This window comes from Pistacia vera, unplaced genomic scaffold (genome assembly GCF_008641045.1).
Source record: "Pistacia vera cultivar Batoury unplaced genomic scaffold, PisVer_v2 Contig17, whole genome shotgun sequence".
Taxonomy (NCBI): Eukaryota; Viridiplantae; Streptophyta; class Magnoliopsida; order Sapindales; family Anacardiaceae; genus Pistacia; species Pistacia vera.
Window position 1 is genome coordinate 109,152 of NW_022195789.1, and position 60,948 is coordinate 170,099.

A 60,948-nucleotide genomic window follows, 5' to 3' on the forward strand; every position below is an offset into this window, starting at 1 on the left:
AGAATTTAAAGAACTTTATGGTACTAGAAATGTAGAAATCAAATAAAAAGAAAAATGAAATATCGAAAAAGTGAAGTACTGTCAAAATCATTTGTATTGTCATGGGAACATGCTAATGCAGTTCACATGTACTGAGACTTATGCAATTTCCATTAAATTAAAAATTATAGAGAAAAGAGTTAGTGTTTGAAAAATAAATCTAAAAGTTTTTTTTTTTTTTTTTCAGGTATATTTCCATTCTGTTCCTCATTACTTGAAACAATAATTAGCTTTCACGCAATTGAGAAATACCTATTGCATGCCAAATTATTGATGTAATTACTACTCTATGCACCTTAAGCGATTCCGATATTTTCTCCGTGTTTGTCTCACATATCGCCAACAAACTCTCTTCCAGCACCTTGGCCTGGAGTCGGAGGCAGCTTTATATGGCAATGTCTCATGTTCTTTTATGATATTTTGTTTTTAGATTATGTAACTAATTTGTATAATTTGCATTTTCGTAATTTTCATCAACTGTTGCTTAGATTGTGTGACTGATTTATTATCGTATGAATTTGTGTTTGGTTGCTGAGAAAATTCAGAGACTATAGTTTACTGTATATTAATTCTTATTTTGCTGAATTTTTCCAGCTAACTAGCAAAGCATAATTAGTTTTGTTGTAGAATAGGTTGATTCAGTCAAACTTGATTTTCTTCTTTGAGAGCGGAAGCTTTAGTTGCTTATTTGGTCATATAATCCTTACGATATGAATTAAATCATATACACAGCTCAACCTTCTTCCCAATCAACGTAGAGAGCACCAAAACTACTTTCTAAAATACAGTGATTTCTATATCTTCTGTTTGGCAGAATACGTATAGTTGATATAAACATAATTTATTAAGTGTTTGAACATAAAAGGAGTGTTTTTGACGAATACAATACCATGGTTTAGGAAGTAGAAAGTTCAAGATATGGCAGTAATAAAAATAAATTTCTTTTTGGATGATAAAGAAGGAAGTAAATATAAGAATACGTATAAAATATACACATTGGTGATTCTTATACATAGGAAATCATTCATGTTCTTCTAGGAGTTTGAATCTTCTCCTTGTATCCTAGTTCCCAAATGACCCAAAAGGAGACAAAGAACTGACCAGACAAAAGAGTTAAGGTGACTTGAAGAGTTTTTCTATTTTTCTTTTAGTTTATATATCATAGTGAAGGATTTATACGGAAGTCTAAGCTTTTTTGGATAATCAATAAATAAATTGTAATAAAGATTGACAAAGCATTAAATGTTTTACTGAAATTGTTTTTTACTAGAAGTATGTTGGTTTTACTTCTTCAAGAGGGATATATAATAGTGAAGTATTTATATGGAAGTCTAAACTTTTTCGAATAATCAATAAATAAATTGTAATAAAGATTGACAAAGCTTTAAATGTTTTACTGAAATTGTTTTTTTACCAGAAGTATGCCGGTTTTACTTCTTTAAGGGGATTCAAATTGATGTATATTTGCTTATTGGACTGAAGCATTTTAAAGATTATTGCTGATGGTGTGAGGCTTTACCTTCTCACCTCAAATCTAGAAGTTTAGCTAATTGATGAGGTTCATGTAGAGAATTGTCATCCATGAAATTCATTTTGTTTTGTTTTTATCTACTGCTTTTGGATCACAGTTAGTAGTTATTTTGGGGAAAATAAATTGGATTATTCACTTGTGAAATTCCTGTCTCCCCTCAATATCTGATTTTAATTATAAGAATGTTTCTATTTTTTCTGTTTTTTCCTATTGTTATTTCTCATATTTTACCTATCCAGCTCTTTTCTTTTTTTCTTTTTTGTCTAAAAAAGCTATTTTTTTTTTTTTAATTCGTTATCATGACAATTTGGTTGACCATACAAAATTAATTTGATTGTAGACATTATCAATATGTGTTCAAACTTTTTCAATTTCTCCTTCATTTTCCTCAACAGTACACCCTAACAAATATATACACACTATACAGTTACATATATACCCTTAACTACATATATGCATAGTTTCCAACACTCCCCCTTAAGCTGGAGCATATATATCTATCATGCCCAGTTTGTTACAAATATAAGTTACCCTTTTACCAACTAGAGACTTTGTGAAGATGTCTGCTAGTTGTTCCCCTGTTCTAACATGATTAGTAGCAATTAGCTTTTGTTGAAGTTTCTCTCGTACAAAGTGACAATCCACTTCTATATGCTTAGTCCTCTCGTGAAAGAATGGATTGTTTGCTATATGTATGGTTGCTTGGTTGTCACACCACAAGTCCATAGTCCCTGGGTCACCAAACCCAATTTCTCTAAGAAGATGTATTGTCCATATAAGCTCACACTTAACTTGTGCCACAGCCCGATACTCAGACTTTGCATTTGACCTAGCTACAACTGGTTGCTTCTTACTTTTCCAAGAAATAAGATTTCCTCCAACAAAAACACAACCCAATCACAGACCGTCTATCCATAGAGGATCCTACCCAATCTGCATCTGAAAAACCTTCTACCTTATTATGACCATGATCACTGTAAAGAATCCCACATCCAGGGGCTCCTTTTAGATACTTCAAAATATGGAGGACCGCATCCCAATGAGATGTCCTAAGAGATGACCTAAATTGACTCACCACACTCACTGAAAAAGCAATATCTGGACGGGTTACTGTAAGGTAGTTTAACTTTCCAACTATCTGTCTGTATCTCTCTGGATCACCAAACATCTCTCTAGCCTCAGCATTCAATCTCACATTAGGAACCATAGGAGTGTCATAAGGCTTAGCCTCACTTAGACCCATTTTGGTCAACACATCTAACACATACCTGCATTGAGAGAGAAAAATCCCTTTCTTACTCCGAGAAACCTTGACTCCCAGAAAATACCTTAAAGTGCCAAAGTCTTTTATGTGAAATTTGGAAGCCAAAAAGTTTTTCAAACTCTGGATGCCAACATCATCACTGCCAGTGATTACAATATCATCAACGTAAACAACCAAAAGAATAATGCCAGAAATATATTGCTTATAAAAGACAGAATGATCATAAGCACTCCTATGTAAACCAAACTGAGTCATTACTTCACTAAACCTCCCAAACCACGCCCGTGGAGATTGCTTTAAGCCATATAAAGATTTCCTCAGTTTGCATATCTTTCTTGACTCCCCCTGAGCAACAAATCCCGGAGGTTACCCCGGAGGTTGCTCCATATAAACCTCTTCCGGAAGATCACCATGTAAAAAGGCATTTTTTACATCAAGTTGGTGAAGAGGCCAACAATATGAAGCTGCAAGAGAGATGAATAGTCGGCAGAGGTCATTTTAGCCATTGGGGAGAATGTCTCAGAATAATCAATACCATATGTCTGGGCATAACCCTTAGCAACCAACCGAGCTTTCAACCGAGCCACAATCCCATCGGGATTTGCCTTCACTATGAAAACCCATTTGCACCCAATAGCCTTTTTATTTTCAGGCAACTCCATTAAAACCCATGTATCATTATGTTCTAGAGCCAACATCTCTTCTTCCATACCCTTCGCCACCCATCATGAGTAATTGCTTCAGACACAGAGTTGGGAACAGGCACAGAGTCTAAAGAGGCAATAAAAGACTTGGAAGATGAAGACAAAGAGTGATAGGAAACAAAAGAGGAGATAGGATAGGTACAAGAGCGCTTACCTTTACGAAAAACAATAGGAAGATCATGATCATGGTCAGAGGAAGGAGGAAGGAGGAACCGGATTCGAGGGCGAGGCAATCGATAGAGGCAGTGGATTAGATGTTGCTGCAGGTGTCTCATGGTGCTGGTGAACCCTGCGAGAGTATACCTGGGTGATAGGAGGACGAGATGGTAGAGGACTATGATGGGTAATGTTGTAAACAAGAAGATCATCAAGGGATGCTTCAAGAGAAGTAACTGAAGTAGAGGACTCAACATATGGAGTGGTTTCAAAAAAGGAAACATCAGCTGAGATAAGGTACTTACCTAGGACAGGAGAAAAACAACGATAACCCTTCTGATATCGGGAATAACTCAAGAATATGCACTTGAGGGACCTAGGTTCAAATTTGGATACATAAGGTCTAACATCTTGAACAAAGCACGTGCACCCAAACACTTTAGGAGGAAGAGAGAATAAAGGTTGTGATGGAAAAATGATGGAGAACGGGATTTGACCACCCAAAACAGAAGAAGGCATGCGATTGATCAAGTGAAATGCTGTAGAGATAGCATCTGCCCAAAATTCTGTAGAGACTTTCATGTGAAAAAGGAGTGTACGAGCGACTTCTAATAAATGACGATTTTTGCGTTCAACAACTCCATTTTACTAAGGTGTATTAACACATGATGATTTATGAATAATACCTCTAGTAGACAGAAAGGAGGAGAAAAGAGCAGAAAAGTATTCTTTGGCATTATCACTTCTGAGAATTTTAATAGATGAAGTAAATTAATTTTGTATTTCAGCATAAAAGGTACAAAACATGGAGAATAATTCAGAACGATTTTTCATGAAATACAACCAAGTTACACGTTAAAAATTATCCACAAAAATAATAAAGTATCGATATCCAGACTTAGACAACATAGGGCAAGGACCTTAAACATCAGAGTGTATAACATCAAAAGGGGTTGTGGCTCTTTTGTTTATCCTAGGGCTATAGGACACTCTATGTGTTTTCCAAACTGACACGTCTCACACTCAAAGTGTGACATTGACCCTACATTAGGACACAACCTTTTCAAAATGGGAAGGGGAAGATGACCAATGTGACCATGTAATATGGGTAGAGATGGATCACTGGTACATGCAACAGGTTGAGAGATAGGAGTGGAGACATCATCGAGCATATACAGGCCACCTGATACACGACCCGTACCAATAATTTGCCTCGTCCCAAGATCCTGAAATATACAATGAGTAGGAAAAAAGTAAACACCACAATTGAATGCATTAGTAATTTGACTAACAGATAAAAGATTAAAGGGAAAATGAGGAAGGCACAAGACGAAGGAGAGAGGCATAGATTTGTTGAGATGGGCAGTACCACATCCAATATAGGTGCAGTAGACCCATTAGCTAAGGTAACCGATGACAAATTGGGAGAAGGTGTAAATGAGGAGAGAATACATGTATCATCCGTCATATGGTAGGTAGCACCAGAATTAATGGCCCAGTTACTACTAGAAATGGACAAACAGGCTGTAAGATTACCTAACTGGGTTAATGTAGTGGTAATCGATGGGATGGATGAGTGGGAGCCAGAATTCTGAGTGAGACGAGAATATTTTGCTGCAGAGATAGTAACCTGTGATGGGGTGGGTAAGAGACCATCTTGAGTTGCAACATGAGCAAACTTCTGAGTGCCTTGCATATTGGGGGGCTTGCCATTGAGCTTCTAACAATTCTTTTTATATGACCCTCAACACCACAGTGAAAGTAAATACGAGGGCCATTACCACGATTGTTCCTTTTGTTACCTTTGCCATCACTAGACTTCATGCTAGTTAGGCCGCATGATCTACATTAGGATCCTTAAGGGTTTCTTTGTCCTTAGAAACTCCTTGATCTTCCCCCTTACTAACTTTGAGAAGTCGAGGAAAGACATCCGTAAGAAAAGGAAGTGTCTTACCAGTAAGAAGCTGTGTACGGGTTATCTCACATTCCGGTCTCAACCCAGCCAGAAAACATTGCATTACCACTTGTTCTTCTTGTGCTTGCATCATCTTCACATCAGTAGGGACAGGAAACATAGCCCTTTTTTTCTTCAAAGGCTTGTTTTATCTTTATATAATATTCGAGCAACGTCTTCTCTTGCATATTTGCTCGATAGATCTTAACAATTCATGGGCATGAGATATGTCTTGTTTACCAGCATACAAGAACTCTAGATACTCCCATAACTCGTTGACGGTATCACAGTGACTAATCACATCATCCACGGACGAATCGAGAGTGTTCTGAATCTGGTTGAAGAGCTTATAATCTTCTATGAGCCATTTTTTCCGAGTTTTATTATTACTTTTTATTTCCTTAGGTGGATCCTCGATTAAGTGGTCTCCCATGTCAATGCTTGACACATATCGTCGGATAATCTGCTTCCATTGAATATAATTCCTTTTTCCCAATAACTTCCGATCAGTGATTTTGGAGGAGGAAGTGACAATTTCAGTCACCATCTTCTTACCGTCCTCTGCCATATTGCCTACCAGTTAACAAAAAAAAAAAAAAAAAAAAAAAAGAACTCCTAGCTCCTCAGATTCACAACAAGCTCAACACCAAACAACCAAAAAACGTCCCAACTCCATAGATTCACAACACCAAACAACTCAAGCAAACACAAAAGGTCAAATACTGGGAACAATAGGGAACAAGCCTTTATATTTCACTATGAAAACCAAAGCAAAACAAGCACAAAGAAACGTCAAACACAAGGGGCCATATCCGCACACATGTTGCTACAAACATGAGGAAGCACAAGGATAGCTAGGAAATCGACCAACAGCACAACCCAAGCCAAACACCTACCAGCAACCAAATCACACCAGCCCTCACCTAAGCAAACAACCTCACCTTCCAAGCCAGGGAACCAACATTCACCGAATAGGGAGAAACGAAGGGTAGATGTTGCCGGAGATAACAGAGGACATCGGAATTAGTCAAACAGCTTCAAACATAGCCGAAAAGAAAGAAACAAGGGCAAACGTCGACGGAGATAAAAGAGGAAGTAGGGGTTTAGAGTCAAACAGCTTCAGACATAGACGGAAAGAGAAATAACAGAGGACATCGGGATTTGTCGAACAAGATTCGTCGCAGGAGAGAGAGAAAACATGGAGAAATGGAGAACACAAGTCGCAGCAGGTCGTTGGCCGCCGGAAAACAGAGACGAGGAAAAGGGTTTTAGGGTTTTAGGTACAGTCCCGCTCTGATACCATGTTCAAAACTTTTCAATTTCTATTTCATATTTCTCAACAGTACACCCTAACAAATATATACACACTATACAGTTACATATATACCGTTAACTACATATATGCATAGTTTCCAACAATATGCAAATCTTTTTTATATATTAATAATGATTATGTCTCATATATTATCTTTTTGATGTGCAAAGCAATAAACTATCTAAGACGGAGAAGACCACCATACCAATTGAGCTCTAGGTTTAACTTGTTACTGTTATTTTACCTATTGAATTTCTTCCCAATACTTCAAGTGATTGGTATACATACACCAAGGTACTTGGGATTCTTTAAAGCATATTTTACAAGTCATGAGAAGGAATCACAGAAGTCTTAGAGATTGGAATGCAGCTTTGTCTCTATTTATGTTATTAATAGAATTCGTTTTTATGGTTCTTAACATAAAAAAAGAAAATAACAAAAAGGATTTTCGTCTTTGCAGGTTAATGGTGTTGACTTAGCTGAAATTGCAGGTGGGGAGGTTGCAATAACGAACATGCATTCATGTAATGGTCCTGAGTTTGTTTTACAGCTTAACTTTTCCCTTAAACTTGGTTGTTCTACAGCCAAAAGTCCTGGTAGCAATTGCATTTCTTTAGTCATGATTTTCAATGGCATATTTAATTGTCAACAAAATGCAATCTTTGGCAGATTTCAATATCTTAAGAATTGGTATTTGTCAGGTTCATGGACATCTCAAGAAGCAAATGCACGCTTAAAATGTGTTTTTTCTCTAGTTACGGAGGTATGTGCCATACAGAGCACAACCTTTTTCTGCATGCCAGATAAATTTTAAAATTGTTTAATGCAGGGAGGAGAGAGCATTGAAATGATTATAAGAAGTTAAATTCTAAAGGATGCGGAGTGCATGAAGAGTATGAAACTTTCAGTTTTGTTACTATCTATCGTCTTGGTCATCTTCTTCCAGATGCTCGTTGGGTAACTTCTAAATCCTATGAATTCTGTGATAAAATATTCTACTGTAGTTTATTCAATCATTATAATAAAATAATATTACACCCTATATATATATTTTCACTATCTTACATTTACACATATACCCCTAACTCTATACACAAAACTTCTATCACTCCCCCTTAAGCTGGAGCATATATATTTATCATGTCCAGCTTGTTACAAATATAGATTACCCTTTTTCCAGCTAGAGATTTAGTAAAGAAATCAGTTGATTGTTCCCCTCTTCTAACATGGTTAGTGGAAATTAATTTATGTTCAAGTTCCTCTCGCACAAAATAACAATTGACTTCTATATGCTTTGTTCGCTCATGAAAAATTGGATTGTTGGCTATATGTATGGCTGTTTGGCTATCACACCACAAGTCCATAATCCTTGGATCACCAATTCCAACTTCTATAAGGAGATATCTTGTCCATATAAGCTCACAAGTTACTTGTGCCATAGCTTGGTACTCAGATTCTGCACTTGATCTAGCTACAATAGGTTGTTTATTACTTTTCCAAGAAATAAGATTCCCTCCAACAAAAACACAAAATCCAGTCACAGAATGCCTGTCTACAGATGATCCTACCCAATATGCATCTGAAAATCCTTCTACTTTACTGTGGCCATGATTACAATAAAGGATCTCACGTCTAGGAGCCCCCTTGAGATATTTCAAAATATGAAGAACTGTATCCCAATAAGGGGTCCTAAGAGATGACATAAACTGACTTACCACACTTACTGAGAAAGCAATATCTGGACGAGTTATTGTAAGATAATTCAACTTTCCAACTATTCGTCTGTATTGCTCTGGATCATCAAACACCTTTCCATCCTTAGCATTCAAGTTTACGTTAGGAACCATAGGAGTATCACAACGCTTAGCTCCAATTAGACCTCTTTCAGTCAACAAATCTAACACATACTTGCGTTGAGACAAGACAATCTCTCTCCTACTTTGAGAAACTTCAACTCCCATAAAATATTTTAAAGAGCCTAAGTCTTTCGTGTGAAATTTGGAAGCTAAAAAGATTTTCAAGCTATGAATACCAATACTATCACTATCAGTGATTACAATGTTATCAACATAAACAAGAAGGAGGAGAATGTTAGAACTAGATTGCCTATAGAAGACAGAATGATCATAAACACTTCTATGCAAACCAAATTCAGTCACTACGTCACTAAATCTCCCAAACCAAGCACATGGAGATTGTTTCAAACCATATAAAAATTTCCTCAGTTTGCATACTTGGTGGTTGCTCCATGTAAACCTCCTCAAGAAGATCACCATGAAGAAAGACTTCTTGACAACAAGTTAGTGAAGGGGCCAACCATAGGATGCTATAAGAGAAATAAATAACCGAATAGAGGTCATCTTAGCAATAGGAGAAAATGTCTCCGAATAATCAATACCATATGTTTGAGCATAACCCTTAACAACCAACTAAGTTTTCAAGCGGGCCTCAGATCCATCAAGATTAACCTTCACTGTGAAACCAGCCTTACACCTCACTTACACCCAATGGCCTTTTTGTTGCTAGGTAAATCAACGAGATCCCATATACTGTTATGTTCAAGAGCCAACATCTCTTCTTCCATAGCCCTTTGTCATCCATCATGAGCAACTGCGTCAAACACTGAATGAGGAATAGACACAGAATCTAAAGAGACAACAAACGACTTGGAAGATAGAGACAATGAGTTATAAAAAACAAAAGCGGAAATAGGATAAGTATAAGAGCGTTATCTTTACGTAGAGGAATGGGAAGATCTAGGTCAGAAGGAGGAGGATTCAGATTTGGGGTTGAGGCAGGTAGTAGAGGCAATGTCTCAAGTGTCTCAGATGCCGATATTGGTGCTAGTGCTGGTGGCACTTCTTATGGTGGAGGGCGGCGAGAGTATATTTGAGTGACAAGAGGGCAAGACAGGAGTGGATAACTATAGTGAGTAATGGTATAAATAAGAAAATCATCAGTGACCAAAGAAGAAGATGGAATGGAATCGTCAACATAAGGAGTAGTTTTGAAGAATGAAACATCAATCGAGACAATATACTTACCTAAAGTAGGAGAAAAACAACCATAGCCTTTTTGATATCGAGGGTAAACCAAAAATATACACTTGAGGGATCTAGGGTCTAATTTGGAAAAAGGCGGATGAACGTCTTGAACAAAACAAGTACACCAAAAGATTTTGGGAGCAAGAGGGAACAAAGGTTGAGAAGGAAAAAGAATGGAATAAGGTATTTGGATAGACAGAATAGATGAAGGCATACGATTAATTAAGAAATAGGTAGTAGAAATAGCATCTAACCAAAACTGTTTAGAGACTTTCATATGAAAGAGAAGTGTACGAGCTAACAAATGATGATTTTTTCGTTCAGCAACTCCATTTTACTGAGGCATATACACACCAGACGACTGGTGAATAATGTCCTTGGTGGACAAAATAGAAACGAGAGAACCAGAAAAATATCATGTTATCACTTTGCAAAATTTTGATAGATGAAGCAAATTGGTTTTGTATCTCAGTATAAAAGGCACAAAATATAGAGAATAATTCAGAACGATTTTTTCATAAAATATAGCCACTTAACACGTGCAAAATCATTCATAAAAGTAACAAAATATTTATAACCGAATTTAGATAAAACAGGACAAGGACCCCAAATGTCAGAATGTATAACATCAAAAGGAGCAATACCTCGTTTATTTTTTTAGCACTAAAAGACACTCGATGGTGTTTCTCAAATTGACATATTTCATAGTTAAGCTGTGTTATTGATTGTAAACTAGGACATAACTTCTTCAGGATTAGAAGAGGAGGATGACCAAAACGACCATGGAAGAGAGAGGACAAATTACTAGTACAAGCAACATGTGGCAGCACTAAAGTAGAGATGTCATCAAGCACGTACAAGCCACCTGAGATACGACCCCTACCTATAATCTGCTTTATCCTGAGATCCTGAAAGGTACAATGAGTAGGGAAAAAATAAACACCACAATTAAACGCAATAGTGATTTGACTAACAGATAAAAGATTACAGGGAAAGTGAGGAAGACACAGAACAGAGGAGAGACACATAGATTTGGTGGGGTTAGCAGTATCACAGCCCATAATCGGTATAGTAGACCCATTAACTAAAGTAACAGAAGACAAATCAAAAGATGTAAATGAGGAGAGAATATCTGTATCACCTGTCATATGGTGCGTAGCACTAGAATCAATGACCCAATTACGACTAGAAATAGATACAAGTTGTCGGATTACCTAGCTGAGTTAATGTAGCAGCAATTGACAGAATGGATGACTGGGGGCTAGCAATTTGAGTGAGGCAAGCATACTAATCTGCAGATTTAGTAACCTGTGAAGGAGTAGGTAAAATACCATATTGAGTGGTAACATAAGCATATTTCTGATTGCTCGACATAGTTGGAGGCTTTTCATCTAACTTCCTACAATTCCTTTTGACATGACCTTAAACACCACAATGGAAGCAAGTATGAGGACCATTACCATTACCATTACCATTACCATTACCACAAGTACCCCCGATATCCCGACTAGCACCTTTATTGCCTCTACCACTATTAGACTTCATGCTAGCAAATGCCGCATGATCTGGAGCAACATTCTGAAGAGTCTCCCTGTCTTTAGATGCTCCTTTATCCTCTCCTTTACTAACTTGAAGAAGACGAGCATAAACCTCCGCTAGAGAAGGAAGTTTGTCACTGGCAAGGAGTTATGTCCGAATTATCTCCTATTCTGGTCTCAGTCCAGCCAAAAAACACTGCACCACCACTTGCTCTTCTTATTCTTTCATTTGCACAACATCTACAATCACAGGGAATATAGCTTGTTTTTCCTGAAAGGCTTGCTTCACCTCTGTGTGGTACCCAAGTAATGTCTTCTCTTGCATATTTGCTTGATAAATCCATAATAATAACTCATGAACATGAGACAAGTCATGTTTACTAGCATACAAAAACTCTAGATACTCCCATAACTCTTTAACTGTATCACAATGATTAGTAACATCATCCACTGTGGAATCAAGAGTATTCTAGATCTGATTAAATAATTTATCGTCCTCCATGAGCCATTTCTTCCGAATTCTCCTAACACTCTAATTTCTTATCACTACCCTCTGGTTGCTTATCACTCTCTGTTTGTGGAAGTGAAATCCGTAGGTGGATCCTCGGTCAAATGATCCTCCATGTCAATGTTAAAAACATATCTTCTAAAAGTTCGTCTCTATTGTTCATAATTTTGCTTCCCTAATAACTTTCTATCAGTAATCTTTGCAGATGAGTGGACTGAAATTTCAGTTGCCACCTGTTTACCTTCCATTGCCATAGCTTAATCAAACCAACAATGAATTCTTTACTAAGCTCACAGACAAAATCACCTCCAATCACCAATATCCAGCAAACCTAAATCACCAATTCACAACAAATTCACGACTCAAATCCAACATCACAACCATAACAGTCATAAAATAAATATAAAAAAAGAAACACAATAATTGAAGACTGTAGAATAATAGAAACAGATCACCAACCGAAAACCACGACTGGAAAACAAGAGACGAGAAAGACTTAGTCGTCGGACAAAGTAACAATTGTGAACAATGCCATTGTGAACATTGAAGTCAGCCATCGGAATAAAGCCCTAAGACTGGTGCTCTAATACCATGTGATAAAATATTCTACTGTAGTTTATTCAATCATTATAATAAGATAATATTACATCCTATATATATTTTCACTTCCTTGCATTTACACATATACCCCTAACTCTATATACATAACTTCTATCAAATTCAAAAGAATTGTTTTAATCACATAATGACTCACCTCAAATTCTACCCTATGTGGACATACATACATCCACAATGTGGTCAATTTTTAGGAGAAGCTAGAGTTCCTTGGCTTTTGTAGTGTTCTTGTTATAAAAAGTTTAATCTGCTAAGAGCCTATTTAGGATTTAAAAGTGCACCTGCACTTGCATGTGGATCAAACATAACCAGAACCAATCATAATGACATACATGATTATTAGGATAGGAGGATTCAAACACAAGAGTACTTGGTCAACTTGGTTCTGATTCTTGTTTATTTACAACTTTACGTAAAAATTTAAACTTATAGTTAAGAGTTGTACTATAGTGTTAAAGCTCTACCACGTCCACCCACGCGCACTTATGTAGTACAAATACAATCATAATCATAAACACGACTAATCATAATTAAATTAATAGGAGGATCCAAAGACAAGATAATTTTAACTTCACTCTAATGCCATTTAAGTTATAGTGTGACTTTAAAGCTTATGTAAAGGTCCTATCTATTGCCTAAGTTATAACGTGACCTAAAAGCTTATGTAAGGGTCCAATAATATTTTTCAAGCTCTACATCTAACCATATTACGACATAATACTATTTTAAGTTGTAAATTTAAGTAGTGAAATTTTGCAAACATTTACAAATGCTTGCATTTCTTTATATATTATGCTTGGATAAAATTGTTGTATGTATCATTTGCCACTTAATAAATTCCTAAGGTAATTTTTCACGTTTCTGATTTACACCCCACATGGCTTCCTTTTAAGGATTTAAGGCAAAAAAAGGGAGATAAGGCTCCACCTACTAAAGAGATGTTGCTCAAGAGCAAAATGCTTCATTGGTAGGGTAATTGAATATCTTTTAAGTCACTACTATCCATGTACTTTCCACTCACTGGGATGTGATTTGTTTTCTTCTCATATAAGACATGTTTTACAAAATCTGTTTGGTTGTAGATACTGATGCTGGTTTTATCCCGACACTCTAATGTAAGGAATGCAGTGAAATTTCCATGTGTTTATACCATCTCATGCTGCAACCTATCTTTTTTTACAGTTTTGTTTGACTGTGAGTTGCTAAGGCCTCATTACAAAGTTATTTTATATATTGGGGCAGATTAGCGTATCTTTAAAAGCTACGTATAATTTTCTTTCTAATATAAATTTGGAAAAAACATTTCTTAGTACTAGTTGTTTCTACTCTTAGCATATGCCTACAATGTTCAATTCTCTCCCACCAAGATTTTCAAAGATGGTTACAGACTTTGCAACTAAACTAAAATAATTCTAAATTTAGTTTGTAGATGCGGTGAAGTAATTGTAATCTTTTTGTGTTGATTTTTTTCTTTTTGTCAAATGACGATGATCTAACAGACTGATTTAGCACACCAAATCTGTTACCATAGCTTTGAAGGATTTTGGTTTCTTACTTGTAAGAAAGACAAAGGCAATTCTTATTTGCAAATTGTAAATATGGGGCTAGTTTTAATAAGTTTATTGTATTGTTACAATATCTTCCCAATGGTATAATTTCCAAATTTGCAGATATCAATGTTGAAATTCATAGAGTTGGAAACTATTATCTCCTTTGCAAGTGGAAAAGGAATATCAAGACTGGCTTTTGCAGATGTATGATCATTATGATAGAAAATACCTTTGGAGCAGACAACCAATTTTTACCATAGCCCCAAGAACAAAAAGTCACTGGGCATTTCATCTGATGTTAGGCTTTGATTGATAAGGAATTTACCTTACAAAACATTATTTTCAATTTTGCATAGTTTGCTTTTCATATACTTTGTTCAGTTCCTTGGGTCTCTTTTTTATTCTATTGTTGCTAATTTTTTGTTTACCTGTTGTTTCATATCTAATGACATATCATAAATATATTATTCACTATAGTTGCAGGTGCACCAAGTACTAGAGAGGAAGGGTTAAACATGAAAAAGAGGTCAAAGAGTTAAGGTTTTCAAGGGACCATGTGATGGAGTTCATAGCACAATATCTATGCAACAATAGAATATTTTTTTATTGAAGGTCTCAAGGGGATGTTGCTGGTAGGTTTTAAACTCTTAGACTTAGAACATGACTATTAGTTTTCTTTTTATCATTTCGTACTAGAACAAACGTATATTGACATGTTTACATAATTTAATTTTCTTGCAAATTTGATAAATTTCATCCTCCCGAAAAAATAGGTGATGCTTGTATTATATGCAGGCATGCTACCTTGTGCATTTGTGGCTGTAAAAGTTCTATTTTTAGTGTATAATATAAATCCTTCTACTTTTTGTTTCATAAACATGTGATGTCTAATATCTTTTATGGTCTGAAAGGCCATTAGATCTTATGGATAAGGAAGGATGTGTCTTCGTGGAGAACAATGGGACTATCAGCTTGGATATTTTTGGCTCCTTGTCGTCACCTATTGGCATAATTGAATCTATAAAGGTTTTCCATTTAGTTTCAATTTCCTCTTTACTGCTGCATACATTTTGTTTCTTTGTTATTTGCAAATTTTACTTGAGAGTAAGTATTTATTAATTATTTTTGTCATTGGCATTATGTGTTGTATTGACAATATTGATTGGGAACTACAACTAGAGAAGCAACGTTAGAAAGCTCCTGCTTTGATTGATTTTGAACGCACACACGTGTCAAAATTAGATATGAGGTCTGTATTCATCAAACTTCTCTTATTTTGGTTTATCAAGGATGAGAACTGATTAAGTTATCTGGAAATTTTATAAATATAGAATGTCACATCTTGTATATATGTAAAAATATTCTCCCTTTCTTTTGGCACTTAGCTTGAACAAAATTCAATCCCTTTCTTCTCTTCCATCAAGATATTTAATCACAACTAATTAGTTTTTGTTTCGGGCATTACTTTTACGCTAAAGATGGAAAAGTACCTCCTAGAGAAATTGTGGCTGTTGTTTAGCCTGCCAATGCTGTTTCTTCTAGTGCTTCAAAGAAGTTGGACCAAAGCACATTGTTAAGAATAATTTAGAGATGATCATGGAAGTCAGATTCATAGGTGAAAGGAAAATCTTCAAAAGGTTATCAACATTTACACAGCTGGTTTACCACCTACTTCTACGAAAGGGTATCAAGGTTTATATATATTTGATTCAGGTGCAAGCTACCAAACTTCTTTCAAAATGCTGGGATGTATATGTTTTCATTTCACCTTGTAATTGATAACAAGACTTCTTATCTCTTTTTGTTCGTTGTGTATATATTATATCATTTCTTGTGTTTTTAGATATTATATCACCTGATATGATGGAATTTTGTGCTTTAGCCTTACTCAAGTTGTAAGGGTTGTGAAGACAGTTGGTAGTTAAGGGATCTTGTAAGGTTGGAAATTGGAACTGTTGAGTTGTAAACAGAGCCCAAATTTTTGTGTTAGGTAAGAAAACTTTTAACGATCAGCTTATCAATTTTTCTATTCTGAAACTCACAGTGAAATCATTTCCATCTCCTACTAAGATACTCATTCATCCAAAATTTTGAAGAAACTTTGGATACTTTATTCTTCGCTAGTCTTAAGCTTAGAGTACAAAATAGGGATGATAAGTAACCCAAATAAGTTATCACAAGATGCTTCCTGTATTGCATAATATGAATTGCAGAATTTCCCATTCTAGGGTGTTGTAGACAGATGAAAAGCAATTTTATTGGCTCATTCCTAGAATTAAGTATGATACTCTTTATCATCCACTCAATCTCAATACACTCTCTAAATGGGATTAATGACTAGTAAAGCATCATCTTTGCATCTTTTAATTTGCATTACGCATGGCAGACTTTACAGCTTAAATATTATCATTGGGCCTAAACCTATAAGCTTAAACTTTTGGTTTAAGTAGTTACTTAATAATCTATTTACCTTTCATGTCAATTAGTTGCATATTTTAATGGTTCTTAGGGAGTTTCTTCCTCCTATTATTTTCCCTTAACTAGCATTTCTAATTAGACTTGATAACCTTTATATTCCCCCTTCTCATAAAATGACCACTTTCCACATAGTTGGTTTGTGTTTCCCACCTTTATCCATTGCATGTTATGACATCTATTAATCGGATTCCATTTGCATCTGTTACTGGGTAATAGTCACTTAATACAAGCACAATTGTTAATATACAATGTAGACAGTTTCAGATAGACCTTTCAGCTGATAATTTGACTCTTAATATTGAGGTATGAGTTCACACATGAATATCTTTTATGTGCCCTTTTAAAGAACTGCCTCTTATTTAAATAGTGTTATATGTTTTTGGTGTGCATTAGCTCCTTGTTTAAGTTATTCTGATTCTACAAGATATTCTGATTGAAAGCTATGAGTTGGATAAGATCCAGCCACATTATGAGGTTACCTTGGTGATATCTCCACAAATAATTGCGTCGTTTCAATTCCATGTCAATTATTCCATGATCTTAACAGATTTGCATCTAGAACCCGTTTCAATCTTTTTTCGAACATCTCTTGCCATTGTATCGTATGTTATATATGATTTATATATATAGTCGTTATTCCTGGATCTTTAAAGCATGTTACTATCTAATCACCAAATTTTGGGAACAATTTGCTTCCAAGCTCTATGGTATAGCAGCTTAAATTTGAGGTTTTTTGGGGATGTTATAATTTTCATGGCCAGACTTATTTTGGAAAATTTGTATCTTATGATTGTAATTACGTACGTTGTGATTAAAAGCAAACTGGATGGTTGACAAATCATTAGTCTCAAAGATTAATCTTATAAAGGAGGGCTTAGTTGAACTCATTTTAAAGTGGATTCTTATATATTGATATGGTATATATTGTACTGGAACACAATTGATTATACAGATAATTATATATTATTTGACAACCTAAGCATATCAACTGCATCAATGGGTAGATTCCTTAATACTGCATATGTATTTCACAATGTATTTTCATTTAACTCGTGGTACTTAGTGTATACTGTTAATCTTTGATTTCAGTGTGAGAACTTGATATATTAATTCCTTTTAGCATAATACATTGGTTAATCTTTGATTTCAATGCCGAAACATGATATTTATAAGTTCCTTTTAGCATAATTAGAGATTTAGAACACTTTATGGAATATAGAGGTACTGCATCATAACATTTAAGAAATATTTTTTTTTTTGCGTCAACCTGCAACAATCAAACAATGTATTATCTTTTAAGTTAGATAATTAAACTTTTATAGCTTTGAGAGTTGTTCAAGGCATACTGGCTAACCTATTTAACCATTCATTTCTTTCAGATTTTTGATACATAGTATAATCACTTCAACAAAGGTGTGGAAGTTGAATTGAACTTGGATGGATTTCGATTTGAAGCCCATTGGGCATAAGCGTAAGGTCAATATTTTCCTATTTAGGATTGTATTTTTGATAGATAATTCATTCATCTCCTAGACATTGGTTCTTTAATGATTGGTAATACATACGGGAGTTCTAATTTTGCTAATCCAGTATGTCCCAACTCCCACTTCCCATTCACATTAGTGCTTTGGGATTGTATTGTGGCTGATTAATTCACAATGAGTCTGTACTTGGCCAAGCACTGGGCCATGTAATATTAAAGTTTTAATGCTGCACTATATGTAAAAGACACCCTAAGGCCCATCTGAAAGTATGTTTATCTAAATTAGTAATGTTCAAAAGTTCAAAGAGTTAATCAAATTCTTGTTCCCTTATACGACAATATGATGTGCATAAGCCTGTTCTTATTGTTTATCTGACATCTTGTGCATGATAAACTAATACTATAATTGTGCCTTGAGGTTCTATTGCATTTGAAGTTTACCATTTTTGTCTGTTACATTATTGAATGGCTTTGAAAAAGTTTGTAAACATAGGTGGACGATTATGGATGTGTTGACCTTAGTGGCCTCTTGAAAGTAACGGTTGGTTATGGAAAAAGTGGTATGTGTCTTTGTCTAACTGCATTTTTTTGTTTTGGATATTTACTTGCAAGGACGAAAAAGAAAATGATATTCTTTTATTACTAAAGCCTAATATTAGTCCAATGAAACAGTGACATATTAAAAGCTTAGTGCTATCTAGTACTGGTTATCTCATATTTTAGTTGTATACTATAATTTCAAGGATGCAAACATTGGTTGATGGAAAATTCTTAGTCACTTATTACTTTGTAGCTTTTGGTTTTGTTTGCCTAGCTAAAAAGGAAAAACATTTGACTTTTTAATTTAACCATCTCTAGGAACAGTCTTTAGATTTTGCTTCTTATGGATAATTTGATTGACCATGAAAAGTTAAATGTTACACAGAGCTACATCTAAGCATCAAGGTTGCAACAAATTTTATGTCAGTGATTAAATACTGTATAGTTTTATCTATTTATGAATGGGTTAGAAAATAAAAAACTAAAGAAATTGGGACATAGTAAGAGCCTGAAATCCACCAAAAATAGTTGGCAAACTTCTTTAATCCAATGATTGTTGTGTCCACTGTTGGGTGTCTATATCTTAAGAGCTTAGCTTTAGTATTAACACTTTATGATGGTCATTTTTCAGTCCCGAATACTACATTGTTAACAATTGGTTTGCATGTTCAGGTTCCTCTTTTGCAAAGTCCAAAAACGGAGTCCAGTGAGATACCCTCATATTCTGATAGAAAGTTACAACTTCTTGAGGGCTCAACTCCCCTCAAACATGTAGGAAACCTTGCGGTATCCATCGTAAAAACTAAGAAGGTATTGTGTCAGATTCCATCTCTACATTATTTCTAAGATGTAAATGCACTTTGATGCTAGACTAGATGCTTCATTGTCTTTGATTTATATGTTCCAGGTAGAGATTTTCACTTGTTCTCAATGCCTCGGTCAAAGAAGAGTTGAATTTTCCAAATTTCAAAAAGAACTTTTCCTACTGTTTTGAGTTACAGTGTCCCTAGCTGAGTTGTTGTCATGTACCAAATGTGGTGATAATGCTTACTAATTGATAGTTGGTTTTAGTCTGAGCTTTGTTGTTTGAACTGCTTTTGTTGCAGGAACTTCAGCATGTAATTACAAATATGGTTCTAATTTGTAAATTCTTTTTTATGATGAAATATTTCTACAGTACATGTTTCTATTAGGTAAATACATTTTTTATGCTGGAATAGGTGCTCCATTGCCTTTGATTTAGTTGTTTTGCCTAGAGATTCTTTTCACTTGTTTTTAATGCCTTGGTCAAAGAAGACTTGAATTTTTCCATATTTCGTTCATGTAAAAGAACTTTTCCTACTGTTTTTGTGTCTCATTGTCCCCATTAGTGTTCAACATTACTACTTAGCTAAGTTGTTGTCAAGTGCCAAATGTTGTTTTGTTGTTTGGACTGCTTTGGTTGCAGGAACTTGAGAATGAAATTTGCAAATATGGTTCGCGTATCAAGAATCATGAAATGGCATTGAAAATTGTTAATGATCAAACGGCAGAAGTCGAGCAAGTCTTGTCTAAATTGCAAGGTTTTGACTGACATAATTTTCTTTCTTATTCCTTAAAAATATTAAGAAAATGAATCCTACTCAGTATGCATGATTGAAGTACAAGATTTGGTGTAGAATGATAAATTTCACAAAATACTTGTCCGTTTTAAGAAACTTTTATGACCCAAGAACTTTAATGTAACACATACTAGCTATTATTGTGTATCTTTATTAAGATCAAGATCCAAAATGGTAATTTGCTCAATTTGGTGATAAGATTACACAATTTTAGGCAGTGATCATTTAAAGATGTCACTACTAATTTGGTTTATTTGTCATATAAATCTTTTGGAATCATGTGAATCGTATTGTTTTCAGATTTTCAACATTTTTTTGTCTATTCTATTTATTTGTAGTTGTTAAAATATTTGTTTGTCATGATTAATAGGTACATATTTACCTTGTTCACATCTTAATGTGTTCAATCTGCTTGAGTATGGGACATTGTGTATTTTGGGTCCTGTCATAAGAGTTAAACGTTTAGGACATATGTAGACACCACAATTGAGGATCTCAAGTTTCTTTATTATTTTGAGGACCTGAAGGCACGTTTTGTCATTCTCTGCCATGCCACAATAGCAGTTGGTCATTACAACATTAATGAAATAATAATATTTGTTTGAGAAAAGTTAAGTTCTCCAGTAATACTTTTAATAATGGTACCTGTCTATGTCATGACTTATTTGTGATGAGGATGCAAAAACATTTTGATATGAATTATGTGGCAATTAAACTCTCTATGACTTGCAATTTGCATAATACTTGTGGTACTGCAAAAAGTTGTTGGCATGATACTAAGCTATTTGGAGTTCTATGTTGAAATTATTTAACTTTGTTCCACATGATATAAACTTCAATGGAAGAGAAAAGAATAATGGTTAATTTTAATGTTCATGTTCATGTAAAATCAAATAGTTAGAAATTTGGTTTTATTTTCTACTTGCTACTTAAATTAAAGCACTGCCTCCAATGTATTTATAAATGTGGCTCCAACAACATATGCGGTGGAAAACTGAAAAATGGATATGTTGTTGATTTGTTTACCAGCTTCAACTGAACCTCAAATGTTGACTGATCCATACTCCTTGCTTACAAAAGAGGAAATAACAAGACAGATTGAAAGCGGGGGTCAATCTGTCGCCGCTGTTCTCTGTTGTGTTGGTAAGGAGTTTCCACTCCACGAATCAAGGACTGATTTCATTGAAGATATTGTCGGCCTTGTCGCACTTACTGGAAATGCTTGGACCAGCAAGCTTAGCAAGCAGGTCACCATTCTGTTATTTTCTTCAAATTTCTTAACTGAAATGATTACATGTCCATTAGTTTTTTGTGGTTTATGATCTCTGGTTTATCAATCTTTAGGATGTTAGCGGAGTACTTGGGTGAAGATCAAATGCTTGCTTTGGTCTATGGATCCTTTAGAGCAGCTTGTGCTCTTCAGGAGTACAAAAAAAATGGAGAAGTTAATTGTAAACTTTTTTTTTTTTAAGTTAATTGTACACTTGGACTACATGGAAAAGCAACTGAACGTGGAAAGTAAATAGTTGGCCAATTTCTTGTTATATGCCTTGAGGATATGAGGTGCTATATACAGTGTCCTGATTGCAATTTCTTTTTACCTCCTCATTTCTTCGTTATCATTTGTAGTTAATTTGGGTTTTTGGATTTTATGGTATATTTTTTGATTGTTGATTTGAGTTAATATTGGTTGATTTTGAGGTGTTGTTGATTTAGATTGAGATTTATTCTTGCTGGTTGATTTTTTTATATGTTGATGTCAATGGCAGTGGTAGTTAGCAAATCTCACCGGAGTTGGAGCGGTGACTAGAGCCGGGCTCGGAGAAGAAAAGGGGTTTAGAGAGGAGAGAGTGTATTTAAGGAATTAAATGGTATTTCCATCTTTACAGTGACTGTACCTTGTCAATTAACGGATTTTGCTAACGGATCTTAATAGTGAGTGGGAAATTGTTTTTTTTTTTTTTTTTTTCAAACCTTTCAGGTGGGAAAACTTGCTTATGCCAAACCTGGGTTGGGAAATTGTCATTCTCCCTTAAAAACTTCTATAGTGACTATTATTATGAATTTCCTTCTAAAGCTATTATAAATATTTGTGGAAAAAAAAATGTTGTATGCCTTGGAACTTCTTTATATTATGACTCAATTTTCAAGCATGATTATTTGTATTGTAGGCCCTCCACAGGGGAGTTGGATGGCAGTGATCCTCAGAGGAGGCTAGCCTTGCTAGAGCCTATTTTACCATGTGGGGACACCCCACCAGGTTTTATGGGGTATGCAGTTAATATGGTTGACCTAGATGAGCATCATGTTTACACGAGGACAAGTGCAAGTGATGGTCTTAGGGAGACTTTGTTCTACCGACTCTTTGGTAAGCTTCAAGTTTACAGAATCCGTCAAGACGTGATAAGAGGCTCATGGTTGTACAAAGCATTGTTCTATATCTCTAGATGGCGAGATTTTGAAAGAGAATGGACTTATTTGTCTTGGGCACTGGTATGTATTGTTTCTTTTTTCCTCTCAAAACTTTCATTAAAATTTTTGTAGAATTTTTTCCCCCATTAGCAAGAGTCGATGCCTAGTTACAATTGCTACTTTAAGCTAACAGGCACAACCACTAAACATTATCTTGTTTGATCATTCTTTTCAGGAATCCGACAATATGTTTTCCAGTTGTTGGGCAGGTAGATATGCTTCCATTTTCAGAAAGTACAGAAAAATTGAACCAAATTGAAGAAAAGAAATCGAAGTTAGGTAAGCTCGTGTGCTTAAAAGAGAAACATACTACAGCTCTTGAGAAAGCTTTGAAGAAGTTTAATAAGAAAAAAGAAAAGTATAAGGAACATATGTTTGAAATCAGTCCAAAATTGAGAGACTATTACTTGGTATATGGAAATCCAAAGGAAGAATATTTGAGAAATCTCTCCTAGATGATTAGTTCATCCGTTTTACCGCTGTATAGTCAGAAAATGTATATACATTTGTTGATATCCATAGTACCATAGCATAGGAGGGAAAATTTACAATTGTAAATGCCATGTAACTGACAGATTAACTCAGTGGAATTTAAGAGTTTATGCTATAGAAATCATAGATCAACTCCAATCCCTCTTAAGAGTTTATGCCATAGAAATTACAGATTATAGATTACAGCAAAGTGAATCACTTGGGAAAGTCGTAGGCAGTTTGCCAGTCAATACATCTTTTTCTTTTGTATTTAACCTTAATTATCTCTTTCTTCTTGTAGAAGTTCTTGATAAGGATAGTAAGAGTTTTTTAAACTTTAGGATTTATCTTAATTTTATCTGTTTGAATAAAGAGATAATCTTGGACCTAAGAGTTATCGGGATATCCTAATAAAGTCTATATAAGTAGACTGTTGTAACCTATGATATAGAATACAATAATAAAAAATTATTAGGTGTTTTCTTCCTGATTTCATGGTATCAGAGCCAGGTTCCTCTGGCTGTAAATACTAATGGTGAAAACTACCATGACTGGTGAGAGAAAAGGCAGAAGCCAAAGTCCTCCACCTATTCGAGATTCATCCTCCAGTCCTTCGTCCCATCAAATTCCATCCTCCTAAAATATGAGATCTGGACAACCAGAAATCCTGTTTTCTTCAGGTAATAATAATAATAATTCAATCCAGATTAGTGTTCACAAACTGAATGGAAAGAATTATGTCTCATGGTCTCAAGCGGTGAAGTTGATGGTTTGAGGAAGAGGTAAACTGGGCTACTTGACTGGTACGATTAAAGCCCCATAAGAGGATGATCCAACATACCAAAAATGGGATGCTGAGAATATTACAGTGATGGGATGGTTAATCAATTCCATGGAAGAGGAGATTGGTCAACTGTGCCTACTTCTTCCCACTACAAAGGATATTTGGGAAGTTGCAAAGGAAACATACTCGGATGCGGGCAACTCAGCACAGATATTTGAGTTGAAGTCTCGATTGAGAGAGACCAAACAAAGGAACATGAGTGTAACTCAATACTATAGCGTTTTGGCTAAATTGTGGCAGGAGCTGGACTTGTTCTTTGAAGCAGACTGGAGTTGCTCTTAGGATATTGCCAAATACACAAAAATGTTAGAAAAAGAAAGGGTGTTTGAGTTCCTTGTAGGTTTGAATAAGGAACTAGATGAAGTAAGGGGTATGGTCTTGGGAAAAGAATCTTTACCTTCTATAAGGGAAGTATTTGCTGAGGTTAGAAGAGAAGAAAGTAGGAGGAAAGTGATGATGGGTGAATCAGTAGGATCCAGCAGTTTAAGCATACCATCTGAGTCTTCAGCTTTGGTTTCAAAGGGCTGGGACAATCATACCAAGTCTAATGGAGAGCAAAGGATGCAAAAAAGAGGAGAAAAAGAGAAATTTTGGTATGAGTATTGTCATCGGCCAAAGCATACCAAGGCTACTTGCTGGAAACTACATGGCAGGCCAACCAATTGGAAGATTAATAAGGCTGGAGGCAAGGGGTTTCATGTTGGGATAGAAGAATCTGAAGATCATCCAAGGTCTGTACCATTCAGCAAAGAATAGTTGGAACACTTACAAGAATTATTCAATTAGTCCAATTCTGGTTCATCTGATCGCTTATGTTCATTTGCTAAGACTAGTAATTCCCTCACAGCTTTGCATACCAGTGTAGGAACAACCAATTCTTGGGTTATAGATTCAGGGGCCTCGGATCATATGTCAGGTAACTTAAGTGTGTTCATAACCTACAGCCCATGTTATGGTAATCTAAGGGTTAGAACAGCTAATGGTTCTTTAACAAAAGGAGCTAGTAAAGGGACTGTCAAACTGTTTGAAAATCTTTGTCTACAATTTGTCCTTCATGTGCCTAATCTGGCTTGTAAACTCCTCTCTATTAACAAATTGACTAAGGACTTAAACTGTGTGGTTAATTTTTCTTCTTCTCATTGTGAATTTCAAGACCCTCTCTCAGGCAAGATGATTGGCAATGCTAGAGAAGGAGGACTCTACTATTTTGATGCCAAGGATTTTGAGAATAATCAAGCTATAAAATCTAGGTGTAATTCTGTCTCTATGTTTGGTAACTCAAAAATAATGTTGTGGCATCACCGATTAGGTCACCCCAGTTTCCCTTATTTACAAAGATTGTTTCCTGTGTTATTCAGAAATAAAAATCCAATATTATTTGAGTGTGAAATCTGCCAAATTGCAAAACATACCAGATTAGTGTTTCCTGTTAAACAATACAAGAGTTCTAGGCCATTCTCTATCATTCATAGTGATATTTGGGGACCATCTAGAGTTAAAAATATTGTTGGATCAAAATGGTTTGTTACTTTCATTGATGATCACACTAGATTATGTTGGGTTTATCTAATGAAAGAAAAATCTAAAACAAGTAGAGTCTTTAAGAATTTCCATTCCATGGTTAAGAATTATTTTCACACACATATTCAAGTCCTAAGAACAGATAATGATAGGGAGTACTTCCATTCTAGCCTAGGAAACTATCTACTCAGTCATGGAATAATACACAAAAGTTCTTATGTAGATACCCCACAACAGACTGGTATTGCAGAAAAGAAAAATAGGCACCTTTTAGAGGTTGCTCGAGCACTTATGTTCATCATGAACGTGCCTAATTATTTGTGGGGGGAGGCTTCCTAAAAGTGACTTATTTGATAAATCGATTGCTAACTAAGATTTTAGAGTTTCGTACTCCTCTTTCCACATTTCTTCAAACATTTCCTGATTATAGAGCCTTAAACTCTCTCCCTTTGAAAGTCTTTGGGTGTACTACCTTTGTTCATGTGCACTCTCATAACAGAGGCAAGTTAGATCCTAGGGCCATTAAGTGTGTGTTTGTAGGGTACTCTCCCACTAAAAAAGGATATAAGTGTTTCTGCCCTATAAGGAAGAAATTTTTTGTCTCTAAAGATGTGACCATTTTTTAGTCAAATCCTTATTTTCCCAAACCCTCTCTTTAGAGGGAGAACTCACAGATTGATAATGAAGATAGTGTTTGGGAAATAACATTCCATAAGTCAGACTCCTACATCTACTCAAAATCCTACATCCACTCCGAGACCTTTGAATCATAACTCACCTTTAACTCAAATCCAGTCTCTTACCAATCCTAATTCCACCAGAATAGAAAATACCAACCCTAATTCCATCAGAACAGAAAATCTTGAAAACTCTATAGTAGAAGAGAATTTTGACACTTTGACTCAGGAACATATGAAGACAGGGGGAGGTTTGACTAGGCTAAATCAACCAAACCTCAAAGTTTGTTCTCAGAAACTTGGTTATCAAGACAGTGAGAATCCTTTTGATGATCTGCATGGCTAATCATCCCAACCGATAAAAGTCAATGAATCATAGCCTTCATGTAAGAAAATTTTGCCTCTTAGTGAGTCTGAGTCGAATGTCGATCTTCCTATAGCTCTTAGGAAAGGGGTTAGGTCTTGTACTCTACATCCTATTTCTCATTTTGTGTCCTATGAAAATCTATCTACTGATTTTTGAGTGTTTGCTACTAATATCTCAACCATAGAGGTTCCTAAGTCAATACAAGAAGCATTGGATGATCCTAAATGGAGAGAAGTTGTAATGGAAGAGATGAAGGTCCTTGAAAAAAATGGAACATGGGAATTGGAGAGCTTACTTGAGAGGAAGACTATTATGGGCTGTAAATGGGTGTTTACAGTAAAATGTAAGGCAGATGGTTCAATTGAGAGATACAAGGGAAGGTTGGTAGCTAAGGGATTCACACAGACCCATGGAGTAGATTGCCAGGAAACCTTTGCCCTTATAGCCATGCTGAATACTATTCGAGTTCTCCTTTCCCTGGCTGCAAACTTAGACTGGCCCTTGCAACAGTTGGATGTAAAGAATGCTTTCTTGAATGTGACCTAGCAGAAGAGGTCTATATGGAGTTGCCATCAGGTTTTGAAGGTAATTAGATAAGGAGGAAGGTTTGTAAGCTAAAGAAATCCTTGTATGGCTTAAAACAGTCTCCTAAGGCCGGATTTGAAAAATTTACCAAGGCTATTAGAAGTTATGGGTTCACACAAGGTCGGACTGATCACACTTTGTTTTTCAAGAATAATGGGGGTAAGATTACTGTCTTAATAGTATATGTAGATGATATTATTCTTACAGGAAACAATTTAGAAGAAATGGAGATGGTAAAAAAGGTTCTTGTGAAGGAGTTTGAGATAAAGGATCTAGGACAGTTGAGATATTTTTTAGGGATGGAGGTTGCCAACAGTAAGAATGGAATCTTTGTTTCTCAAAGAAAATATGTTTTGGATCTGTTAAATGATACTGGAATGTTAGCGTGTAGACCTGCTAAGACTCCTATTGAGCCAAATGTGAAGTTTGACCAGGACAATGGAGATACACCAGTTGAAAAGGGCAGGTATCAAAGACTGGTTGGGAGGCTGATATACTTGGCTCATACAAGGCCTGACATAGCCTTCTCTGTAAGTGTGGTAAGCCAACACATGCACAACCCATAGGAGAAGCATCTTGAAGCTGTAATTAGAATCTTAAAGTACCCGAAGATGACACCTGGGAAATGACTGTTTTTTGAGAAAACTAATGAAAGAAAGGTGGAGGCATTCATCGATGCAGACCAGGCAGGTTCAGTGAGTGATAGAAGGTCAACTTCAGGGTATTTCACCTTCGTTTAGGGAAATTTGGTGACTTGGAGAAGTAAGAAGCAAACTGTGGTTGCAAGGAGCAGTGTTGAATTTCGGGCAATGGCACAAGGTATTTGGGAGCTGATATGGTTAAAAAGACTCTTGGCAGAACTAGGAATCAAGAATGAAGATCCTATGAAGCTATATTGTGATAACAAGGCTGGGATTGGGATTGCACCGTAATCTAGTACGTCATGATGGAAGGAAGGATGTGGAGATTGACAAGCACTTTATTAAAGAGAAGATTGACAACAAGCTGTTGTGTGTTATCTATCTACCTACTAGCCAACAGACTACAGACATTCTTACAAAAGGATTGTCTAGACAGAGTTTCGACAATCAAGTTTCGAAGTTAGGAATGCTAAATATTTTCTCACCAGCTTGAGGGCGAGTGTAGAAGTTCTTGATAAGGATATTAAGGGTTTTTTAAACTTAGGATTTATCTTAATTTTATCTGTTTGAATAAAGAGATAATTGATGCGTGTTTCCTACAACATGCATATATAGCAAGTATACTAGTCGCACAAGTAATAGAGTGATGAGTGAGTATTGTTCCCACGAAGATTGTTGCTAAGCACTAAATTTTCTATCGTTTTCAAGTTGAAGCAATCGAATTCTTTTGGATTTAAGGGAACAATTTAAACTACAGCTAAAACAAAATTTCACTAAAATAAAAGTAAACTATGAAAGCAAGATTTAAAAGGGAATAAAATCAATTCAAAACAAACGGGTAGGGTTTTGACTTCATTCGGACTCTATGGGTTAAACCTAAAGAATTAAACTAAATTCATATTCACATGCATTGATTATAAATCGAACTCTCTAAGGTGTCCAACATACTTTCTCAAGCTATGTTTTTCTACTCTTCCCTATTAATCTTCTGCACCCAACAAAATGAAAGTTAATAAATCTAAGCTCATTAAGCACAAGAATCCTAGATTGATTTCATTAGTTCTTGAATCTATCTCTAGCATCCAATAATACAATGGTGATTACCCAAGAAGCTTAACATGAATTATCTCTCAATCTCATCATGTTCATCACATAAAAATAATAAATATAGAATAATCACACAAACAAAGCAAACTCATATGAAATTAATAATCATCAACTCTCTAACCCATTAGAATCCGAACTATATCAAAACCCTAACCCAAAATAGGTTAGTTCATGGCTAAATCAATAAAACAATTAAAAGAAACAAAAAATTCCAAGTTCAACATCATGGAAACAAGAGAAAAGGAAAAGAATCTCCCCAATTGACGAATCCACTGGTTTCACCTCGAATCTTCACACTTTGTTAATCCAAAATCACTCAAAATAAATCTAAGAAAATGTAAAAACTGTTGTCTATCTCTCCACGAACGCCCTAAACAAAAAGACTAAGTATTTCTTTTATACCTCGCCTAAAATCTTAAAACTTAGCCTAAAAACGAAACTGTGCGTTTTACAAAAACTGGAGAATGCAGACTTCACCGTGGCGAAGAAGGAATCTTGCCACGGCGACAAAGGAGTTGAATTTGGTGCGTGACTGGCTCATTTCATCGCGGCGAAGAACAACCTTCGCCGTGGCGAAGCTTCCTGAAGAATTCTGAAATTACAGAATTACCCTCCACTTGCTTTTGAGTCCAGAAACTCCAAATTTGTCTTTATTTGCTCAAAATTTCCATTTTAACCTGAAACACGAAATGTAAGGAATTAAGTAGCAATTCAGGCAAAAATAACTAAGAAGTATCTGAAATCTAGCCTAAAAGCTTAAATAAACTAGTATAATCCTTGGATTATCAAATACCCCCAAACTAAGGACATGCTCATCCCCGAGCATCAGGTACAAAACAAGATAAAAGAAAAACACAAACATTCAAAAATGCAAAACAGCAAATGACAAAAATTAAATAAGAGAAACAAAAAACTCGACTCACAAAACAACTGCCTAAAATTTATACCAATCTCAAAAGTTATTGCAAAATTATTAATAGAAAAATGTTTAGCACTCTAAGAAGTTATAAGTTGTATCGACTTTCTTTCTCAATTGGTCCCTCAAGTAGGTAATCCCCACTTTAATCCACCATCCAACTTCTCAGATTATTTTATGCAGGAATGCAAAGTTTATCAAATGGTGGCAGACTCCATAAGCCTAAATATCGAACTACTCTCCACTAATGAGGACTAAACAAAAAAAAGAATCAAAAGGTCTTTATAAGCTTGTAACGCTAGGCTCGGGAAGTGGGTTCCAAGAAAAATGATAGGAATAACAAAGCAAGAGAATTCGGTTTTCCTCATGCAAACACTCAAATCAAATCGAACTTCACTTCTTCTCAACCACAAATTAACGTGTCCACTAATTTACAACCCTCAAACTTGTATCTTTCTTATTTCTGATACCATATATGCGGCGGGGAAGTGCGTCTAAGTAAGGTGTACGTGGCATTGTTAAACTAGAGGCCGCCAAGTACTGCTAGATAGTTTTTAAGGCGGTTACTGGTTTCCAGCCGATATACCCTTAAACTTGGCAAATGTTTTTTCCTTTTTTTTTTTTTTTTTTTTAAGCAAACTAATTACAAATCAATTGAATTGAGGTGAACTACCTCTTTTGTTTTTATTGCCCTTCTCACAACCCCTAAACTATTCTTTTAGTTTATTCGTACAACTATTCCTGTTCTTTGTGTTTGCATTAGGATCGAATTCTCCTAAGGGTACGACGGAGTGTTTAGGGTTAAAGGATCGGACAATTTTTGGGTTGCCAAGAAAAATAAAACAATAATAATTCATACGGCTCAAATGGGTGACTAGGGACAATTTCATTCCTAAGTCGGCTAGAAAGGCTCAAACGTTCCGAAAAGAATGCCTAAATCATCTCCTCAACCATGTCTAATCCTAGAATTTCGCCTCAAGCACTTCTCTACTAGGTTCTAGAGTCCACCAACATTATCAAAACTTTATCTAAGTACATAAAATGAATCTAAGCATGCCAAAAAAGTGAAAATGGTGGTTGAACCACTTAACAAACCTCAATCAAAATTCAGTCAATAAACCTAAATTTGAAGCAATGCTTAACATTTCTCAAAAATAAAATCGCAACAATCCAATTCGTATCATTGATTTACACAATTCATCATCGGCAAAAACAATCAAACCAAAGTAAAATAAACAAAATAAATTTTTTTTCTAATCTTCCTACCCCCCAAACAAAAGATGACATTGTCCCCGATATCCCATTACGCATAAATTAGGAATAGAAAAAAAAAAATAACAAAGGTACGAGATAGTTCCCTGATTAATCCGTGAAGTTTCGCTCCGCAGTGCACACCCGATCTGTGACCTTTTCATCACCCAACATCTGTCAAAACAATTGAAACTGTGGTATCCACTAGGTTAGAAAAATCCACTGACTAATATGAAAGTATTACAACCTAATCTCGTCCTTGCACACACTACAAATTAAAAGAAAATGAAATAACTAAAACAACTACCACAACCCAAAACAAAAATATAAACCGAGTTTAATGTTTGAAATGAAAAACAAAATCAACTAAAAACAAATAAAAATAAAGAAAAACAAAACAGGTGTTCCGGTGCTCATTCTTAATCTCCCTCGTCTTCCTCTTCTTCCTCTTCTGACTCGGAGCCCATCCACTCATCTGAATCCCAGTCAGCCCATTGGAATTCTGTAATGTCAACATTGAGCTTGTTGAAGCTACTCTTCTACATATCATACATCATCTGGGTTTGATCAGCTAACCAATCTTGACGTTTTGCCATAGGTTTCATCATACCCATCATCTGCTATATCATCTCCTTCTATGTAGCTGTGGAGCTGGAGGATGTGACTGGGCCTTGTGCAATTCTCTGCCGTTTTGTTCCTGCTCTTGGTTGCTCAGCTTTTGGACATTCAAGACACTTCTGAAAATAATCTGAATCGAGGATGAGGGCAGCATGAATACGTTGCTCATCATCATCCACCTTGGCTCCAACTCTAATGCACAAGGCTGTAATGAGATGTGGGAAAGAGTAACTTGATCGCCCTGGTTTTGCGGCATGATGAATGTTGTTAAAGATAATTTGTCCCACATCTATACTCTTTCCTGTGGCAATAGCTTAAAGCAATAATGCCTTCTTGTAAGTTACCGTGCTATAGTGCATTTTCGGCATCAACCTCGCACTAACAAAATACTACCACAGTCGAGCCATCGGTGTCAAATAAGTTCCCTTAATGGTCTTCTTTTATTTCTTCGACACTGCCCAAGTTGCATCCGGTTTTGCAATGACCGGAAGAATGATACTATCCTGAAACTGTGACGCCCTAAACCTTGCGTACTCATTCTGATAAAGCCTAGGCATGGTATAAAACTCATTGATCACATCTTCCGTAAACGACACATCAACCCCTCTCACAAATGCAGTACTCTCCTCACAATCCGGGAGGTTGGCATAAAACTCCCTTACTAGCGACTCTATAGCCGGTTGTGCAAGAGCACTCATAAACAATTCCCACTGTCTCCCTCAACTCCAGTCAAAAGCCTGACTCGCGGTCAATCCGTGTTCAGGAATAAAACCCTTATCTCTTCTTTGGATAGCCCCTTGATATCGTTTCCGGGCCTCCTCACTCACGAAGCGGTTGTCTGCTTTCTTTCCTTTTCCCTTGTATGAAACCTTTACTTTGGCTGCCATTTTCTATAATTCAACTCATAGCGCAACCCAAAAATGCAAGCCTAGGTTCCCCACAACAATCAATTCAAACCTGAAAAAGAAAATTGAGAACACTTCCAAAAATTCGCACTTAGACCCCCAAACACGATTTCTCCAAATTCAATAAAACACTCCAAAACTCAAAACCCACACTCCTCAATATCACAACATGCACAATCAACCTTTCCTCAACAAAATAGAACTCACAATCACCCAAAAATTCGCAACTCAACCAACAATCAACTTTTTCAGATCTACAAATCAAAACTTGAAATTGTGCAAAAATAAGTTTAGGGAACTTGAGATCTTACCAATACGAAGGATTATTCGCCACCAATTTACCCAGAATCAGCCCATATTGGAAAGCCCCAAATTTCTTGAACCTAAAATTTTCGTGAAATTTTCGCAAAAATTGTTGTTGAAATGAGTTGTTTTGGTGTTTAGGAGGGTTAAAGAGTGAGAACTTTGGTTGGGAAAACACTTGGAAGGCAAAGGATTGAAATTGGAAAATTTTTCTCTCAAAAGGATATGAAAAGTTGCGTGAATAATGAAAAATGAAAGTGAGTATTTATAGAAAACCGTCTTCACCGCGGCGAAGTTCTTCGTTTATAGAACCCTAATTTGAAACCCAGGTTTCACCGCGGCGAAGAAAAATACTTCGTCGGGGCAAAACATTATCGTGGCTAATCAACCCGGTGAAGTAAAATCTTCGCCGGGGCGAAAACTTACAGTAGCTGCAACATATTTTCAAGTTGCTTTGCCCTGGCGAAGAACAATCTTCGCCGCGGCGAAGTTTGGGACTTTTAAAAACTTATTTTTACACAATGTGCTTCACCGCGGCGAAGAAGACTTCTTCGCCGCGGCGAAGTCTAGAGCATTTTCTTTCCTTGCATTAGCTGAAAACTTCACCTGAAACACCCAAAAACACACAAATTAAAAATCATTCAAACTCATAAGAAAATCAAACACATTCAAACACAATGAAATGACAAATAGACAAAAAAATTAAAACACTTGGGTTGCCTCCCAAGAAGCGCTTGTTTATAGTCGGTAAGCTCGACTCTCTCAATTTTTCAAGTCGGAATGTCAAGCCGTATTGGGATGGATTTGCAACTCATCACCCCATCAATGTATGGCTTCAATCTTTGTCCACTGACTGTAAAAGTGCCCTTTTCTTCATGTGTAACTTCCACTGCTCCGGATTAGCGAATTCTGTAATCATGAATGGTCCGGACATCTAGACTTAAGTTTTCTGGGAATACCTAATTCTAGAATTGAACAACAACCTCTTTGCCCTACTTCAAAATTCCTTCTGTCTATGCTTGTCATGCCACCTTTTTGTCTTCTCCTTGTAAATTCGAGCATTTTCATATGCTTCAGACGGAACTCATCGAGTTCGTTCAAAGTCAGCATCCTTTCTCCCCCCAGCTCTTAATCCATATTTAGCTGCTTGACTGCCCAGTATGCTTTATGCTCGAGTTCCACCGGTAAGTGACATGCTTTCCTATAAACCATCCTAATGGGGACAACCAATTGGATTCTTAAATGTAGTTCGGTAGACCTATAATGCATCATCCAATTTCCATGACCAATCCTTCCTAGATGCATTAACTGTCTTTTCTAAAATGCCTTTAAGCTCTCTATTAGACAATTCCACTTGCCCGCTCGTTTGTGGATGGTAGGCTTTGCAACTCTATGTTTCACTCCATACTTACCCAACAGTACATCCATTTGCCTATTGTAAAGTGGGAGCCTCCATCACTAATAATTGCCCATGGTACCCCAAACCTTGAGAAAATATGCTTTCTCACAAACTTAATCACTACCTAGCATCATTAGTCGGCAATGCAACGCTTTTACCCACTTCGACACGTAATCCACCGTTACCAAGATATATGTGTTCCCAAAAATTTGGGAAGGGACCCATGAAATCAATCCCCTACACATCAAAAACTCAACCACCGGATGTTGTTCAACGGCATCTCATCTCTTTTTGAATATTACCACTCCGTTGACACTGGTCGTACTCCGGAATCATCCGGAAGGAATGCTTAAAAAAGGTTGGCCAATAAAATCTCGATTGAGAACCTTGGCTGTTATCCTAGTTTCTCCAAAATGGCCACCTACTTCCCTCTCGTGACATGTCGTAGAATGCTTTTCACTCCTCCTCTGACACATCTCTGTATCATTTGATCAGCACAGTGTCTTTATAGAAATCGCTCTTCCCAAAAGTAGTACTTCAAATCTGAGAAAATTTTCTCTTTGGTTGGAACGTCATACCACTTGGGAGCACCCTTGATGACATAATTTGCAAATCTACCATACCTGGTGCTTCATCCACTCTCATCAATGTCTCATACGGAACGATTTCTCTAATTGGGATTTCCTCCACATTTCCTGATTGGTCTCTCATTTCTCGACAAGTGATCTGCCACCACATTTTCTGACCCCTTCTACTCGAATTCCCAACTCAAACTCCTGAGCAATAGGATCCATCTTATCAGCCAAGGTTTCGCTTCTTGCTTTGCCATAGGTGCCTGAGTGCTGAAGGGTTGTGTAGACGATCACCTTTGCACCTAATAAATATGAACAAAACTTGTCAAAGCAAAAACCCAGCCAACATTCTTTTTCAGTGGTGGTGTAATTCAATGTGGCATCAGTGAGTGTTTGTGCTAGCATTTGAATCACATGCAAAACTTTGTTTTTTCTGCTATCCTAACACTACCCCTAGAGAAAAATCACTAGCATCAACATTAATTCAAATGGCAGTCCCCAATCAGGAACTGCAATAATAGGTGAAGATACTAATAATTTTTTAAGAGTTAGAAAGGCATGCATGCATTCATCATTAAAATCAAACAAACACATCTTTATTCAACAAATTGCAAAGGGGTTTAGAAATCTTAGAAAAATCCTTGATGAATCGTTTGTAAAACCTTGCATGCCCCAAGAAACTCGACCGCTTTGACATTTGATGGTGGTGGCAGCTTCTCTATCACTTCGTCTTGTTTGATCAACTTCTATTCCGTTCTTTGAAATCATATGACTGAGCACTATTCCTTCCTAGACCATGAAATGACACTTCTCCCAATTGAGCACCAAGTTCGTCTCCTTACATCGCTGCAAAACAAGAGAAAAGTTATTTAGACAACATTAAAAGATGAACCAAAAACTAAGAAGTCATCCATGAAGCTTCTATAAAACGTTCCACCATGTCCCAAGAGATCGACATCATGCATATCTGAAAGGTTGCTGGTGCATTGCATAACCCAAAAGGCATCCTTCGGTAAGCAAAGGTGCCATAGGGGCAAGTAAAGGTCGTTTTCTCTTGATCCTTAGGACGATGACAATTTGGTTGTATCCTGAATCACCTATCTAGGAAACAGTAATAAGCATGTCCTGCCAACCTCTCCAACATCTGATCAATGAAACTAGTGGAAAATGATCCTTCCTTGTTGCCTCTTCAATTTCCGGTAATCAATGCACACTCTCCAGCCGTCACCGTCCTAGTTGGTATCAATTCATACTCTCATTCTTTACTACCGGATACCTCCCTTCTTCGGAACCACTTGTACCGGGCTCACCCACGGACTGTCAAAAACTAGGATAAATAATCCCTGCATCTAAAGTTTCACCACCTCCTTTCTCACTACTTCCTTAATAGAAGGATTCAATCTTCGTTGTGGTTGCACCCTAGGCTTAATATCATCCTCCATGAGTATCTTATGCATGCAAAATGATGGCGAGATGCCTTTTTTGTCTGAATAGTCCATCCAATTGCTAGTCTATATTCCCTCAACACCCTAATCACCGCTCTCCTCCAATTTACTCAAACCTGAACTAATGATCACTGAAGGTTTCTGAGTCTCCAAGATATACATATTTGAGGTGGGAAGGTAAAGGTTTCAACTCAAGCTTTGGAGGTTCTTCATTTTTTTCCTTTTCCTCTCTTTTCAAAATCAAACTCCTCAAATTCTAAATCTTGACTCCCATCATGCGTTGAGTGCTTCTAACAACCTAGCACATTCATCACTTGTCTACTCATCTACTCTACTGTTTTTTATTTGGCTATACACGCTTCTAGAGGTAATTGTGGTGTGTTTTCTTCAATAGATTCTCAACCAATTTATCCACCACATAGCACTAAAGCATGAATCCGATTCGAATGGAACTTCATCGCCTTAAAGACATTGAAAGTCACTGTTTCATCTTGACCTCTCAATAGTAACTTTCCTTCTTGCACATCAATAAGTGCTCTCCCCTGACCAAGAATGGTCGGCCCAAAATAAGCAGAATTCCTTATCCTCTCCATATCCAACCAACAAGTCTGCTAAAAATTATCTTATCCACCTTTACCAACACTCTTCCACTATCCCCTTCGGATGTTTTATGGACCTATCCGTAGTTGTAACGACATGGTCGTTGACTTCACTTCACCAATTCCCAATCTCCTGATAACAGAAAAGGGCATTAAATTAATACTAGCACCTAAATCACATAAACACGATTAAACATATATCTCCTAGATGCAGGAATAGTAAAACTCCCTGGATCTTTGAGCTTCGGGGGTAACTTCTTCTGGAGAATGGCACTGCACTCCTCGGAAGCATCACCCGTTTTCCTCATCTTCTAACTTCCTTTTGTTTGATAGGATTTCCTAAGGAACTTCGCATACTCGACATCTGCTACAATGCATCTGCAAAAGGAATGTTAATATGCATTTTTTAAATATTTCAAATAAATTTGAAAACTGCTTATCCTGATTCTTTTTCTTCAGTCCCTAAGGAAAAGGCACGGGTGGATGTGATGTGCCAACTCTGGTGGTATCTCGGGGAATGACAATTTCTCCTTCTTCCTTTGCCTTTTCTCCTTCTTCTTGTTCTCTTCCTCCAAACCACTTGGTTTCTCTTCAACTACAATCTCTTCATCAACTTCCTCGTCGATTCTTCCTTTCTAGCTTGTTCAACTTTTTCCAAACTGTCCACTCTTCAAATTATGGCATTTGCTTGCTCACGTGGGTTAGTCCCTGTGTTGCTTGGTAAGGAACCCTACGGTCTCTCATTTAACTTCTCACCAATTGGCCCATCTGTACCTCAAGATTCCGACTGGAAGCCCTTGATTTCTAAAATTCGTCCTCGTCTCATTCATAAACCTGTGGTCTTTTGCATGAACTTCCCAAACATGTCCTCCAACTTTGTCACCTTGGATCTCCCCGTTGATTATTCATCCTTGTTGGTTATTTGGCAATGTCTTTGGTTCCATTGATTATTTGCTGTTCTGATTGCCCTAACGCCGATTTGGATGATTTCTCCACCCCGATTGTATGTGTTGGAATCGTGTTGTTTGGTTGCCTCTAATTTCTTGCCAAGTAGTTACTTGCTCCGATGATGAAGATGATGAAGCAAATGTTTTCCCCACTTGACACTAGCTGCTCACATGTTCCCTGCACAAAATCATAAGTGATTGAGTGCTTGAATAGAATTACCTGTATACTTCCCAACCGTTTCTAAAGTGCCGTGAATTGGGCTGAGATGGCTGTGAAGGCATCAACTTCATGAAGATCCGTAGATTTTCTTGTTATTGCTCTCTCATTTGTCTTTGATAGTTGTTGCTTGCCAAAACCTCAAGCAACTCATAAGCCTCCTCTGGTGTCTTATTCTGCAAAGCTCCTCCTGATGCTGCATCCACCATGGTTTGCACGTTACCCATCATCCATTGTAGAATGTTTGGACTTGACGTCCAACTGTCAACCCATGGTGTGGACATTTCCTCATCAATTCCTTGTACCTCTCCCAAGCCTCATACAATGACTCGGATTCATCTTGTAGAAATGATGTGATATCATTTCTCAGTTTTGCTGATTTTGCTGGAGGAAAGAACTTAGTCAGGAACTTCTGTGCTAGATCATTCCATGTTGTGATAGTTCCCGATGGTAGTACCATTAACCATCCCTTAGCTTTATCCCCTAATGAGAATGGGAATAACCTCAACCTAATGGCTTCATCTAACACTCTGTTTGACTTGAAGGTGTCAGAAATTTCCAAGAAGTTTGCAATATGCTGATTCGGATCTTCCTTCAAATCACCATTAAACCTTATCAACTGCTGGATCATCTGAATGATTGCCGGCTTAGTCTCAAAGTTGTTGGCTTGCACCTTAGGCCTAGTAATACTCGACCCACTACCATTAACTGTGGGAACTGAGAATTCCCTTAGTGTCCTGTTTTCTGGTTCTGCCATTTCAACAGCTATTTCTTCTGTTTCAACCACTATATCCTCTCTTTCTCTTCTCTCTCTGTTAAGTCATCTAGCGGTTCTCTCAATCTCAAGATCAACATGAACCATTGGCTGACGTCTCGCTCTTCGCATAAACTGCACAGAATTAACAAAAGAAAGTGAGATCACAAACCAACTGAAAATTGAAAACAAAAATTAAAACTTCAATCTAGCTAACTATAGAAAAACTCAATGTTAACTTAAAAATCAATCCCTGGCAACGGCGCCAAAAACTTGATGCGTGTTTCCTACAACATGCATATGTAGCAAGTATACTAATCGCACAAGTAATAGAGTGATGAGTGAGTATCGTTCCCACGAGGATTGTTGCTAAGCACTAAGTTTTCTATCGTTTTCAAGTTGAAGCAATCAAATTCTTTTGGATTTAAGGGAACAATTTAAACTACAACTAAAACAAAATTTCACTAAAATAAAAGTAAACTATGAAAGCAAGATTTAAAAGGGGATAAAATCAATTCAAAACAAACGGGTAGGGTTTTGACTTCATTCGGACTCTATGGGTTAAACCTAAAGAATTAAACTAAATTCATATTCACATGCATTGATTGTAAACCGAACTCTCTAAAGTGTCCAACATACCTTTTCAGGTTATGTTTTTCTACTCTTCCCTATTAACCTTCCGCACCTAACAAAATGAAAGTTAATAAATCTAAGCTCATTAAGCACAAGAATCCTAGATTGATTTCATTGGTTCTTGAATCTATCTCTAGCATCCAATAATACAATGGTGATTACCCAAGAAGCTTAACATGAATTATCTCTCAATCTCATCATGTTCATCACATAAAAACAATAAATATGGAATAATCACACAATAAAAGCAAACTCATATGAAATTAATAATCATCAACTCTCTAATCCATTAGAATCCGAACTACATCAAAACCCTAACCCAAAATAGGTTAGTTCATGGCTAAATCAATAAAACAATTAAAAGAAACAAAAAATTCCAAGTTCAGCATCATGGAAACAAGAGAAAAGGAAAAGAATCTCACCAATTGACAAATCCACTGGTTTCACCTCGAATCTTCATACTTTGTTAATCCAAAATCACTCGAAATAAATCTAAGAAAATGTAAAAACTGTTGTCTATCTCTCCATGAACGCCCTAAACAAAAAGACTAAGTATTTCTTTTATACCTCGCCCAAAATCCTAAAACTTAGCCTAAAAACGAAACTGTGCATTTTACAAAAACTGGAGAATGCAGACTTCGCCGCGGCGAAGAAGGAATCTTGCCGCGACGACAAATGAGTTGAATCTGGTGTGTGACTGGCTCATTTCGTCGCGGAGAAGAACAACCTTCGCCGCGGTGAAGCTTCCTGAAGAATTCTGAAATTACAGAATTGCCCTCCGCTTGCTTCTGAGTCCAGAAACTCCAAATCTGTCTTTATTCACTCAAAATTTCCATTTTAACCTGAAACACGAAATGTAAGGAATTAAGTAGCAATTCAAGCAAAAATAACTAAGAAGTATCTGAAATCCGGCCTAAAAGCTTAAATAAACTAGTATAATCCTCGGATTATCAATAATCCTAGACCTAAGAGTTATCAGGATATCCTAATAAAGTCTATATAACTAGACTGCTGTAACCTATGATATAGAATACAATAATAAAAAATTATTAGGTGTTTTCTTCTTGATTTCACTTCTAATGCTTCTAATTTAAACACAGTATTTTGAAAGTTAAATGTAATAGTAGTGTAGATTTTGTTGGTAAATAACTGTTTGTTTTGATATAACTTGTATATGGGATTTTGGATATTATTGGCTTGAACTTGGCCTATCAAACCTTGGTGAGTAATGAGAGGGCAGTGGATTCTGGAAATGTGATACTGATCTTTTGCATTTGTAGTTCTGAAATGCTTTATCATATCGAATTTTTATTTTTAGTATAACAAAAAAAATCTAGAGTAACATAGATCTCTTTGACTTATAGTTAGGTAGCATGCATATACTGACTTATGGTGTAACCAAAGTTGTTAACTTGATATCGCTAATTAATTAAGCTTTATTTCCTATTTCATGTATGGATTCTTAATCGATATGGTGAGATGTTTTAATTGTTTTATTTATGGTTTTTGTTGGAAGTTACAATTTTCTACTAATTACTTGGGTGTTTTGAGTAATAGATGATCGGTTGGTGCTTGATGTTTTGATCATCTGATTTATCAATGTCCGACAAGATTGTAAATTATGGCATTCCATTTCAAACATTCCAAAAAAGATGTAATTTCATCTAGCTCAATTAATTATTTTTTTTCTGATTCAGACTTAGAAATATATAAAAATTTCAACTATTTAATATAAAGAAATCATATTTAGCCTGACACCTTTAGTTCATTAACCATTTAACCTCTATTTGTGTATTTTGTTCGTTTTGAAGAATATAACCTTACAATAATGTTTTACTTACAATCATTGTTTTAAAAGCCAGACTGGACCAGCGGGTTGGACCGTGAACTGGTCACATGTCCGGTTCGAGTTACCCTCAAACCCGCTAATATGTATTGAGCCGTTTTAAACTGGTTGAAAACCGGATAATATGAGTGGGACCGACGAAAAAACCGGTCCACAATTTAAATCCCTAATATGCGACCATCGTCTTCTCTCACGCAGCCCATTCTTCTTTTCTTCTCTGTCACGCAGCGTCGCAGCCTTTCTTCTCTTCTTCTTTGTCACGTAGCGTTGTAGAACTTTCTCATCTTCTTCTCTTTCAGTTTTTCTCACAAAAATTCTCACGGTTTCGGCTGTCTTCTATTCTCTTTGAAATCCCACCCAAATCGCATCTGAACTCGTCAGAAATTAACGACGACTTCTTCCTCCCTTGCCAAAAATCGACGACATCTTCCTCCCTCATTGGAAATCGACGGCGATAGCTCTATTCGTCGATCCAGGTAACGCCATTCCTCGTTCCCTTTACATTTAAGTTAACACCCTTTTCATTTTTCAATCTATAGAGTTGTTGTGGTTGTATTAACATGATCTTGAGGATGGTTCTGCTTTGATTCAATTATATTTGCACAAAAAAAAAGTGCAGTGGATTTAATTAGTGCATTGCAGTATTGCACCAAATAGAGCCTAATCAATAATGTCACTCTCCATGACTCTTAACTCATGTGTTACGTTTCTAAATTTGATTCCTATCTTATCATATGAGTAAATCAACATGATCTAAAACATCTGTATGAATCCCTTGCTTCAAGAAAATAGTGAACACACTTGTAGAACAAAGAAGAATGAGATCAATGAAATAACTAAAATTCTCGGCTTCAAATTAAATATGCAGTATGCCGAGATTGAAAATCCAGATACAATCCCGGCAACATTTGAAAGTAACAACAAACTGGATGGAATTAATGACAACGTTAATTGAAGTCTCAACTCCATTGTTTCAAGGACTATATATGTGATATGTTCCCCACAAATAATTAGAACCAGATATTATAGTTGTTGGGATCTTTTAATTTTTGTAGAACTAGATATTGATGTTAAAAATCAGTCCTTGATTGATTCTACTACAAAAAGTTCAATGCTCTACCACTGATTGGATGTAGAGTTTGCAATATTTTTTTGAAAATGCTGATACATGACCAAGAGTTTAAACAAAGATGAAAATTGCTTTTGCTGAGAGACTATAGATGATTAAGTAATTGGATTAGCTAGTATAGATTTTCAGGTCATAAAAAGCTTCCCTTAGCTGATAGCCTAATAGTTGTTATGATAGTTTTTTTGCATTCTGAGGCTTGCTCCTGTTAGCATAAGCTATGTAGTAATCATATTCTTTCATGGCTGTGGTTGTGAGTGATGACAAGTTTTGTTTTATGTTACATTTATATGCCATATAAAAACAATTAACAATTTATTTTGTATTTGATTCTTTTGATTATACGAAAAATTTTACTCACAGATGATCTTGAAAAAGATTAAAAATTGTTGGTTGCATTTATCTTGAGATTACACAGCGGTGAACTTGCAATTAGTCGAGTGATAATTGTTGTTGTTTCTTGTGTGATAGGTAGATAAAGATTAAAAATAGATAATGGCAACATCTGGCTCTGGGTCTTCTTCACAATCTAGTAGAGGTAGGACTAATATAACATGGGCACATGTTATTGAGGGTGTAGATCCAAATGGAAGGAAGACATTAAGATGTCTTCACTGTGGGAAAGTAACTAGAGGAGGAGGTATTTTTAGAATGAAACAACATCTAGCTGGAACAAAGGGGGATGTTGGTGCTTGTAAAAAAGTTCCTTTTGATGTTCAATACTCCATGAAAGAATCACTAAAAGACATTAGGATAAAGAATAAAGAGAAGGCNATATTGCGATTCTGCTCTCCAAATCCAATGCATACTTGCCTCCTCGGCTTCTGGTTGGGCTTGGACCCACATTTCTTGGCAAATATTTGAACATTAAAAATGGTTTAACAAAAGAAACAATGAATAGGAGATTCATCTTATTCAACTAAAATTGAAACAAAAATATTCCGTTTACGTTACAATCTCACAATCTTAGCCTGATAACAAAGTTGACACTACAACGTCAATTGATGACTTTGATTAAACATGAATGCTCGTTCCTTAGAGACGAACGGTCATTTCTTTAGACGAACGGTCATTTCTTAGGACGAACGACCGTTCATTCATAAGGAATTCATTCATAAGGAATGATTGTTCTTTATGAATGGAACAATCATTCCTTATGAAAGAATAATTGTTCCTTATGTTCCATTATTTATAAAGGAACAGTTGTTCATCCTTAAGAAATGATCGTTCGTGTCTTGTCAAAATCATTTAGTGTTTTAGGTGTAGTGAGAGCTGACTGTCACGTTGAGGTTATAAGAAAAGGTTGTAAGATTGAATTGTGAGTCTAATATTACTCAAATTGAAATACAATCTTGACTCAATAAAAGTTTGGGCACCGCAGCTTTACATTTCTAATGCGCAACTCACGGACCAAGACACGGTTTCCGTTAAAAATGAACTAACTAAGATTCTCAAATCCAAATGTTCACATGAAATCAGCACTATGCTTAAAGTAGCAACCATCACATGCAACACACAACCTTTTAAAGCTTAAAAACAAGAAGAAAAAAGGACAACCACTTCGCTTGTGATGATTTGAATGGGAAAGAAAAAATTATCCCCTTTTGTTCCTATGATTGAACTGGAAACCATTACTCCATAAAGGTCTGACTTTTTGAGTCAGTATGCATGACATGATTTAAAATTACATATTGCTTGGTCAAAAATCTTCGATAGATCATACATACATATTGCTTACTCAGTATACATGACATGAAAAAAAATTATGGCCACTCTCCTCCAATACAATTTACCCTTTGGAAAATCCCACAAGGGAATGGAACAATATGAAACAATTACACAAGAACTTTTGTAAAAGAGTGCACGTAACCTGAAAATGAAATGTTAAAGGCAAAACAACCAAAACTGAAATTGCATTAGTCGATGCCTCACGATTCCTACTTTCGTAAGATGCACCTAATTACCTGTAGGATAGAAAATGTAAGTCGGTTTGTTCATTTATAAATTTGACGCAAGCCAGGCCTCAACAGGATCTACATCTGACATCTCTTGTGATGGGGCGCTTGGTCTTGACTATTCTGGTAGCTTTAACAAGCAGCACAGCATCCGTAGTCTATGGGGATATTGGCACCGCAACATCTTATCACCCGCCATATATACGTGAGTAAACTGCACTTTTTCATTCATAAACTTGGAAAAGAAATCAAGTTTACAAACAGTTTGAAATGACAAAACATAGTTTATAAGTTTTCTCTATTTTTATGTATAGTGATTTTCCATCTTCTGCAGCTACCAGATGTTATGGAAATAGACAAGATCAGTTCCCGCCAAGCAAGCTATTTGTTGCGGTGAGTGAAGGGTTGTGGGATAACGGAGCTGCTTGTGGAAGGCGGTATAGATTGAGATGTCTAAGTGGAGCCAATAGACCATGCAAGCAGCAAACCATTGAAGTCAAGGTGGTGGATTTCTGCACAAAGGCACCCTGCCCATCTACGATCCAACTGTCTACCGATGCCTTTGCAGCCATTTCCAACCATAATGGAAGAAAAATCAATGTCGAATATACACAGTATGTCCTCTTTTCATCTTCGTTTTATCGTAGCAAGATCTACTTTGGGTTTAACAATGACGATACTGCTGTTCCATCTTTGACCTTTAATGAATTGTTGCAGGATTTGAGCAGGTACTACAGGCAACTTCAGATATGCCATGCCAACTTCTGCATGTAGATAGTATCAAATAATATATAGAATTGGGTGATAAAGAGGTTAGTTTCCATATTTGTATAAGTTTAACAATTAACTACAGGTTATAGTACTGTAACTTAATCAAGTGTTGTCATTGATGAGTATTAAGGTTCAACGTCAACTATGAGATCACATTCAACTCTCCTTTTGTCATGTAATAGGGTAATTGTTGTTAGTTTTCAAGCTATGCAACCTCAAAGACATATGATGTACTTGAAGGACACCTGTCAGAAAGAACAGCCATAGTTGCACACTAGTCATCAAATCGTTCATTTATAATTGTACAATGCAATTGAAAGAATGAAAATTCTAGGCCCATGTTTTACCTAATTTACCAAAGCTGCTTAATCTACCATTGCATAGCCAAGTTAAAATTTGATACCTGCTCCGGATTACAGAGAAGAACTTTATCATGAACTCCAAATAGTTTCATTCATGTTGAAAAACCCTGATTTGCAAACGCTTAATCTTATATGAAAGGAACCACATATATTATTTGCCGACAGTATTAATCTATTTTCAGCAACTTGCCAATCCAATAAATTATTCTTGTATATATTCCACTTAGATGGCAGGTAAGCAAATAAACATACTTGTAACCATCATTTGATTCAGACAGTATTACAACAGATGAAGTGAAGCACCTGAACCCTAATAAGGAGCCACTTCTTTCCTAAAGTGCAACAGATCACATCATAAACATTTTCACAATCACAGAAATACAAGAACGTAAGAATGAAATCCTGGTACATACCTCCATAAGAAGACCCATGTCCTGTTCAGTATACTGCAAGTAGTCTACACGATCTCTGTGATGCAACAAAATTACAGCTAATATACATGTCGCATTGAACTGCCGGTCTAGCATCATATATCAAGACTAGCCCGTTAACACAAGGGTGATATTGCAGATTCTTTGAATGTATAGTGTTAAACAAATGATAATTACCTACCATGATTTATGCAAAAAACTACAGATATGTAATAGTTCCTCATTCTTCAGGGCCATCTGTTGGGTCAGAAGACAACAAAGTGTTCAAAGCATTCATCCGCATACCCTAATCAAGAAAGTAACCATGCTGAGGAATAATGAAAGAGACATTAAGCTTTTCAAGGGAGGCTGACTTGCACGCCCAACATCAGATATTCTTTTGTTTTCTCAGAACCCAGATCAGTTTTTTACATTTGCCCCCTATCCTATCTTACAGAGACCTTGTAATTGTCAAGTTTCTGGTCCCGAGACTTGAGGTCTTCCACTAAATTATGGAAACAAAGTGCAACTTCGGAAGTCATTCCTCGGAGCAGATACTGCTTTAAACTCTGTAAATACTTGACAGCAATTTGGAGTTCCTGTTCATTCAAATTACAGGGTATAATGTTTTTCCATTCCTTTGACCTTCCTTCCAAACAAACACCAAAAAGCAGGGCAGCAAAAGATACGGGATCCTGAAGAAAGCCCTTAATAACCATTTTATCATGCAATTGCAAAGCAGTTTTAACCATTCCATGGCAGCAAAGGCAGATGAGGATGGCATTATAGGCGGCAGCCTTATGACCCCAGCCATCTGATATCATCCTTCCAAAGAATTCCAGAAATATAGGCTTATTGTCATCCTCAGACTCATTGGTGGAAACAACATTGGGTGCATTATTTGTGAAGCCATTTACCAAATAATTGAAGGTAACATCATTGGGAATGCATTTGTTCATCAGCATTAGTTCAAAAAAGGAAGTAGCTTTTGCAACTCTTCCCTGCTTACAAAAGCTCCCAATAATTATAGTGTATGTGACTACATTGGGCACCAAACCACAAGACTGCATCGCTTTGAAAGTTCGCTCAGCCCTATCAGAATCTCCAATGCGGCAAAACCCATTAATTAAAGCAGTGTATGTGACAACATTTGGTTTGCATTTCTGTTTCACCATCTTTCCAAACATCCTCAGAGCACTTGATAAGTCATGCTGTTTTACATAGCCATCAATAATTGTCGAAAAAGTGAACTCATCTGGGGCATGATGCTTCTGAGTCATTTTATTCAGACATGACAGTGCATCATTCATCAATCCAAATTTACAGTAACCCTTTATCATGGCATTATATCCCACAACACCAGGATCCATTCCCTTAGCAATTGTCAGCTCAAAAAGTTTCTTCGCCTCATCAAGATCACCATTCCTGATGAAGCCATCTATTAGAGTTGCATAAACAAAAGCATCAGGTAGTATGTTGTGGTCAAGCATCTCACCAAGCAGGATCTTCGCAGCAGGAAGCCTCCCTTTCTTGCAAAGTCCACTCATCAAAACATTGTAAATACCAGCATCAGGCAACACTCCCCTCTGCATCATTTTATCTCTAACAGTCATAGCAACATCCGCCTCCCCTGCAGTAACAAGTCCATGAATAAGAGATCCGTAAGTGACCAAATCAGGTTTATGTCCTCTTTCTATCATCTCAATAAGCAAATTTAAGGCCCTAATATATTCCCCTTGTTTACAGCAGACATGTATAATAGGAGTATAACTGAACTTGTTCGGCTCTAATCCTCTTTCCATTGCCTGTTTTATTAGTTGACTAGCCTCCTCAACTCTCCCATCCCTACACAAGCCACAAATCAAAGTATTAATGGAAACCATATCAGGCTCACAACCATTGTCCATCATCCACTGAACAGTCTCTACTACTTTAACCTTAAAACCATGCTTAATTCTAGCATCAACTATATTATTATAAACTCGAACGTTAGCAGTCAAACCCCTCTCTTTCATTTCCATCAAAAGTTTATCAATTGCCTTGAAATTCCCATCCTTGCAAAACCCGTATAACACTGCTCCATAAGTCTCCAGTGTAGGCAAGAACCCCTTCAACTTCAACTCCCTTAAAAGCAAACTAGCACTTTCAACATCACCTCTCTTGCAATACCCATCTATGAGTGTATTATAAAATACAATATTAGGTATACATCCCTTTCCAAACCTCTCCTCAATCAACATTTTACCCTCTTCAACCTTCCCTTCTTTACACAAACCCCTCACCATGATACAAGTAGTATAATTATCCAAACCATCCTCTCTTTTACACATTTCATCATACAATTTACGAGCAAGTTTAAATTTTTTACACTTCACTAACAAATCAAGCAATGAATTACAAGTAAAAACATCAGGACCACAATTATGTAATTCAATGACGTAATCATACAACTCAGAGGCTTTATCAACTAACCCAGAACACGCATAAGCCCGTACAACAAAACTCAACGCTTCATGGGTTGGCTTTATACCTTCTAACCTCATACTATTCAACACCAACTCAATCTCTGAAAACACTCTAAACCTGGCTAAAAGCTTCAAAAACGAAGAACAAGCAAACTCATTTAGAGAAGAAGAGCTCTTGGGTTGTTTAGAAAGCCAATCAAAAAACTTGACACCCAGTTCCACATCATGAATTTTGTCAAAAACGAAATGGGCAACCTCTGAAACTTGGGTTTCTTCATCGGCGAAACGATTTTCAAGCAACTGGTCATACTGTGGGTGGGTTTTGAGGATTTCAATGGTTTCATTGACGAGTTCCTTGAGGCGGGGAGTAAGGCGAAAGGGTGAAAGAGAAGTGGGTTTCCGACTGTGAACAGGTTTAATGCGAGACAAAAGAGTCTTAGACATGCGAGAAAGAGAGATTAAAGAGGAGTTTCGCTCACATGAAGTGATAATAGTGTAAGATTAGAGTCCTATAGAGATGAATGTCATCAACCAAACCAAGAGTAATACTAATTAGGGTGCGGTTTGATTGGGAACTACGCGGGATTACTTCAGTAATACTGTATAATCTTATATTATTTAGCGTTATCATGATTTTGTTATTAAGTAATATAAAATTTTAATAATCTTTCAAAATAAATAGTGATTCTTATTAATCATATAGATAGTAATCTGAATATCATAATTTTTTTTAGTATTATTTTATTATTTGTAAACTTATTTTTGTTATAATTTTATCCGTAATCATTAAATTTTTTAGACAAGAATGCCCTTATTTTGAAAACAATTTACAAGAATATTTATATATTATTTTAACCTTATACACAAAACTTTTGGACAAGAATAGCCTTTTATTTAAAACAATTTATAAGAATGTCAAACCTGGCCACCATCGCCAGCCATCGGCCACCAAGGGACATCACCGAAATGGCATACAACTGGTCGGATATGACCGACTGTGCAGCGATCTGGCCACCTCCGACTAGTTAATGGCTGGAAACGACCAGATTGTTGTGGATTTATCCGAAAACAGCCAAATTTATTTTGGTCATTTCTGGCCAGATCTATCCTATCGCAGATGTGGCCGGAAGTCGTTAGATCAGAGCACAACCGGCCATATCCAACTGGTCGTGTACGGTTTCGGCAACTGTCGACTATCGACTAGCAATGGTGGCCGGTGGTCGGTTATGCTCTTGGTGGTTGGGGTTTTTTTGTTAATTTTTAAATTTTTATTGTTGGGGTGTTTAGCTAAATTCTCAAATGTAGGGGGTTAAAAAAATGATTTAAATAATAATATTAAAAAAAAAGGGCAATTCAGTAATCTATGTAACATACCTACCAATTTATTCCAATTTAACCAAACACATTTTATATAACATTCCCAATAATCTTTAAAGTAATCTATCTTTTCATTACTATAACATTTCTAGTAATACAACATTCTCTTAATCGAATGCCCTCTAAATGTTTTTTTTTTAGGGGTAGGTGGGTCCAAGCACCTACCAAAATCTCATGGAACGGGAACCAGAACCAGAACTAGCCAGTTCTTAGAATTTGGAATCGAAACTGTAATCAACCGGTTCCAGTTCCTAAAAGCCTGGAACTGGAACCTGAAACTCAAGTTCCAGGTCTGGGTACCGAAAAATTCATTACCCCCTAATATTCCCAAAAATTACAAATACACCCAAAAGTTTACAAAAATCATAGTTCGGTCCCGATTCCTACCTGGGGCTCAGTTTCGATTTCGTTTCCAATTCCTACACTGGTGGAACAGAAACCAAAACCACACAGTACTGGTTCCGATTTACCGATCCTATGAGGGCTGATTGTAGGTAGGAACTGAAACCGGAACCCTGAGTACTCGCCGGTTCCAATTCCGATCGATTCTTTTGCACACCCCAATTTTTTATTACATCCATAATTTAATTGTAATTTGATTTCGTATAGCCATGATGTTAGCTATAAAATCATTACCAAATGTAATCTTATCATTATAAGAATTTTAAATTTTGCAATTTAATTTACCATAATCCTAACATGCACCATGCAAGGTGGGCGTAGATACAATTTCCAGTGCCATAGCTGATAATACTCTTCAGAGAATGTGGGAACCCAGTCCCACCTATCCGGAGCTTCTTTATAAGAAAATAAAAACACAGCACACGGAACAAGAAGAGTAAGAAAAGTGCAACAGATTGACAACACAAAGTACATTTCACATTTGGCTTTGGCTATGCCCAAAACCTTAGATAAGGGAAGTGGGTTCCATTATCGTATTTCCATATACAGAAATTTATCTGCTAAGTTCACATGCATTGCATACTTGTATTGAACTTGAAGCTGAGCAAAATAGTTAAATCTTAAACATGCCGAGACATAGGCGCAAACAGAAAAAAAATATTTCTGATTCAATGAGATTGGTATTCCAAATAATGTCTATTCTGTAAGCAAGCCAAGTAAATGTATTCAATTCATCTGAATCAAAAGTCGAGCTAAAAGTATTTCTTTTCATCTGTGTGTCAGAAAACTCATAGCTACAAGTATTCTATTCATCTCAGTGTCAAAACTTAAGAGCTGTCTTCAGGATCCACAACCAGTTGATCTATACACATTGATTAACAATTTTTCATGATGTTTAGAAGTCCTGAATCCCATCTACAGCACAGCCTGAATAATTTTGTCCGCCTTGTATTTTTCTGGCCCCAACTTGGAGCTACAAATAAGCTTATGAACAATGGACCAGTACTAGTCATTCTCAAGCACTTTCAGTCACAAAATATACTGTTTAAGGTTTTTAAAGTAGTCCTCCACACAGGCAAGAGTCAAGAGCACTCTGGAAGTTAAAAGTTCCTAAAATAGTTTTCCAACAGGCAGCAGCACTCTTAGAGGGAGTTTCTTTCTCGAGCCCTATCTCCTATGAACTCTTCCCAGACAAGGCAGAGGTTGGCTTGAAAACTTCTAACCTCCATGGGAAAGCACAGACAAAAAGTAAGGTACTGTCACTTCAGCTGCGTAGTGGTGCACTTCAAGAACAAATAAGGATTCAAGTATGCATTCAATCACACCAATCAAACTGCCAAGTTCCTGGTCTCCATCCATTGCAATCCACTATATCATTAGCAACAAATTTTGATAAACATGCTTCCATTAGCCCGGCTGATAAGGCAGGGAGTCTTTGGGCATATCAAATTGCTGTAAAATTCCATTCTTAAGCATGATTTCAACAGTATGGTTACTACCGAACTATAAACACAAAACAGTGGTACTAGCCAACTTTCATAACCCCACAAAGTAAACTACATAAAAGTGAACACCCCTGCCATACACAATGTAAGGTATCCTAACAGAATTGAGTATTGAATTTCACATGGCTATATATTCCTACACTGCCACGAAATCGTATCAGGATGATCAAAGTTACCAACTTAACAAACATTGATAACATCATTGAGATGAAATGCACCCATTGAGTTTTCAGATTTGTAGGAAAAAGAAAGAAAACTATTCCTGGCCAGCCAACCACCCATATCGATAATCATGACTTTCACTCTATTAAGTTTTCGTCCATGATATAGAGGCATTTAGCATACTGCCACCAAACCATCTAAAATAAATAACAGTCAAACAAGTATATTTGACCTTAAAATAATGCAAAAATATGTAATACTCACTTATTTAGCATTTTCCTATATAACATAGAAGAGTTTGCCTCCTTCTCACTGTCATTACGTTCCTCATCACTAAAGTAGAAACACTGAATGGGACACGGTAAAACTCAGAAACTATCAGCATATAAAACTAGGAACACACTTTCATAATCACACATACTATAGGAAACTTGGCCCCTCCGCATAAAAGATGGGAAGAATATTACAGTATAGGAATAGATAAATCATGAACATATGAAAATGCACATGCACAACAGAAATATAGAATGACATGAAATAATAGCTTATAAAAGTTAAGATTAAGAACAACCATGGACATGCACATTTAATTCTTGCACAAAGGATGGATTGCAAACTAGATAGTAAGAGGTAGAATTAGCACTTTAAAGTTTAAATATAGAGAAACGTTGAAAATTTTGAAATAATATGTGTCCATTGTGCGAAGAATGGTAAACCATTTGTAGAAGAGGGAGAGAGAAAACATGCACTATGACTTACAAGAATTTGGGGTCACCCCTGTCCACTATAACTTTCATTTCACAGCGAACTTTATTGAGGTGGTACAATTTAATCTGTGGCCAGATGTTTGCCAATATAATCTGATGTCCATTTAATTTTTGACAATTTACAATGACTCAAATGAAAAGAATAAGTACCGTAAACTCCACTATCACATTAATTAAATGATCCAAGCCATTAGTCAATTTGAAGTCAACTCCTTGAAAAAATAGATTGCAAAGAACTTAATTGATATGACGAAAAAGGTGGCACTCTTTTGCGAGCCAACGACAAGATCATCTTAGCCTTTTCTAGCTGCTTATTCTTCTTAAGGCCTTCAAGTAATGTATAAATTGTATCAACATTTGGGAACCAGCTCTTCTTCATGCAATCTTTACACATTGTATATGCCAAATCAAACTCTCCTCCCTTGCAAAGATAATGAATCATTGTTTGGTAAATCTTAACATTAGGTTTATATCCCCTACCATGCATAGCAGAATAAACCCTCTTGGCCATCTCCAAATACCCAGCCTGGCAAAACCCTTTAATAACCAAATTATAAGTAACCTCATCAGGCATTATCCGAAGATGTTGCATCAAACGCATCAAACTATTGGCCTGCCATGATTGTCTCCGGTTAACCAAATACTGAATCCTTACATTAAAAGTTGCAAGATTGGGTAAACACCCCTTCCGCAACATAAGGTTCCACAACCCATTACCAATCTCCACCCGATTATTCTTATAGAAGGCTGATATAAGCGTTGTGTATGTAACAACATCTGGTTTTATCCCCATCTTTTCCATCTCTACCATGATTAAATATGCTTTATTCAATATACCCATTTCACAAAAAACCTTAATAACAATATTAACCGAAAATATATCCAACATAATATGAAATTGTTGTGGAACATTTAGAAGAAATGTCTGGATTGCTTCTAGATTTCGGCTTTGTGACAAAACTTTAAGTGCAGCATTAAAAGATTTAACCGTCCTCTTACACCCATACAAATGCATGTCATAAAAAGTATCAACCGCTTGCTTAGTCATCCCAGCCTTCCCATACAACATGATAATCCTTACGATGAACCCTTCACGTCTACCTTGCGGCAAACTCTTTTGGTGCTCAAGCAAATGCTCAATGTAATCAAACCGACGTGCCCCAGCTAACCGACAAACAGTGTCTTCAAAAGCAAACTTATTCTCAATAACAAGTCTATTGTGCGCATTAGCCTTAAAAAGCTGAAACAACTTTTCAGGGTCTCTCTCAGCTTTAAGCCTGACAAGGGCAGGTTCTTCCAAGGGTTTATCTACCAAAGGCTTGGGATTTTGAATGTTATTCAATGCAACTGCACGAGGATTGGTTGATGCAACGGCAGCAGCAGAATTGCAAAATCTGCGAATGGGTCGCACAGATAGCATGTTCTGGGATTTGCCTCAAATTGAAACATACCCATATAACAAAATCCAAACTCTGTACTCTAAAGAGACTATCTTGACAGCCCATCTAACATAACAACAGAACAAAACCATACACATCACCACTTATTACGAAGCATACCCCAAATCCAAAACCATCACTAGAATCATTATCTTGAATAAATCCGAAAATATCAGAAGACTTTTATCAAACAGAAACATGCCCATAAAAAGAAACGGTAAATGAAGCAACTATCTTGCGCAAATCTTCAATACCCATTACACAAAATGAAGAAACCAACAACAGAAACACTTCAAAATCAACAGTAAAAATTTAGACAATGCCAAACACCAAAAGATGAAACAGCATATAGTAGTGTTCGTCAAATTAACGACTATGAATTAGCTACTAATTTGGGTAGCTAACAGAGTGAAAATTGAGAGACAAAGATGTTACCAAGAGAGATAAGGAGAGCGGATCATGGAGAAAGAGCGCATCCATTAGCTTGGAGATGTTGGTTCTAACTTCTAAGGGCGGTTTCAGTGGGGTTCAGGTTTAGGTTTTTCGTGGGTCTTTAGTTTGTTAAGAGGGACAACGGATTTGCCCACCCAGGCTTTGGCGAAATGACACTTTCGCACCAATCAAGTTTTAAGACGGCACTTTCCCACCTATTACGTTAATTTTAACAGTAAAAAGGGTATTTTTGTCAGTTCACACAATATATATATATGTGTTGTGTTAATTAATAAATCTGCCAATATATAAATAATTTAATATCATATGAATATTATGAATAAAAAAATTAAACTTAAATCTTTCATACAATAAAAATTTTACATAATTCTTCCATATAAAAAGATTATAAATAATTCTTCTCTAAGACCAAATTTGTTTTTCATAATTCTTCAATACAACTAGGAAATTACTTCACATTAACCTTTCCTACAATCCAGATTTTGCTTAAAATAACTCTTCTGAAAAACCAGAATTTAGTTTGGGTGAGGAATTTCGTCTAAATAAGTGGTGGGTGAGTTGGCTACGAGAAGGTTGTAAATGATGGGCAATCGCCGGCGACTAGGTAGTTATACACAACAACAATCAAATAAAGTAGAGGGAGAGAATTGGAACAAAAAAAGGAAAAAGAGCAAAGGATTTCTCTCTTCACAAATTTTCAACCCAAAATTTGGTTCACATACGTCTTCCAAACAACCCAGAATTTGGTCTACAGAAATATTCACTTCTAATTCCATCAAAAAATTTCCTCCACCTCAACACCATGAACATAAATTCATAATAAACAAAACATAAGAAAAAGAAGATACAAAATCACCCATAAAATCCATGAAAATAAATACAAAAACAAACCCTTCATCTTGGCAACGAACAAACAGATGTGGAGGAGAATGAGGCAATGGACGTATGCGATTCGGAGGTCAAGTTGTCTCTTCTTCTCTGGCAAAGATGGCCTAGCCATGCTCAATTCAAGACTAGATCTGGCCTAATCACTCACAATCTTGCCATGTGATATGAATTCTTACAACCACAATTCATATACCACCCTAATTCAACCAATTCCAACTCCACTTAGGCTAGTCTTTCTTCCAACTCCTTAAGACCATTTGCCTATCACCCTCCATACACACACAACTATTATGACAACTTAGAACAACTCCTTGTATCAAACTCCAATCAACACAAAGGCACTCTTGTTCAAATACACCACAAACGGACTCACACACCATGCAAACAAAATCTGGAAAAGAGGTAAATTGTAGCAAAAGGAAAAATAACTTACAAAAGAGATGGCCAAGGGATCAATCAAGCTTAAAGGAAACTCCACCAACTTGAAAGACACTCCACCACCAAGTTTGGCCGAACTTGGGTAAAGGAAAGCAAGAGAAAACAATTTATCAAGGCAAAAGTACTATTCACTTCAATATTCAATGTCACTCCAAAATATGATCAAGTGGCCTTTAAATAGGCTTTACAAAATTAAGGGATTTACCCTAGCAAAATTACATGATGGAAACATTAAAATAATACATGAAAATTTAGTAAACAATAATTCTCCACCATACAAGTCAAAAGCAAGCCATACCCATTTAATGCCATGGACAACCTTTCCCTAATTTAAGGACCTATGTCCTTAATAATAATTTTAGGGATTTCTCTCCACAATTTGAATCAAATGACATCCAAAACTTGGGCTTGGACCAAGGTAACTTGTCCCCACTTGTTTTTCATGGTTTGGGCCACAAAATAGGACTTGAGCTATTCCTTGGACCCTTAAGACCTCTTAGACAATTTTGTGAGCTTCCTTGAGTGTTTGGGTTGCTTGGGCCGAATGTTGTTCTTCATGTTGCCCTTGAGTCTTCATTGAAGTTCCTGGCATTTGTGATGAACATGATGGGCTTGGATTCTCATCATCCTCCCCGGGTTGAGAAGGATTTGTCCTCAAATCCAAAAGTATTCCATCCTCCAAGTATGGAGACAAGTCCCCAATGTTAAAAGTAGCCGAAACATTGCCAAATTCAGAGGGTAAATCAATTTTATATGCATTATCCCCAACTCTTTTAAGGACTTCAAAGGGACCATCGGCCCTAGGTACCAACTTGCTTTTCCTCTTGGAAGGAAATCTCTCATTTCTCAAATGAACCCATACAAGATCACCCGGTTGGAAAATGGTGGGTTTCCTATGTTTGTTGGCTTTCTTTAGATAGGCCTCATTGGATTTGGCTATTTGGGCCGTAATTGTTTCATGTAGCTTCTTCATGGACTTGGCCATCTCCTTAGCATCAAGGCTCAATTGGATATCAAGGGGTAGGATACTAAGTTCTATAGGAGTGATAGGATTAATAGGGGTGGAAAAATCCGGTTAACCGGACCGGTTAACCTGTTGTTTGAACCAAACCGATTTTCGGTTCTAAAAATAAATTGAACCGAAACCGATCCTATTCGATTATAAACCGGTAATAAACCAAACCAAAAATTTGGTTCGGTTAATCGGTTAATCGGTTTATAAACCGGTTAATTAAAATTTACGATGGGCTGTCTTTTTTGGCCCAATTCGGTCACCATTATGGGCTGCATTTTTTTGCCCAATTCAGTCCTTTTTATTTTTTTTTTCCAGGTTTAATGACGTTGAACACCAAGATCCAAAATCAAACAACTGAGTCATTTCTAACCAAATAACAATTGATTCTCAACTCCAAAATCATTATTCATTTATTGATGAAGTAACACAAAAAACTTGTAGTTCTAAATCATTCATTCTAAGTTCTAACTAACAAATACATAGCCATCACCATCAGTACATATACAAGAATTAAAACCAAAATCTTCAATGTCAAACCCCAGATCTGAAAACGTGACAACACAGATCTAAAAACCCACCGACAACAGATGACGACGGCGACTGCAGCTGAGCGACGATGACGTGAGAACGTAGATCTGAAAACGGAGAGACAATGAGAGTCTGACAGAGAGTGAGAGATAGAGAATAAGACTGAGCGCGAGAGTGAGAGTGAGAGTGAGAGACAGAGACTAAGAGAGAATGAGACTGAGAAAACTGAAGGAGAAGAGATGGAAAAGAAGACGAAAAAAAGGTGAAAAGTGAAAAGAAGAAAGGGAGAAGAAGAAGATGAAGATGAAAGAGAAAAGTAAAGGAGAAGATATGATGAAAAAGGAAGTTGAAAGAGAGAAGTGACGGAGAAAGATGAAAGAGAAAAGTGAGGAAAAGATTGAAAATGATGGAAAAGATAGATGAAAGAGAAAAGTGGCGGTGGGCTTAATTATAATAATATGTATTATTTATTTTTGAAACCGGTTTTATAGTTCGGTTTCGGTTAACCGGTTTAAAAATACTTGTAAATCGAAAACCGAACCGATTAATCGGTTTATGAATTTTTTAAACTGAAAACCAAACCAGATTTTAGAAATACTGAATTTTCGGTTCAGTTTTCGGTCCGGTTTTCTATTCGGTTCGGTTTTCGGTCTTTATTTTCCACCCCTAAGGATTAAGGCCATAAAAAACTTCAAAAGGAGAATGGTTAGTGGTAGCACTAGGGGACCTATTATAGGCAAATTCGGCATGGGCTAACTTGTTGTCCCAATCTCTCAAACTCTTGCTCACCAAGGTTCTAAGGATGGTTCCTAGGGTTTTATTGGTGACTTCGGTTTGACCATCAGTTTGGGGGTGATGGGAAGTGCTAAACAAAAGTTTGGTACCCAATCTACTCCACAAAGACCTCCAAAAATGGCTAAGAAATTTTGTATCCCTATCTGACACTATGCTCCATGGTACACCATGCAACCTCACAATTTCTTTGAAGAATAATTCAGTCACATGTGATGCATCACTGGTTTTGTTGCATGCAATGAAATGTGCCATCTTAGAGAATCTATCAACAACAACCATTATGGAATCTTTACCTCTTTGGGTTCTTGGTAATGCCACAATGAAGTCCATGCTCAAGTCTTCCCACGGTTGGTTAGGAATGGGCAATGGAGTGTACATCCTCAGCTTGAAATGGCTTTTAGCTCTATGACATACCCCACATCTTGCTACTATGGATTGGACATTCCCAATCATCTTAGGCCAAAAGAAATTATCCTTAAGAATCTCCAAGGTTTTGGTAACCCCAAAATGACCCGCAAGCCCCCCTTCATGCACCTCTCTCACAAGTAATTCTCTAAAACTCCCTTGAGGTACACACAACCTGTTTCCCTTAAACAAAAATCCCTCTTGAACCACATAATCCTCAAAGCTCCCCCTTGAACACTTAGCCATAATTTCGGCCATTTGTTCATCTTTTTTGTAATGCTCCCTCATCATGGTAAACCCAAGTACTCTTGCATCCAAAATGGAAAGGATGGAGTACCTCCTTGACAATGCATCTGCAACTACATTAGTACTTCCATGCTTGTACTTTGACACAAATGAAAAGGATTGAAGGAACTCAACCCATTCGGCATGCCTTGAGTTCAGCTTATGTTGCCCATTAATAAACGTGAGAGCTTGGTGATCCGAATGCAACACAAATTGTTTAGGCCTCTAATAATGACTCCAATGATCTAAGGCTCTAATAATGGCATAGAACTCTTTATCATAAGTGCTATATTTCTTCCTAGAATCATTGAGTTTCTCACTAAAATATGCTAATGGCCTTTTATCTTGAGTAAGGACTGCCCCTATCCCAACTCCACTAGCATCACACTCCACTTCAAACACCTTAGGGAAATCGGGTAGAGCTAGAATGGGTGCTTCACAAAGTTTCTTTTTAATCACTTCAAAAGCATCTTTTGCCTCCTTTGTCCACTCAAAATTCCCTTTTTTTAAGCGCTCGGTGATTGGTGACATTAGGGTACTAAAGTTGGGTACAAATCTCTTATAAAATGAGGCTAAACCATGAAAACTTCTTACTTCACTAATGGTTTTAGGTTCGGGCCAACTTCTAATTGCTTCAACCTTTGATTGATCAACTATGATTCCCTCTCCCGAAACTATATAGCCTAGGAAGACTACCCTCTCCATGAAAAACTCACATTTCTCCATCTTAGCATATAATTTTTGTTTTCTCAACACTTCAAACACTTGCCTAAGATGGCTTTTATGCTCATCCTCACTATGACTATACACTAATATATCATCAAAATAAACAACAACAAATCTGCCCATAAAAGGTTTAAGTACCTCATTCATCAACCTCATGAAGGTGCTTGGAGCATTGGAGAGGCCGAAAGGCATGACCATCCATTCAAAAAGCCCTCTTTTGGTTTTGAAGGCTATTTTCCACTCATCCCCTTCTCTCATTCGGATTTGATGGCACCCACTTCGTAAGTCAATCTTGGAGGAGATGCAAGAGCCATGTAACTCATCAAGCATGTCATCAAGCCTTGGTATAGGGTACCTATACTTGATTGTAATGTTGTTGATAGCCCTACTATCCACACACATCCGAAAACTCCCATCCTTTTTTGGTACCAAGAGGGCTGGAACCGAACAAGGACTCATGTTCTCCCTCACATACCCTTGACTCATTAGCTCATCCACTTGCCTTTGCAACTCCTTGGACTCTTCTGGATTGCATCTATAGGCTGGTTTGTTTGGTAAAGGTGCCCCGGGTAGCAAATCAATATGATGTTCTATACCCCTTAAAGGTGGCAGCCCGGGTGGAACATCTTCATACTCATGTAGTAAAGGTTGGACTAGGAGATGAGGTGTACTTGCATCAACTTCTCTTCTCTCGGCAATAAGCAAGGCTAGGATGGGTTTGCGTTTGGTGATGGCCTTTTCTATTTGGTTGCCATTTGAGCAATAGGTTCTTTTGCGAGATTTCGGTTTTGGTTGGTGTAGGTGTGGAAAGTGTTTGATGGGGTGGCAAAGGGCTTAAGGTGATGGTTTTCTTGTTGAGCCTAAAAGTGTAAGTGTTCTTCCTCCCATCATGGACAACTTCCCTATCATATTGCCAAGGTCTACCTAGCAACAAATTACAAGCATCCATTGGTATTACATCACACAACACTTCATCCACATATCTCTTACATATGGAAAAGGGGACTATTACTTATTTGGTAACATTAATGGTGCTCCTATTGCTCAACCACTGCAATTTGTAAGGGTGGCTATGGTTTTGGGTAGGAAGCTTCAATTTTTCAACAAGGGTGGTGGAAGCTACATTAGTACAACTCCCACTATCAATAATAACTGAACATACCTTCCCTTTGATGGTGCAACGAGTTTAGAACAAATTTCCCTTTTGTTCTTCGGTAGAGTCAACTTGTGCATGCAAAACCCTCTTCAAAATCAATGCATCACA

General features: G+C 36.6%; 4 protein-coding genes and 1 non-coding gene across 7 annotated transcripts; 3 read left to right on the forward strand and 2 right to left on the reverse strand.

Annotated features, from left to right (window-relative positions):
- The first annotated feature begins 19,399 nt into the window (after window positions 1-19,399).
- LOC116125725 (protein DEFECTIVE IN MERISTEM SILENCING 3-like) lies at window positions 19,400-23,488 on the forward strand. 2 transcript variants are annotated; one of them, XM_031411442.1, is made up of 6 exons: window positions 19,400-19,529; window positions 21,350-21,567; window positions 22,090-22,191; window positions 22,302-22,330; window positions 22,492-22,813; window positions 22,968-23,488. In XM_031411442.1, exons 3-6 carry the CDS (start codon window positions 22,189-22,191, stop codon window positions 23,049-23,051), a joined length of 438 nt encoding a protein of 145 aa, XP_031267302.1. In that variant the 5' UTR covers window positions 19,400-19,529; window positions 21,350-21,567; window positions 22,090-22,188; the 3' UTR covers window positions 23,052-23,488. The 2 variants fall into 2 exon arrangements, 1 of the variants encoding a protein (XP_031267302.1); XR_004127376.1 differs by lacking the exon at window positions 22,302-22,330.
- Window positions 23,489-38,443: 14,955 nt separating this feature from the next.
- On the forward strand, window positions 38,444-38,550 carry LOC116125726. Its single transcript, XR_004127377.1, has one exon. It is a non-coding gene; the product is annotated as a small nucleolar RNA R71 (small nucleolar RNA).
- Window positions 38,551-44,379: 5,829 nt separating this feature from the next.
- LOC116125713 (EG45-like domain containing protein 2) lies at window positions 44,380-45,907 on the forward strand. Of its 2 annotated transcripts, XM_031411430.1 has the most exons (3): window positions 44,395-44,696; window positions 44,826-45,105; window positions 45,209-45,901. In XM_031411430.1, exons 1-3 carry the CDS (start codon window positions 44,591-44,593, stop codon window positions 45,213-45,215), a joined length of 393 nt encoding a protein of 130 aa, XP_031267290.1. In that variant the 5' UTR covers window positions 44,395-44,590; the 3' UTR covers window positions 45,216-45,901. The 2 variants fall into 2 exon arrangements, with proteins under 2 accessions (XP_031267289.1, XP_031267290.1); XM_031411429.1 differs by having other exon boundaries at window positions 44,380-44,696; window positions 44,826-45,907.
- Window positions 45,908-46,321: 414 nt separating this feature from the next.
- On the reverse strand, window positions 46,322-48,943 carry LOC116125714 (pentatricopeptide repeat-containing protein At1g52620-like). The gene has a single exon (XM_031411431.1). The coding sequence runs from the start codon at window positions 48,941-48,943 to the stop codon at window positions 46,481-46,483; it is 2,463 nt and encodes an 820-aa protein (XP_031267291.1). The 3' UTR covers window positions 46,322-46,480.
- A 3,605-nt stretch (window positions 48,944-52,548) lies between these two features.
- On the reverse strand, window positions 52,549-54,732 carry LOC116125715 (pentatricopeptide repeat-containing protein At1g80150, mitochondrial). The gene has a single exon (XM_031411432.1). The coding sequence runs from the start codon at window positions 54,130-54,132 to the stop codon at window positions 52,918-52,920; it is 1,215 nt and encodes a 404-aa protein (XP_031267292.1). The 5' UTR covers window positions 54,133-54,732; the 3' UTR covers window positions 52,549-52,917.
- Between the last annotated feature and the right edge of the window lie 6,216 nt (window positions 54,733-60,948).

What these genes read in the sequence shown, in the direction of transcription:
- LOC116125725 (XM_031411442.1), top strand. An exon ending in CTTGCTTATGCCAAACCTGG is followed by an intron (nt 22,331 to 22,491) that starts GTTGGGAAATTG and finishes TTTGTATTGTAG; the next exon opens with GCCCTCCACAGGGGAGTTGG. An exon ending in CTTATTTGTCTTGGGCACTG is followed by an intron (nt 22,814 to 22,967) that starts GTATGTATTGTT and finishes CATTCTTTTCAG; the next exon opens with GAATCCGACAATATGTTTTC.
- LOC116125713 (XM_031411429.1), top strand. Translation starts at nt 44,591, where the DNA reads ATGGGGCGCTTGGTCTTGACTATTCTGGTAGCTTTAACAAGCAGCACA. An exon ending in TTATCACCCGCCATATATAC is followed by an intron (nt 44,697 to 44,825) that starts GTGAGTAAACTG and finishes CATCTTCTGCAG; the next exon opens with CTACCAGATGTTATGGAAAT.
- LOC116125714 (XM_031411431.1), bottom strand. Translation starts at nt 48,943, where the DNA reads ATGTCTAAGACTCTTTTGTCTCGCATTAAACCTGTTCACAGTCGGAAA.
- LOC116125715 (XM_031411432.1), bottom strand. Translation starts at nt 54,132, where the DNA reads ATGCTATCTGTGCGACCCATTCGCAGATTTTGCAATTCTGCTGCTGCC.